At 42.4% G+C, this 72,089-nt stretch overlaps 1 protein-coding gene across 2 annotated transcripts; it reads left to right on the top strand.

The window, feature by feature from the left end:
- Nucleotides 1–16,775: 16,775 nt before the first annotated feature.
- cpsf6 (cleavage and polyadenylation specific factor 6) lies at nt 16,776–62,729 on the top strand. Of its 2 annotated transcripts, XM_038780093.1 has the most exons (11): nt 16,776–16,918; nt 30,458–30,676; nt 31,378–31,481; nt 31,893–32,038; nt 32,867–33,037; nt 33,778–33,924; nt 36,973–37,474; nt 39,505–39,620; nt 41,337–41,490; nt 49,249–49,448; nt 62,007–62,729. In XM_038780093.1, exons 1-10 carry the CDS (start codon nt 16,859–16,861, stop codon nt 49,442–49,444), a joined length of 1,815 nt encoding a protein of 604 aa, XP_038636021.1. In that variant the 5' UTR covers nt 16,776–16,858; the 3' UTR covers nt 49,445–49,448; nt 62,007–62,729. The 2 variants fall into 2 exon arrangements, with proteins under 2 accessions (XP_038636021.1, XP_038636022.1); XM_038780094.1 differs by lacking the exon at nt 33,778–33,924.
- Nucleotides 62,730–72,089: the final 9,360 nt, after the last annotated feature.

The raw sequence follows: 72,089 nt of genomic DNA, 5'->3' as shown, positions 1-72,089 counted from the left end.
GTATCAAGTTTCTGGGGGATCATATCTCCCACCAGGGGGTGTGTCCGGATGAGGACAAGATTGCAGCAATCACGTCCATGAAGACAGCCGAGGACAGGAAAGCGGTTCTCCGGTTCCTGGGTATGGTGAATTTCCTCGGGAAGTTCATCCCAAATCTCGCCTCACACACCACGGCCCTCAGAGACCTAATTCGCAAAACCACAGATTTCCGATGGCTCCCTGCTCACGAGCGTGAATGGCAGGAGCTGAAGGCCAAGCTTTCCACGGCCCCAGTGTTGGCTTTTATCGACCCGACCAAAGAGACCAAAATCTCTACTGATGCCAGTCAGTCAGGGATTGATGCCGTGCTCCTGCAACAAGACGATGCCTCGTCATAGGCCCCGGTTGCATATGCATCACGGGTTATGACTCCCACAGAGCAGCGCTATGCGTAAATCGAGAAGGAGTGTCTCGGCCTTCTCACTGGAGTCGTGAAGTTCCACGACTACGTCTATGGACTTCCGCAGTTCACGGTTGAAACCGACTTGTAAATATTACCAAAAGGACTTGAATGACATGACGCCTCGCCTCCAGCGTATCCTACTCAAGCTGCGCAGGTACGACTTTCAACTGATCTATACCCCTGGCAAGGACCTTGCCATTGCCGATGCCCTCTCAAGGTCGATCACAACTCCATGTGATCATGACGGCTTCATCTGCCAAATAGACGCTCACATTCAGTTTGCAGCCTCCCATTTGCCAGTTATGGATGCACGACTGATGCAAATTCGCCGCGAGACAGCGGCTGATCCACTTCTGCAACGGGTGATGCGCCTAATGTCAGACGGGTGGCTCAAGGGCCAATGCCCGCAATTTTACAACGTCCGCGATGACCTGGCGGTTGTCGACAGGGTGCTCCTGAAATTGCACTGCATCGTCGTCTCACAAAGCATGCGCCAGCTAGTGTTGGAGCAACTCCATGAAGGGCACTTAGGAATCGAGAAGTGTCATCGCAGGGCCAGAGAAGCCGTCTACTGGCCAGGCATCAATTATGACATCGCCAATATAGTGCTCAACTGCTCTACCTGCCAGCGTTTTCAGCCTGCCCAACCACGGGAGACCCTGATGCCCCATGAGCTCGTCACATCGCCTTGGACCAAAGTGGGCATCGACTTGTTCCATGCATTGGGCAGGGACTACGTCATCATCATCGACTACTTCTCCAGTTACCCGGAGGTCATCAGGCTGCACGATCTCACATCCTCGGCTGTGATCAGGGCTTGTAAGGAGACATTTTCCCGACATGGCATTCTGCTGACGGTCATGTCAGACAATGGCCCCTGATTCGCGAGCCAAGAATGGGCCGGCTTCACCCGACACTACAACTTCGAGCACGTTACGTCCAGTCCCCTATACCCCCAATCCAATGGGAAGGCGGAAAAGGGGGTCCACATCGTTAAGCAGCTCCTCAGCAAGGCCACCGACGCCAGCTCAGATTTCCATCTTGCTCTGCCCCGCTCTCCACCAGCCTGTCGCCTGCTCAGCTGCTAATGAACCGCACCCTCAGAACGACAGTGCCATCAATTCTCGCTCCCAACCTCGATTATGTCCCCGTGCTCCACCGCATGCACATGTCTCAACTGCAGCAGAAAACTTCCTACAACTCATGGGCTGCTGACCTTCCCGACATCCACCCATGCGACAAGGTTCGCATCCACCTCCCGGATGGTGGCTGGTCTGCGCCTGCTGTCGTTCTAAGGCAGGTGGCACCCCGCTCCTTCCTGGTCCGCTTACCGGATGGATCAATTTGGCGCCGCAACAGGTGTGCTCTTCGCCTGGTTCCAGGGTCGTCACGGGATCCTCCGACCAGCTCTTCTACTGATCCCGCCGTGGACTGTGTGGCGCTTCCGGTCACTCTGCCTGCCCCTGACAGTGCTGCAGCTCTCCCGCCTCCTGAGACGCCAGCCATTGCCCCACCCTTGAGGCGGTCAACCAGAGTTGGTCGCCCACCTCAGAGACTGAACTTATGAACTCTGTACACATGTGGACTCTCCTATATCCTTTATTGTTGCATTCAGTGATTTGTAAATAGATTTGTTGTTTGTTCCAGTTCACGGTAGTCATCTGCACCAGGCACCTTCCTCTGTAAATAGTCTTGTTCCCTGTATATAGTTTTGTACATATGTCTTCGCACCTCACACGTAGCTAGGTTCATTCTCCACACACCCACACTATTTATTATTACATGCCTAGATCAACATTTTTTTATAAAAGGGGGATGTCACAATATACACCAATATATCATGGTGCAGACATACACTGATGGACACACACAGGGACCAATCAACATGTACAAACACCGCAGCCAATCGCCAGTTAGAATACACACACTATAAAGGCAGAGTGCACCACGGTTCCCGTTCATTCTGGATGCTGCCTCTCAGTGTAACAGGAACTCATTCAGCCCAGCACAGAATAACAACACGTGCTGAGAGAATCAACTGGTTCGGACAAAGTTTAGGTCTCTAGTTTAAGTTAGCATTATTTAGACCCACAGTCATCGTGTGTTAGTTAGTTAGAAGTAGTTAATAAAATTGAGTTGAACCTTCATTAGTGTTGGAAGTGTCTGTTCATCTCTCAAGCCTACACTAGCCAACACTTCAGTGTCGACCTCTTTTGTCGTTAAACGCCGATACTAAGTTGTTGGCTAAGGTTTTGGCAACACGTTTGGAGCCGTGCCTTCCCAGGGTGATTTCAGAGGAGAAGACTGGTTTTGTTAAGGGTCAGCAGTTATCGGCCAACATTCGGAAATTGTTCAAAGTTGTGTTGTCGCCCTCCTTAGGGCCTGAGCCAGAGGAGATTATTTTGATGGATGCTGAGAAAGCATTTGATAGGGTTGAGTGGAGTTACCTCTTTGAAATCTATGGAAGGTTTGGCTTTAGGTCAAAATTTATATCATGGATTAGGCTTTTGTACAGGGCCCCCATTGCAAGTGTGCGTACTAGTGCCCTGAGATCAACTGAATGGGGAATAAGGCAGTGGTGTCCATTATCCCCACTTTTGTTTAACTTAGCAATTGAACAGTTGACCATTGCATTGAGGTGGTCCACCAGATGGAGAGGGATAGAGTGGGGGAAGGGAACGTTAGAGTGTGGGTAATTATGCTGATGATTTGTTGCTATATATCACTGACCCAATATGGATGAGATAATGAGGCTACTCAGGAGTTTGGGCTCCTTCTCGGGGTACAAGTTGATCAGTTTTTTCTGGTGAGCTCCTCCCCCTGGGAGGGGAGCAGATCTGAGGAGTTTGTTATTTAGCCCGGTCAGGACTACCTTCCATTATCTGGAAATCTGGGTGGTCCATGATTGGGCCTTGCTCAAAAATGTAACATTGCTATCCTAGCAGAAGCACGGTGGTGCAATGGTTAGCACTGCTGCCTCAAGGCGCTAATGTCCCAGCTTCAATCCCGGCTCTGGGTCCGTATGGAGTTTGCACATTTTCCCCATGTTTGTGTGGATTTCTCCCCCACAACCCAAACAATGTGCAGGGTAGTTGCATTGGCCACGCTAAATTGCCCTTAAATTGGACAAAAAGAATTGGGTACCCTAAATTTCTTTTTTTTAAAGTTTGCTATCCTGGTGGATGAGGTGAAGGCCAACTTGAAAAGGTGGGACGGCTTTTCCAGTGTCTTCCAGTCTTTCTTCTCAAGACTTTCTTTTGCACGGTCAATAAATTGACATCTACTTTTATTTGGGCTGGTAAGACCTCACGGGTTAATGGGAAGTTTCTGCCAAGGTATAGGCAGTTGGGGAGGGTGGGGTGTTGGGCTACCTAATCTGTTATATTATTATTGGGAGGCAAAGTATGAAAAAGTGCGGGACTGGCTCAGGAATCCGGATTCTCATTGGGAGCAGATGGAGGAGGGTTTGTGCATAGGGTCGTGTCTGAGGGCCCTGGTTACTGCCTCATTCCCAATGTCCCCTACATGATTCACTTTGGGTCCGGTGGAGATAGTCCACATGTTTTGGTCTTGCCCCAAGCTTGTAAGTTTCTGGGTTTCCTTTTCCAACACTATGTCAGGGATTTGGGGTATCCAGTTGGAGGCGTGCTTCTTGGAGGCTATGTTTGGGTATCTGACTCACCAGTGCTGCAGACGGGGACAAATTCAGATGTCCTAGCCTTCGCCTCGTTAATAGCTCGGAGGCGTGTGCTGCTTGGGAGGTCCCCGATGCCACGTAAGGCCTCAGCCTGCCTAGGGGGACCTGATGGAAGTTTTGTACATTGAGAAGATCAAGTCTACCATGAGGGTGCCGGTGGAAGGGTTCTACTGGAGGTGGCAGTCTTTTATCTCCTTTTTTAGGGAACTGATTACCATCAGCTGCTGGGGGGTGGTTGTCCTTTTGTTAAAGATTTGCTTTCTTTATCGACAGCTGAGGGGTGAGCCCTTGCTCTTGGACAGGGTTACCTCATTTCAGAAAGGATGTGTTTGCACGAGAGAGGGTACAGAGGAGATTTACAAGGATGTTGCCAGGTATGGAAAAATGCAACTTTTAGTTGTTCTCCTTAGGTGAATTGGACATTCTGAATTCTCCCTATGTGTACCTGAACAGATGCCGGAATGTGGCGACTTGTCATGTTAAGCACAGTAAGATAATACGGGCTGCAACTGGATGCAGCATTACCTGAGAGATACTCCACACCTTGAAGTTACATACAGTAGCAGATGGGAACATATGTACATTTGAAAACAGGTGTCTAAGGTGCGAAAACAGAACATACCAAACAAAACAAGTGTTCATAAGTCCAGTCTCTAGGGCTTGCGTCTGATCCTGGTCAACTGCCAGAGAGGTGGTGGTGGGGACGATGGTGCCTTGATAGGCGGGATTGAAGCCTGACTGGTGGCCTCGTAGTTTGAGGTATCAGGAGGTGGCACAATAACGGATGGAAACAATGAAGAGTGTGGTTGCAGGCGGGCAACTCTGTGCAGTGCCCGTCTGTTTCGCCGCACAACAGAGCCATCAGCCATACTCACAACATACGATCGGGGAGCAGCCTGTCGAACAACAACAGCTGGAGCTGACCAGCCTCCATCAGGTAGCTTGATCCGAACAGCATCCGCCGGGAGTAGCACAGGCAAATCAGTGGCATGAACATCATAACTCTGCTTTTGCCGGTCCCTGAGCTTCTGCACCTTCTGCAGAACCAGGAGGTGATTCAGGTCAGGCAAGCGTATGGCTAGAAGAGTCGTCTGCAGGTCCCAGTTCATCAGGAGTTGAGCCAGAGACATGCCGGTAGACAGAGGGGTTGCCCTGTACGCAAGCAGCGCAGGTTGACGTCAGAAGCAGAATCCACAGCCTTGCAGATGAGCTGCTTCACTATGCACACCCTTTTCTCAACCTTCCTATTGGACTTTGGATAATGCGGGCTGGAAGTGATGTGATGAAACTGATATACCTGGGCAAATCCTGACCACTCTTGGCTGCTGAAGCAAGGACTGTTGTCACTCATGACAGTGAGTGGAATACCATGGTGGGAGAACGTCTCCTTACAGGCCTTGATGACGGTCTTGGATGTGAGGTCTGAGAGCTTCACAACTTCTGGGTAGTTAGAAAAATAATCAATGATTAACACATAATCACGACCAATGGCATGAAAGAGGTCGATGCCCAACTTGGACCACGGGGAGGTCACGATTTCATGCTGCTGAATGCTGGCTGGAAGCATTGACAGGTCAGACAGTTGAGGACCATATTTCAGATATCCTGACTAATCCCAGGCCAGTAGACAGCCTGCCTGGCTCTGCGTCTGCACTTCCCGATGCCCAGGTGTCCCTCATGGATTTGCCGGAGCACCAAGCTCTGGAGACTGAGTGGAATGACAATGTGGTCCAGCTTGAGGAGGATGCCATCAATCACCATCAGGTTGTCCTTCACATTGAAGAATTGAAGGCACTGCCCTTTTTGCCAGCCATCGGTGAGGTGGCGCATGACACGCTGCAGAAGAGGGTCTTTGGCTGTTTCGTCGCGAATGCAAATCACCTTTTCATCCGACGTCGGGAGGTTGCTGGCCCACAGCTGCACCTGTGATTCAATATGTTGGACGAATGCCGGAGGGTCAGCAGGCAAAGTTACGGAGTGGGACAAGGCATCCGCAATATTGAGCTCCTTGCCAGGCGTGTACACGAGTTCATACACATACCTCCGGAGTCAGAGGAGGATGCGCTGCAGCCGGGGCGTCATGTCGTTCAGGCCCTTGTGGATAAAGTGGACCAGAGGCCTGTGGTCCGTCTCGACAGTGAACGTTGGCAGGCCGTAGACATAATCGTGGAACTTGAGAATTCCAGTAAGCAGGCCCAGGCATTCCTTTTCATTTTGGATTTGGATTTGGATTTGGATTTGTTTATTGTCACGTGTACCGAGGTACAGTGAAAAGTATTTTTCTGCAAGCAGCTCAACAGATCATTCAGTACATGGGAAGAAAAGGGAATTAAACAAAATTCAAGAAAATACAAGAGAATACATAATAGGGCAACACAAGATATACAATGTAACTACATAAGCATTGGCATCGGATGAAGCATACAGGGTGTAGTGTTAATGAGGTCAGTCAATAAGAGGGTCATTTAGGAGCCTGGTGACAGCGGGGAAGAAGCTGTTTCTGAGTCTGTTCGTGCGTGTTCTCAGACTTCTGTGTCTCCTGCCCGATGGAAGAAGTTGGAAAAGTGAGTAAGCCGGGTGGGAGGGATCCTTTATTATGCTGCCCACTTTCCCCCGGCAGCGGGAGGCGTAGATGGAGTCCATGGATGGGAGGCAGGTTTGTGTGATGGACTGGGCGGCATTCACGACTCTCTGAAGTTCCTTGCGGTCCTGGGACAAGCAGTTGCCATACCAGGCTGTGATGCAGCCCGATAGGATGCTTTCTATGGTGCATCTGTAAAAGTTGGTAAGGGTTAATGTGGACATGCCGAATTTCCTTAGTTTCCTGAGGAAGTATAGGCGCTGTTGTGCTTTCTTGGTGATAGCGTCGATGTGAGTAGATCAGGACAGATTTTTGGTGATGTGCACCCCTAGGAATTTGAAACTGCTAACCATCTCCACCTCGGCCCTGTTGATGCTGACAGGGGTGTGCACAGTACTTTGTTTCCTCAAGTCAATGACCAGCTCTTTAGTTTTGCTGGCATTGAGGGAGAGATTGTTGTCGTTACACCACTCCACCAGGTTCTCTATCTCCCTCCTGTATTCTGACTCGTCGTTATTCAAGATCCGGCCCACTATGGTCGTATCGTCAGCAAACCTGTAGATGGAGTTGGAACCAAGTTTTGCCACGCAGTCGTGTGTGTACAGGGAGTAGAGTAGGGGGCTAAGTACGCAGCCTTGCGGGGCACCGGTATTGAGGACTATTGTGGAGGAGGTGTTAGTATTCATTCTTACTGATTGTGGTCTGTTGGTCAGAAAATCGAGGATCCAGTTGCAGAGTGGAGAGCCAAGTCCTAGGTTTTGGAGCTTTGCTATGATTTTGGGCATACCGCTGCTCGGTGGGTGTCATTGCCCGTGATGCATAGGCAACCGGTGCCCAGGATGAGGTGTCATCGCACTGGAGCAACACCGTCCCGATGCCGTCCTGGCTCGCATCTGTCGAGATTTTTGTTTCCCTCTCAGGGTCAGAAAACGCCAATACAGGTGCAGTGGTGAGCTTGGCTTTCAGCTCCAACCCTCTGCTTGATGAGCTGCCTATCACTCAAAGGCAGTAGACTTTTTCACCAGGTATCTGAGGGCCGTGATGTGTGAGGCCAGGTTTGGGATAAACTTGCCCAAGAAAGATTACCATGCCTAAAAAATGCAGTACCACCTTCTTGTCTTCATGGCTTCGGTGGCCTTGACTTTGTCTGCGTCTGGGCGCACATCCTGTTGAGATACCTGGTCACCTAAGAACTTAAGTGTCGACATGCCAAAGCAACACTTGGCCCTGTTCAGCTTGAGGCCATTGGCATGGACAAGGCGGAATACCTGCTGGAGACGTGCTCTTCGGGGGCCGTGGACCATCTGATAACATCGTCCATACACACGAACCCCTTCAATGCCCTCCATCATCTGCTCCATGATTCTGTGGAAGATCTCCGAGGCCGAGAATGCCAAACGGCATACGATTGTAGCAGTGCCTGCCAAACGGTATGTTGAAGGTGCAGAGCCTTCTGCTGGACTCATCCAGCTGGATTTGCCAGAATCCCTGTGACGCATCTAACTTGGTGAAAAACCGGGCGTGTGCCATCTCACATGAGTTCCTCCTGCTTCGGGATGGGGTAGTGTTCCCGCATTATATTCTGGTTAAGATCCTTGGGATCAATACAGATGCGCGGCTCCCCCAAAGGCTTTTTCACACATACCATCGAGCTGACCCAGCCAGTCGGTTCTGGAACTTTAGAGATGATGCCCTGGTCCTGAAGAGCCTTGAGCTGTGCCTTCAGGCGCTCCTTTAGTGGAGCCGGGATTCGGCGTGGTGCGTGGACCACAGGCGTGGCATCAGGCCGTAACAGGATCATGTACCGATATGGCAGAGTGCCCATCCCGTCAAACACATCCGGATTCTGAGCTAGGATGTCGTCAATGCCGGCTTGAAGATCCCTATTGGGGGAGGTCATTGTGTAGACCCACTGCACGTGGTATAGCTGCTTGCATGCCTGTGCGCCGAGCAGGGAGGCCCTGTCTGGCTTGACGATCTCAAACCGTAGCCTTGCGTGATTGCTGCTGTTGGAGACGAGCAGATAACAGGATCCCAGTGCTGTGATGGCATTGCCGTTATTGTCCAGGAGCTGGCAGGCCTGTGAAAGGAGATTGGCAGACGCACCTGTGTCCAGCTTGAACTGGATTGAGCATTGACTTACTTGCAGCACCGCACGCCATTCGTCCGCAGAATCCACAGTGAGAATGGGCAGGCATCGTGATGATTTCGGTGAGGCACATTCACGTGTGGTAATGATGCCCACATGGTAGGGGAACTCCAGGCAGTCGTCCTCTGGGTCCATTGTACTGCCAGGATCAGAATCCTGCAAACCTTGCGGTCCACTCCGAACACGTCTGCGTTGGAATTGGGAGCGCTGGCCCTTGACTGCTGGTGCAGACCTGCACACGGCTGCATAGTGACCAGGCTTTCCACAATTTAAACATCGCCTGCCTCTTGCAGGGCAGTGTTTCTATAATTGGGCGGTGCCGCAGTTCGGGAACGTCATGACGTCATTACACTCCATGCGTCGTCGCACATGTGCAGTGCGGTCGGCAGACGTTCGCACCTGTGCAGAGTGGTGATTGGCCGCTTCATCGGCCCAGTTGCATCGCGCATGCGTGGGGCTCCGGGAAAAGTGCGTGAAATGGCCGCTTTCATCAAGGCTGAGGCGCTTCATCCGGGCAATGGCCTGCACACACTCTGCCTCATGGGAGGCAAGTTTCTCCTTTTCAGACGATTTATATTGGGAATACCGGTTTTTAGCGTGCTCATGCACAATACATGTTTCAATCGCGACTGGCAGGGTCATATTCTTGATTTTTAAAAGCTGCTCTCTCAGAGGGATCAGAGTAAACTCCGAAATCAATTTGGACCCTGATCATAGAGTCCGCAATATCACCAAAGTCGCAGGACAGCGCTGGTAGACGGAGATTAGTTAGGAAGGAGTTGAAAGATTCATCTTTACATTGTAGGCGTTGTTTGAACATATAGCGCTCGAAGATTTCATTGGTGTCCACTTCACAATGACTATCTAACTTGTCCAGGATGGTCTGAAACTTTGTCTTGTCCTGGCCTTCGGTGAAGTTCAGCGAGTTGAAAAATTGTATGGCTTGATCCCCCGCAGTTGAGAGAAGTGCAATCTTCCTTGTATCAGACGCACCCTCGAGGTCTGAGGCTTCGATGTACAGCAGAAACCTTTGCTTGAAAGTCCACCAGTTGGCACTGAGATTGCCGGAGGTCCACAACTGTTCAGGAGCCTGGATCTTCTTCATGGTGCCAGGATGCATTTGCTGGTCGTGACGGAACAGATTGAGGTAAATCACCTAGGGATTGCAGTCTCCTGGTATCATGTCGTGTTAAGCACAGTAAGATAACACGGGCTGCAACTGGATGCAGCTTTACCTGAGAGATACTCCACACCTTGAAGTTAGTTCAATTTGATTTATTGAACCAGTCACACAGTTAGCTCAATGCTCTGTGAGTTCGACTCTCTGCTAACTTAGTGTGACTAATCTGTCTGACTGAACCAGACTAGCTCTTAGCCACGTGCTGTAGGAGTTATATGATATGTACACCTTGACTCACACTGTAGATGTCACCAGTGGAAAGAGGTGGAGTGTGAGTGCCTCGTGTCTTTTATAGTGGGAAACCACACCCAAGTGTTCTGCCTGCTGATTGGTTATGTCCTGTTCTCTATATTCCTTAGCGGGCTGCTTGTATCTCATTATGTGCATGTCTGCATATCATGACAGCGACTAGGGGATTGTCACAGTAACTTCATTCTAGTGTAAGCCTTCTTGTGACAATAATAAAGATTATTATTATTATTAGAATAGAAGAGGCTGGGGAGATTAAATTGAGATGTATCAAACTGTGAAGTGTCTGGATAGAGTAGTGAGGACATGTTTACCTTAGGTCAGTGACAATGGGGCATTGTTGTAAACTGATTAGTAGAAAGATTATAAGGAAGATGAGGAGGAAATCAGGAATAGAAGGCAATGTTGATAGGGTTGGTGTTATCAGGCCCATCTAAATAGAAGAACAAAAATTAAGTGATGGACAAATTAAAAGGGGCCGCTCCCAAAGAACAATCGGACCACAGCCCAAAAGGAATAAAGAAGAAACGGAAACTTGAAACCCATCAAATCAAAATGTGAAAATCAGGGTCTATAATACAGTCCAACCCCTGCGGTGCCCACCGAGCACAGAAGGCCTCGAGTGTGCTTGTGGAAATGTTGATAGGATTAGGGATGGGCCATAAACCTGTCGGAACGAATGGGTGGGCGCTGTAGATGTAAACTAGGACGCTAGAGGAACGGGTAAAATTATGTTTCACAAAGCGTGGAAGGTATCTTAAAGGCGGCGGTATGTTGCTCTCCAAGTAGTTTTGGCTGCGGACTTGCCAACTCTTTGCTAATACATTAATTCAATTAATTATTGCAGTAATTTGATTATTACTTCAGTTCATCAATGTTCCCTGTATTGCACAGTTCAAATTTCCAGGTGACGTTCATTGTAGATCTGCAATTGCTTTCTGTTATTCAGTCTACATCATTGATGTATTGGGTAAGCTGGGTCTACATGGACTGCGTCTGATGCAGTAGTGAGAGAGACAGGCTTCCAACACTTGAAGAAATGCAACACAATTTTATTGAATAACTAACTATAGTGCATGCTTGACTGTGGGTTGACACTATGCTGACTTGAAGGAGACCTGAGGCTAACCTGGCCAGACTATCTTACTACCACATGGTGTTTGTTATAGTTGCTGCTCACGAGCTCTGACTGTCTCAGAGGCTGGATCCCGAGAGAGCGGGAAAACTAGTGCCCTCTGGCTTTATAGTGGTCGTGTCCTGTCTGGTGATTGGCTGCTGTGTTCCGTGTGCTCACTGGTCATCCTGTGTGTCAATCACTGCCTGTCTGAACACCATCATATACCTGGATGTATATTATGACATCTCTCCCCTTTTTAAAAAATATGTGTTCAGGTCAATAAATAGTGAGTATGTGTACAGGAACCTGACTATATACAGAATATGCTAACGTATTTACATGGGAAGGTGTCGAGTGCAGATAGAGGGCAGATAACACATGAGAAAAAAAACTATATGTACAGATGTGTAAACGATGAGATAACAAGGTAATGCAACAGTCAGTCTATAAATTCAGTCTCTGTGGCGGGCGACGAATTCTGGTTGACCGCATCAAGGGTGGGTCAGGGGCCCCCTGCACTTGAATGGACGGAACTGCCTCCAATGCGGTGGTCGTAGAGGTCGGTAGAATAACTGGCAGATCGGTGGCCTCGTGGAAGGGCACATCCTGAGGAAACAGTGTGCGAGGTGGGACATCACGGTCGGGTGGCGGGTGTGGCAGTCTACGCAGCGCCCGCCTGTTACGCCGGAGAAAGGAGCCTTCAGGCATGGGAACGAGGAACAATCTCGGGGCCACTTGCTTGACCACCACAGCTGTGGCGGACCAGCCACCCTGAGGTAGCTGAGCACGAACTCGGTCGGCAGCAACCAGGTTGGGGGGGATCTGTGGCATGGGCGTCATACGCCGACTTGCATTGGGCCCGAGACTGCTGCATCCTCTGTAGGACCGGGAAGTTGTCAAGGTCCGGAATGTGGATAGCCGGCATCGTCGTTCGCAGTAAGCGGTTCATGAGGAGCTGCGCTGGGGACAGCCCAGTGAACAGCGTCGGGTTGAAATCCGAACCCGAGTCAGCAGCTTTGCACAATAGTCTTTTAATGATGTGGACCCCTTTTTCGGCCTTCCCATTCAACTGGGGGTAGCGGGGGCTGGATGTGACGTGCTGAAAGTTGTACAGCCGGCCAAAATCTGTCCACTCCTGGCTGAAGAAGCAGGGGCCGTTGTCACTCATCACCGTGAGTGGGATCCCATGCCGGGCAAAAATTTCCTTGCATGCCTTGATTACCGTTGCTGACGTGAGGTCAGTCAGTTTGACCACCTCGGGGTAGTTGGAAAAGTCGTCCACTAGGAGGACATAGTCTCAGCCCTTGGCATGGAACAGGTCAACACCAACTTTGGATCATGGGGAGGTCACCATTTCATGCGGCTGTAGAGTCTCTTTAGGCTGAGCCGGCTGGAACCTTTGACACGTTGGGCAATTGAGGACCGTGTTGGTGATATCCTGACTGATGCCTGGCCAATATACTGCCTCTCGGGCTCGACGGCGACACTTTGACACCCAGGTGACCCTCGTGGATTTGGCCGAGGACCAACTCTCGCATGCTCTGTGGGATTACTATCCTGTCCAGCTTCATTAGGATGCCGTCTACCATCGTTAGATCATCCTTGATATTATAAAACTGGGGGCACTGCCCTTTTTGCCAACCATCCGTGAGGTGTTGCATGACCCGCTGGAGCAGAGGATCCCTGGCCGTCTCCTCATGAATTTGCACGACCTTCTCATCAGTGGCCGGAAAGTTGGAGGCACAGAATTGCACCTGCGCATCTATTTGACAGACAATGTCAGTCTGCCCACACGGTGTGGTGATAGATCTGGAGAATGCATCGGCAACAATGAGCTCTTTGCACGGGGTGTAGACCAGGTTGAAATCGTAGCGGCGGAGTTTGAGGAGGATACGTTGTAGCCGTGGCGTCATGTCACTGAGGTCTTTTTGGATGATGTGAACCAATGGCCTGTGGTCCGTCTCGACCGTGAATTTGGGGAGTCCATACACATAATCATGGAACTTGTCAATCCCTGTGAGGAGGACCAGGCATTCTTTTTCAATCTGAGGGTATCGTTGCTCAGTAGGTGTCATGGCTCTAGAGGCATATGCGACTGGGGCCCAGGAGGAGGAATCGTCCCGCTGGAGGAGTACTGCCCCAATGACAGCCTGGCTCACATCGGTGGATATTTTTGTTTCCTTGGCGGAGTCGAAAAACGCCAGCACCGGGACCTTGGTGAGTTTCGCCCTGAGCTCACGCCACTCTTGCTCATGAGGGGGTAGCCACAGGAAGTCCGTAGTTTTTTTAACGAGGTGGCGGAGGGCTGTGGTATGTGATATCAGGTTGGGGGATAAACTTCCCAAGGAAGTTGACCATCCCTAGAAAGCGGAGGACCGCCTTCTTGTCCTCCGGGGTCTTCATGGTGTTGATCGCTGAAACCTTGTCCGCATCTGGCTGCACACCGTGCTGCGAAATGTTGTCGCCGAGGAATGTGATTGCTGACTGACCAAATGAGCATTTGGCTCTGTTTTGTCGGAGGCCATGCTCGTGGATCCTGTGGAACACCCGCTTGAGGCGATTGATGTGTTCTTGAGGAGTTGTGGAACAGATAATGACATCGTTGACATACACTCGCACCCCCTCGATGCCCTCCATCATTTGTTCCATTATGCGGTGGAACACCTCTGAGGCGGAGATGATGCCAAAGGGCATTCGGTTGTAACAGTAGCAACCGAACGGGGTACAGCTTTCGACTGGAAGCGTCCAGCTGTATTTGCCAAAACCCCTTGGAGGCTTCCAGTTTCGTAAAGAATTTGGCATGAGCCATCTCGCTGTTTAGATCTTCTCGTTTAGGTATTAGGTAGTGTTCCCTCATGATGTTACGGTTCAAATCTTTGGGGGCGATACAGATTCGAAGTTCCCGTGACGGCTTCTTGACACAAACCATGGAGCTAACCCAGTCCATGAGTTCCGTGACCTTAGAAATTATGCCCTGGTCCTGGAGGTCTTGCAGCTGCTGCTTGAGGCGGTCCTTGAGGTGTGTCGGCACCCGACACGGTGCGTGAACCACGGGGGTGGCATTTGGCTTCAATAGGATTTTGTGTCGGTAAGGGAGTGTGCCCATACCGTCGAACACGCTATGGTATTGTGCTATGATGTCGTTGAGTTGAGCCTGGAAGTTAACATCTGGCGAGGCTGTTGCCTGTGCGGACGGCTTGGTGTGAACCCGCTGCACTAGGTTCAGGAGTTTGCAGGCCCGAGCACCGAGCAGGGAAGCTCTGTTGGTTCCTACAATTTCAGATCGCAGCGTTGCTTTTGAAGACCTATTTGACACCGCAAGCTGGCATGAGCCACTGGCAGCAATGGCATTGCCATTGTAGTCGAGTAGCTGGCAGGCTGGTGGAAGAATGCTTGGTTTGACGTGGATGCTGTCAAGGGCAGATTTTGAAATGAGGTTTGCTGAAGCGCCGGTGTCCAGCTTGAAGCGTATGCGATCCTTGTTAACTGTAAGGGTGGCACACCACTCGTCGTCTGGATCAATGCTCAGAATTGGGTGTTGTTTCACCATCGCTGAGAAAGGCAGCGCATGCTTAGTAATGATGCCCACCCGGAATGGGGATGTGAGGCCCTCAGTGTCGGGATCTTGAAGAATGTCGGGGTCGGAGTCTGCAACAGGTTGCTGTACTGACCGGACACTCCTGCACTGTGGCTGGGATCGCTGTGTGTTGGGCAGTTGAGCAGATCTGCAAAGGGCTGCGTAGTGGCTAAACGTGCCTCACTGGAGACAGCGTTGAGATTTTGCGGGACATTGCTGCTTTAAATGGGCGGAGCCACCGTTGGAACACGTCATGGCGCCGACGTCAGGACATTCCGTGCGCCACCGCGCATGCGCAGTGCGGTCGAATGACGTGCGCACTTGCGCGGTCTGGTCGTCGGTCTTGCCATCCTCTCAGTCGTGGCGCACATGCGCTGGAGCATGGGAAAAGCTCACGTAATGGCCACTCTCATCCAGACTCAGGCCCTGCATTTGTTTGATGGCCTGCACCCGTTCTGCATCGTGGGGGTTTTGCCTTGCCATTTCTGCCGCCCTGAGATGGGAGTACCGGTTGTTAGTGTGCTCGTGGAGGACGCAGGTTTCGATAGCGATGGTGAGGATGAGCTGCTTAACGTTTAGGAGCTGCTGACCAAGGGAATCAGAATGGACCCTGAAAACGATCCAATCCCGGATCATGGAATCAGTTGTCGAGTCATAGTTGCATGACTGCGCGAGGATACGGAGATGGGTTAAAAAGGACTGAAAAGGTTCATCCTTACCCTGAAGCCTCTGCTGGAAAACGTACCATTCAAAGCTCTCATTGACCTCGATGTCGCAGTGGCTGTCGAACTTCAGCAGGACTGTTTAAAACTTCATCTTGTCTTCGCCTTTAGCAAATGTGAGAGTTGAAGATTTGGATAGCGTGGTCCCCGGCTGTAGAAAGGAAGAGTGCGATCTTCCTGGCATCCGATGCGGCCTCGAGGTCGGTGGCTTCAAGATATAGCTGGAACTCCTAGTTTGCACCAAGGATGCCGGCGATGCGGAGCTGCGGAGGAGGTCAGACGCTGTCCATGTTACCGGATGGCTGATCGCTGGTCAGAGGCAGATTATCTCAAGGTAGGTCCGTCAAACTTCAGCATTACTCACTGGTACCATGACATGTTGGGTCAGCTGGGTCTACGTGGACTGCATCTGATGCAGTAGTGAGAGAGACAGGCTTCCAACACTTGAAGAAATGCAACACAATTTTATTGAATAACTAACTATAGTATGTGTTTGACTGTGGGTTGAGACTATGCTGACGTGACTGGAGACCTGAGGCTAACCTGACCAGACTATTTTACTGCCACATGGTATTTGTTCTAGTTGCTGATCACGGGCTCTGACTGTCTCAGAGGCTGGATCCCGAGAGAGCGGGAAAACTAGTGCCTTCTGGCTTTATAGTGGTGGTGTCCTGTCTGGTGATGCTCACTGGTCATCCTGTGTGTCAATCACTGCCTGTCTGCACACCATCATATATATATTATGACAATCATTAGTCATACTATGTTGAACTACAATGTTGAACTTCAACAATAACAGTGAAAGGATCGCTGAAAAATCATTGGTGCAACAGGAACAGGAGAGAGTCTTCATAATTTGTGTATCATTTTTGTATAATGATTTTACAAATAAATATGGCTTATAATTTTTGGCATGCAATGTATGTTGCATTTGACTGATTATATTTTTAAAGATTGCGTTGTACTGAATTTAAAGTATGAATGATCTATTTCAATGACAAAGTCGCCCATTTCAGATAGAGGATGTAATTCTGACGGCGGCCTGGTGGGGAGGGTGAGGGCGCTGTTTCCGGAAATGAAGCACTGACCCTTCAAACGGCCGCTCGAGGCGCAGCGAGGGAGAGAGAAGGAGGGAGGCGCTGAAATGGCCGATGGCGTGGATCACATCGACATTTATGCTGATGTCGGCGAGGAGTTTAACCAGGTAACGGTGGGGGTCGGCCGGCGAGCGAGCAAGCAAGCAATCAAACAAACAAGCATCGGTGCGCCTGGGAGTTTGGATAGATTGATCCATGGAGTTCACCAGCTCCCCCACACCATCCCCCCTTCTCCCCATACGCACATCGCGGTCGAGGGGAAGGAGGCTGAAGTCGGCCCGCCTCACACGGTTGAATCGAGGCCTGCCCCTCGCACCCGGAGCCGGTTCTAATAATAATGCTAATTCCCAAATGCGCGTTCGCCTCTTTCCCGCTTCTTCCCTCACGACCGGCGGAAGCTGGGCCCCTGGCTCTCCTCCCCTTCCCCACGGTTAACTCGCAGAGGGGGTTATCACCTCCTCCCCCCAACCGGCGTATCATTTCTTTGCTATTATTATTTCGAAACCGCGTGATGCATTTTTTTATTTTCTTGGCCGGCGTCCGCTGGGTCCCCGGCCGGCCGGTGGATCCCGCGCTGCTGAGCGAGGCGCCGCTTTTGGCGAGAACAAAACAAGACAACATGGCGCCCGAGAGGGTGGCGGGCGGGTAAACAGCAGCCAGTGGTTGCGTATTCTCTCCTCAACGCGCGTTCCCGGAGCTGCTCTCCAACTTGAAACCCCCTCTCAACACTTACGCTTTCCTTTTTAAAGGAGGGGGTGGGAGGCAAGTAGGCTCGAAATACTTAGAATTATTAGGGTAAGAGAAAAATTGGGGAATCAATAATTTAAAAGTGCAATATTTTTCTCCCTTGCCTCGCGATCGTTTTCTTTTTTCAGTCCAGTTATATGTGGCCAGACGAACTAATTGTTTTTGTATTTTTCACGATTGATACGCAGTTTCAAATTGCAATTGCTTCGAAAACTTAAAGCTCATAGTTCAAGAAATACTGAGCACCTCATCTTGGTATTGCGTTTGAAAATACCCCCCCCCCCCCCCCCCCCGTTCTTTTGCACAGTGAATGGGCCAATTCTGGGCCCCTGCTGCGTGGCTCTCCACATAATTTTGTGAAAACAATTCATCCCGTGCTTTGGGAAAGATAATTTTTTTAATCAGGAAATTGTTTTGAACATCATGACATTGTACCAAATGTTTTTTCAATAATTTGGTGCCCATGTACTATGACGACACTACTGTGATTTTTTTCTTGTTTTTTTTTTAATGCATTTTACGTGTTTGCCATTCCAGTAAGTTAGCATGAATTTAACTTCTCCATAATTACTTGCCTATTTTTTAACGTTAAACAGTTGTGAGGTCTAGCAATTCCCAGATATAGCATGTCACTTGAAGACAGATTTTTCCAACAAATAGTTTTTTTTTTAAATTCTGAAAAGTGAGAGGTAACATTTTGTTTTCTGGGTGGAGAGCCAAAATGGATGGGTTGAAGATTATTGCAATTTAGAATTCTAGTAGCTAAACAGAATATTGTGACGGTATGCATGAGTGACAGAAACGTAAATATATTGCGCTTTTACTTTTTGGTGGTTTACTATAGAGAAAAAGAGGGTAATTATTTTGGACCACACCAGGTGCTAACTGGAAAGTTTATTCTGAATGCCGTGTTATATGTTGCCAATTAATACTTTGTGATTAAGAACATAAATAGGGACAGGAAAAGACCATACAGTCTAGCAAGCCTGCTCCCCCATTCAATACGGTGACATCTGATTTTGGTCTTTGATTCCACTTTCCTGACTGCTCCCAAATTCCTGGGACATAAGTCTATCTGTCACAGCCGTAAATATATTCAATGTTGGTGCATCCGCAACCATCTGTGCTGGAAAATTCCAAAAATTCACAAGCCATTGAGTAAAGAAATTTCTCTTCATCTCAGACCTGGCCTTTACCTAGAACCTGTTCTATCTTGATTCCCTAGCCAGGGGGAATACCATTCTGTATCTACCTTGTCCCTTCTTAATCACTTCTTATTCTTCTAAAATCCAGAGAATGTCGACCCAATTTCCTCAGCTTCGCATTATTGGACAACCCTCCAGCGGACTGATCAAGTGAGCCTTTGCAGTACCACCTCCAATGTCCAATATGTTTCCTTAAATATGGAAGCCAATATTGTTACTCTTTCATGAGATGTGGGATTTGTTGTCCATCCCTAATTGTCCTTGAACTAAGTGGTTTGCTTTGCCATTTTTGTGGGCATATGAGTCGACCATTTTGCTGTGTTTGGAGCCATATATGTTTACTCCCTTTGTCCAACTCGTGAAACAGAGTTTAATCCCTTTAATTTCTCCAGCACTTTTCCTCTGATATTAATTACCTCCAGTTCCTTACTCTTTAGACCCTAGACCAGGGGTGGGCAAACTACGGCTCGCCAAAGGTCTTTATGCAGCCCACCAAGATCAAGTCATAAAAAAAAATTATATATTTTTTATAAGGTTAATGGGAGGGAGGGGGGGGGGGGGGGGCTGTTGGGTTACTGGTATAGGGTGGATACGTTGACTTGAGTAGGGTGATCATTGCTCGGCACAACATCGAGGGCCGAAGGGCCTGTTCTGTGCTGTACTGTTCTATGTTCTATATGAGGCGCCCAGAATCATAACCAGGTGAAGCGCCATTTTTGAAAAGTAGAGAAAAAGAGGGCTAAAGGCAGGATGCCGCCGGGGGAAGCACTGAGGTATATGCCGCACGCTAATTGGTTACAACCGGGACTATTAATTAATATACTATGCGGCCCTTTAAAATTGTGAATTTCTGAATGTGGCCCTTGCACGGAAAAGTTTGCCCACCCCTGCCCTAGACTATATTTCTGGTGTGTAACTTGTGTCTTCTATGAAAACAGACGCAGAATATTTATAGTGTCTCCCATTTCCACATTCTCCATGATTTTTCCTGCCTTTGCTTCAAAAGTATGAAAGTTTAGGGCAGCACGGTGACCCAGTGGTTAGCACTGCTTCCTACGGCGCTGAGGACCCGGATTCAATCACGGCCCCGGGTCACTGTCTGCGTGGAGTTTGCACATTCTCCCCGTGTCTGCGTGGGTTTCATCCCCACAACCCAAAGATGTGCAGAGTAGGTGGATTGGCCACACTAAATTGCCCCTTAATTGGGAAAAAAAATAATTGGGTACTCGAAATTTATTTTAAAAATACTATGAAAGTTTACTTTTGTTACTCTTTTTTTTTTTAATACACTTATAACAGCTCTTACAATCTCTTTACATTTGACTAGTTCACTCATTCTATCTTTTTCCCCTTTGGTGGCCTGTTGCTAGTTTTTAAGCACTCCCAATTTTCAGCCTTGCTATTATTTCTTTGTAATATTATACGGCCCTGATAATCTAATACTATCCTTAACTTCTTTAGTAAGCTACGGGTGGATATTTCCCGCTGTGCTGTTTTACAATGGAACGTAGTTTTGTTGAAAATTTTGAATGAAAAAAAATGTTTCCCATTGTTTACTCACCATCATACCTTTTGGCATATTTAACCAATCAACCTTGGTCAGCTCTTTTCCCCCCAAACCTAAATAATTGGCTTTATTTGAGATTGGCATATAATATTTCCAAATACAATATTATGGTCACTATTTCCTCAGTAGATTTTTTTTTCTATAAAATTTAGAGTGGCCAATTCATCTTTTCCAATTAAGAGGCAATTTAGCATGGCCAATTCACCTAGCTGGCACATCTTTTAGGTTGTGGGGGCGAAACCCACGCAAACACAGGGAGAATGTGGAAACTCCACACAGACAGTGACCCAGAGCCGGGATCGAAGCTAGGACCTCGGCGCAGTGAGGCAGTAGGGGTAACCCACTGCGCTATTGTGCTGCCCCTCAGTAGATTTCTTCTTATGATGTTACTAATTAATCCTGCCTCATTACACAATGCTATATTAAAATACCTTCATCCTTAGTTGGTTCCACAAGATATTGCTCCAGGGAATTTGTCTCAAGTATTCTACAAACTCATCTTGCAGATCACTTGCCAGTTTTAGTCCAGTCTATATGGAGATTAAAGTTACCCACAACTATTAAATTACCTTTGTTACAAGATCCAATAATTTCTTATTTAATGCTCTGTCCAATGGCATAACTGAAGGTAAGGTAAAGTTGCCATAGTCCCAGATGACCATGCTGCTTTTCCCTTTTTGAGGGGGAGAGCTGACCGGTGGTGATTTATCCTAAGGATCACCACATCTCAGGTGAGCGGAAAGGGTGAGAAGGCCCAGGGCCTTCATGAATAACCTCAGCTGGTACAGGAATTAAATCTGCGCTGCTGGCCTTGTTCTGCACCACAAACCAGCTGCCTAGCCCACTGGGCTAAACCAGCTCCCAATGGAATAACTGCTGTTTTGTCTATAAGCCCCTTCCACAGTCTTTTCTGACCCTTGGAAATCCTAATAACCACCCATACTGATTCTACCTCCTGATTTTTTTCTTTCTGAGCCAGTATCCTTTCTCCTTCCATTGATGTTGTCCTTTATTATCAGGGTTTTCCCTCTTTTTTTTTCCATTTTGCCACCTTTTTCAAAATGTTTTGTACTCGGGATTAATTATTTCCCAACTGTCTTCATCTTGTAATTGCCTCTGTAATGCCAATTATATCTGAGCAATTTATCTCCATATTGAAACCATTTTCTCCCACACCAATCTTCGAACCACGCTTCCAACTCTCATCATATTTTTCAAATGCCAATTTGCTTTTGCCTCTTGTAGTAAATCCAGAGATTATTACCTTTGTCATTCTGCTTTTCAATTTAACGCTTGAGCTGTTCGTCTCTTTTAGTCCTACCTATGTAATTGGTGCCCATGTGCACCACAACTAGATCCTTACCCCCTGACTCCCAAGATACTCTCCAGCCCAGAGAGGCACTGGACAGCGATACAATCTTCAGGAATCTGCAGAGAACAGCATCTATCCTCCTGAGTATACTCCTGAGAAGCCCCCACGATCTTATCGGCGTCAGGGCTGGGCTAAGATAATTCCTGTTAACCTTTTATGAGCGGTCGAACCTTGAACCTTCAATCACCTACAGAAATGGGCAGCCCTCCCACATGAACAAACAATGCTAACACCATCCTCAACTTTACATAAAGCAAGCTGTACCTCCTTTTTTTTACATTTTTCAAATTAAAGGGTACTTTAGCGTGGCCAATCCACCTACCCAGCAAATCTTTGGTTTGTGGGTGGTGAGACCCACGCAGATACTGGGAGAAGTGCAAACTCCACAGTGATCCGGGGCCGGAATCGAATCTGGGTTCTCGGTGTCGTGAGGCACTAGTGCTAGCCACTGTGCTGTCCCTTGGGCTGTATCTCTTAAACTATGGTTGCAACAGCCTTTTAAAATATTTTTCATAGGCTATGGACATTACTGGTGGACACAAGGGGGTGAAAGAGTTGGAGTGGCCTGCCCGATCCCATGGTACCCTCTTCCTGTGCCTGGATTGCCAGGAGCTGCTGGCGGAGCCGGTGACACCACCATGCGGAAACTCGCTTTGCCTGAGCTGCTTCAAGCAGACGGCGAAGATCAGCCCGACTGGCTTGCTGGGTGGCGAGAGCCGCTGGGAAGGTTGGGATCGATTCAACGGCAGTGGGGCTGTAGCCCTGTCGGTACATTACAGGGAGAGGTCGGCAGAATCTTTGCGGATAACAACAGTGCCGAGCCAAGGGGAGACCAACAACAAGGGCATCAGACCAGCTCTTCCTCTTCCTGGCTGAACATCAGTCACAAAACAAACAACAGGCTGCAGCTGAATTTTAATATTTAAAAAAAAAAGTCCCCAAGGTGGTGCAGGAGTGTTGCCTCTGTGTCAGCTCTCCCCTACAGATCCTCTTCCTACATCCTTTATAATCATTATTTCTATAATTATTAAATACCTAGAATCTGCTGGGACTGAGAGCAGAACACAACTTTTAACTGTACCTCGGTACATGTGACAATAAATCAAATCAATATTTTCTCCTTGCACCATGGTGTTGTGGTCAGTGCTAAAGTTCCTCAAGTAGCAGACACTTAACTGTTGTCTTGCAGCATACTGGTGCCACCAGCTCCCAGGTGCTACATCTGCAACATATGATTTGTCTTGCCATTTTTTAAAATTTAGAGTACCCAATTATCATTTTTCCAAGTAGGGGGCAATTTAGCGTGGCCAATCCACTTTCTCTGAACATCCCTGAGATCCACGCAGATGCGGGGAGATGTGCAAACTTCACACGGGCAGTGCCCCGGGGCCGGGATCAAAACCGGGTCCTCAGCACTTGAGGCTATCCACTGCCGTCCCTGTCCTGGCATTTTTTCCATTTTTAACTAATTGGGTTCCTACTTCAGAAATATCTTCAGATACTGAAGCAGTCTTTGTCCTGGACATCATTCATGCTTAGGTTGAAATCTGACCAGTAACATGCATGCCACACAAGTATCAGGTACTGACCATCTCCAGTCAAAGAGAATCAAACTATCTCCCCTTGAGATTCAATGGCATTACCATTGCACTATTAACATCTGCACAGTTACGATTGACTAGAAACTGAACAGGACTAGCCATACAGTGACTAAAAGAGCAAGTCAGAGGCTGGGATTTCTGCTGTGTGTAACTCTCCCCTGTCCACCATCTACAAGGCACAGTTAAGGAGTGTGCTAGAATACTCTCCACTTGCCTGGAATGCAACCCCAAAAACACCAGTTTGACACCATCCAGGTCAAAAAGTAGTCTGCTTGATTGACACTCCATTCACTCCTTCCAGCAATGTCTCAGGAAGGGACAGAGGCTCGGGATCTGGGTATACCATTTAGGACGGAGATGAGGAAACATCTCTTCATTCAAAGGGTATTGAACTCGTGGAATTCTCCACCATAGAATGCTGTGATGGTTAAGTCATTGGATGTATTCAAGAAAGATTTTTTAGACTAATGGCTTCAAGGAGTATTGGGAGAAAGCTGGAATATGGCACTGCGATAAATGATCGGCCATGATATTGAATGGCGGACCATGCTTTAAGGGCCTTTTAGCATTCACCTAGCTTCTATGTCACAGAGTGGCAGCAGTGTGGCCGGCACAATAACAGTAGTTAACAGGGTTCCGGGTTTGATTCCCGCTTGGGTCACTGTCTGTATCGAGTCTCCACGTTCTTCCCGTGGCGGCATGGGTTTCCCCCCACAAGTCCCGAAAGATGTGCTTGTTTGGTGAATTGGACATTCTGAATTCTCCCTCTGAATTCTGAATGTACCCGAACAGGTGCCGGAATGTGGCTGACTAGGGAATTTTCACAGTCACTTCATTGCTAATGTAAGCCTACTTGTGACACTAATAAAGATTATTATTATTACTACTTACAAGATGCACTGTAGCAATCCACCAAGGTTCGTTCAACAACGCCTTCCAAACCATTGACCTCACACCTAGAAGGGCAAGGGCAGCAGCCACTTGTAAGTTCCCTTCCGAGTCTCTTACAGGTCCCCTTCCAAGCCTCTCACCATCCTGACTTGGAACTCTATTGTTGTTTCTTCACAATCACGGAGTCAAAATTCTGAAACTCCCTTTCTAACAGCACAATGGACTAGATAGACTACAGCGGTTCAAGCAAGGCAGCTCATCACCTTAAGGACAATAAATTCTACCCATCAATACGCGCTTCCTGTGAACAAATAAAAATCACTCAGCTGTTATATGTAACTACATTAAGTTGTTTAATAAATTAAGCTATATGTTTAATACAAAACTTTTATATCCTCAGCGCCAATTTAAATCACTGCCCACATTTAGAGATATATAATCTTAATGCACCAATCAATTACCTACCCGCTCACCTAATTAATCATAGAATGTACAGTGCAAAAGGAGGCCATTCGGCCCATTGAGTCTGCACTGGTCCTTGGAGTTCACACCTCCACCCTATCCCAGTAACCCCACCTACCCTTTTTTTTTGGACACTAAGGGCAATTTAGCATGGCCAATCCACGTAACCTTCACATCTTTGGACTGTGGGAATAAACCGGAGCACCCGGAGGAAACCCACGCAGGTGCTGGGAGAACCTGCAGACTCTGCACAGTCAGTGACCCAAGCTGGGAATCAAACCTGGGACCCTGGTGCTGTAAGTGACAGTGCTAAGCACTGTGCTACCCTGCCACCTATTTGAACATAATGCATTTGAACAAGAGCTACTGGATGCTGAAAGAAAAGTTCAGAAAGCAGTGCCTTGCACAAGATTCCCACCTGCACCAAATTCGCAAGTTATCCCTTGTTCCTCATCGCTGCTACAGTAATTGCCCCCTATTCAGGCAACCACTTTCAATTGATTGACAGATGACTGCCACTGGCAGGCGGTGCTTGCGGCTTTTTAACTAGTTTGCAATTTTCAAGTTCTGAGTCCAGGACTGTTAATCTGAAATTATAATTTGAGAAAATGTTACTAGAGATATCCCACCCCACCTGCATCAAATCCCCAAGTTAGCATTTGTTCCTTGTCATCTCCACTTTGTGCTAATGTTAGTTTCTCTGTAATTGAAATTAATGTACTGATGGCCACGAATAAGCGTCAAGTTCTTTTGATCATTTTGGTTTGTGGACATGTTTTCATTGTTTTTTTTAAAAATCGGCGCTGTTTAATTGCAGCACCATTTTCCTCTCCCTGAACGAGGTAAATTTTTTCACTTAGTGTGAATGTGATTATACTCTGTTCAAAAGGGGAGTTATACTGAACCAGTGTAAAACATTAGTTTGGTCCCGGTTGGAGTATTGTATCTGGGCTCCACACTTTATCTGGGCTCCACGCTTTTTAGACCTGAAACCTTTGAAGAGGATACAGAAACAATTTACTTGAATGGTTCTGTGTTGGCATCTAAGTGGATAAATTAGAAAAAGGGTCTTCCTGCAGAGAAGGCTGAGGAGATTTAGTAGAGGCATTTGAAATACAAAGGGAGTTGGATAGAGTAAAATAAAAATGATCACAATGTCTGACGGCTCAATAGCTAGAAGGCGTAGATTTAAGATTAGCAAATAAATCCGATGATGTGGGTTAAAACATTTTACACCGACTGGTTAGGATTTGGAGTGCACTGTCTGATTGGGTGTTGGGTGCAGGCTCCTTAATTAAATAAATATGTGATGGAGCAAATATCGCAGGGATATTTGCAGAGTGGAAAATGGAATTAACTGGATTGCTCTTTGAAAGAACTAGTGCAGGCTTGATGGGCTGAGTGGCCTCCTTTAGTAACTTGGGCTATATGAAGTTGGTACTCTATTTTCTTTCTGTGGAGAAGGAGTAATGTTGAGTCAGTTGATCTTGGAGGACAGTGTAATTGGGTCGTATTGAGTGCTGTTGCCAGCTGACCACTTTCTCAGAAGAAACTAAGCTGAGCAGCAAGACCAGCCACAATCAGACTTGACAAACTTGTAACTGTGATATCTGGAAAAATTCCTGGTCCCTGCTATTAATGAGAATGTTATTTTTGTTCCAATTAAGGGGTCATATAGCATGGCCAATCCACCTAACCTGCACATCTTTGGGTTGTGGGAGTGAAACCCATGCAGACACGCGGAGAATGTGCAAAATCCACGCAAACAGCTACCCATGGCCAGTATTCGAACCTCAGCGCCATAGGCAGCAGTACTAACCACTGTGCCACATGCCACCCCTATTAAGGAGAACTTTAGTTTCTTTGGGAGAATGATTTCTAGCATTTGGAAAATATACAATTTCTCACGCGGGGCAGGTTTTTTTAACTCAAATTTTCCTGACAGTAATATTTAGTTACCTTGACATCCTTTCTGAATTGCAATGGGAATCCATTGTATTAGCTGTAAAATATGAACATACAAATTAGGAGCAGAAGTAGGTCATTCAGCCCTTCGAGTCTGTTCTGCCATTTGATTAGATCCTGGCTGATATGTTTGTGTTTAAGAATTCCCATCTACCTCAGATAAAGTTTGATTCCCTTGCCTAACCAGAATCTATCTACGTCTGCCGTAAAAAAAAAAAAAAAAAATTTAGTGACCCGTTTCCACCACCACTTGAGGTAGAAAGTTCCAAAGTCGCACAACCTTCGGAGGAAATAATTCTCCTCATCTCTGTCGTATAAAAGAGACCCCTAATATTAAAACAATGTCTCCTAGGTCTGGACTCATCCACAACAGGAACATCCTTTCTACATCCACCTGGTTGAGATTGTTCAGGATCTTGTATACTCCAATCATGTCCCTCTTCACTCTTCCAAACTCTGTGGAAACAAGCCAAACCTGGCCAACCTATCCACAAATGACAACCACTCATTCTAAGTATCAATTTAGTAAACTGCTTCCAATGCATTTAAATAAGGAGACCAAAACTGCGCCTAGTTTTTGAGATGTGGTCTCGGAGATGTGGTCTCACCAAGCCCCTTTCATATTCAATTCCTCTCGTAATAAAGGATAGCATTCTATTAGCCTTCTTGATTGTGCTTTACCTGCATACTAACTTTGTGTGATTCCTGCACCAGAACACGTAGATCCCCCTGCACCAGAACACTTAGATCCCTCTGCATCTCGGATTCTCCACTTAAGTTATACTCTACTTTTATATTCTTCCTGCAAAGGTGAACACCTTCATGTTTTCCAGCATTTTACTCCCAGCTGCTAGATTTGTTCCCACTCACTCAACCTAGCTACACCTGCCTGCAAACACCTTGTACTGTCTTCATAATAGACTTTTTCTACCTATATTTGTGGTGTTCAAAATTTCCTTCAATGTGGCACCTTACTAAATTCTTCCTGGAAATCTAAGTACAAAAATTCAAAGAACTCTAGTAAATTGGTTCAATATGATTTCCATTTCACAAAACCATGCTGACTTTTCCCGGCTACCGTGAGTTTTTCTAAATGCCCAACTATGACCTCCTTAATGATCAATTCTAACACCGTCCCCATATTAAACTCACTGACTTGTAATTTCTTCCTCCTTCCCTTTTTGAATAGTTGGGTTATATTTGTACTTTGCTTGTCCTTTTTGACAAAGCTTTTACCTGTGACTGCTGCAACATAAGTGGCCCCTGTACAGGTGCCGTGTACCCAAATGTTGCGACTCGGGGCTTTTCACAGTAACTTCATTACAGTGTTAATGTAAGCCTACTTGTGACAATAAAAGATTGTTATTATAAACTGGTCATTGAACTTCAGACAACTGAAGACACTGCATTTATTGTTTTTGCTGGTTTGCCTTGCTCGAGTTTGAAGAGAATGAGATTTTAGGAGTTGTTTTACACTGGTGTCTCATTGGTGAATAAATCCTAATTCAAAACAACCTAAGCAGGGTGGCACGCTGGCGCAGTGGTTAACATTGCTACCTCACGGCGCTGACGACCTGGGTTTCATCCTGGCCCCGAGTCACTGAAGTTTGCACATTCTCTAGTGTCTGCGTGGGTCTCACCCCCACAAACAAAGATGTGCAGGGTAGGTAGATTGGTCACGGTAAATTGCCCCTTAATTGAGAAAAAAAGAATTGGCTACATTAAAATTAAAATAAAACAATCTGTTAGAATCAGTGATTTGAGCGCAGTATGACAATTGAGAACGTGAATTTCAGCTTTATTTTGTTGAAAGGTTTGAAGTAAGTTGCTCCATTTTGTTCCATGGAAATCCAGGATCCTGCAGACCACCTACTAATTCTACCTCACCCACTTTTGTTTCCCGGCCCATGAATCAGAATGAATGGAATTGTAATATATGTGCATTAATGTGCAAACCACATGGACAGTGACCTAGAGCCGGGATCGAACTGGACCTCTGTGCCGTGAGCAGCAGTGCTAACCGCTGTGCTGCCCCTAAAGTTATGGAATTGTCACAATTTTGAAAACTAATACTTGCATATTATAATACATATTAATCAAACAAAATCAATACTCACATAATTCTTGCTTATGGATCTATATGGTTGCTTTGTTTTGTTAGTAGCACTCAGATTACTTGCTGGTTTATCTCAGTTGATTGGACAGTTAGGTTGTGATGCAGAACGAGGTTAACAGCACGGGTTCAGTCACTGCACCGGCTGAGATTATTCATGAAAGCCCTGTCGTCTTAACCTTGCCGCATACTTGAGGTGTCGTGTTCCTCAGGTTAAATCGCCACCAGTCAGCTCTCCCCCTCAAAAGGCGAAAGCAGCCTATGGTTATTTTTTACAAATTAATTTACAGGATGTGGGTGTCGCTGGTTAGGCCAGCATTTCTTGCCCATCCCTAGTTGCCCTCCAGAAGGTGGTGGTGAGTTGTCGTCTTGAATTGCTGCAGTCCTTGTGGTGTAGGTACACCCACTGTGCTGTTAGGAAAGGGGTTCCAGGATGTTGCGACAGTGAAGGAATGGCGATATATTTGAAAAAAATGAAAATCGCTTATTGTCACAAGTAAGCTTCAAATGAAGTTACTGTGAAAAGCCCCTAGTCGCCACATTCCGGCGCCTGTTTGGGGAGGCTGGTACTAGAATTGAACCACGCTGCTGGCCTGCCTGGGTCTGCTTTAAAAGCCAGCTATTTAGCTCTGTGCTAAACCAGCCCCTGGTGAGTGCCTTGGAGGGGAACCTCCAGGTGGTGGGGATCCCAGGTATCTGCTGCTCTTGTCCTTCTCGATGGTAGTGGTCGTGGATTTGGAAGGTGCTGTCTAAGGAACCGTGGTGAGTTACTGCAGTGATCTTGTAGATGGTACACAGTTGCCACTGTTTGTCAGTGGTGGAGGCTTTGAATGTTTGTGGAAGGGGGAGCAATCGAGAAGGCTGCTTTGTGCTGTCTGGTGTTGAACTTTTTGAATGTTGTTGGAGCTGCACTCATCCCGGCAAGTGGAGAGTAAGATAGAACATGGAACATACAGTGCAGAAGGAGGCCATTTGGCCCATCTAGTCCGCACCGACCCATTTAAGCCGTCACTTCCATCCCATCCCTGTAACCCAATAACCCCATCTAACCTTTTTGGTCACTAAGGCCAATTTTATCATGGCCAATCCACCTAGCCTGTACGCCTTTAGGCTGTGGGAGGAAACCGGAGCACCCAGAGGAAACCCACGCAGACACGGGGAGAACATGCAGACTCCGCACAGACAGTGATCCAGCAGGGAATCGAATCTGGGACCCTGGTGCTGTGAAGCCACAGTGCTCTCCACTTGTGCTACCGTGTTGCCCTAATGTATTCCACCACACTCCTGACTTGTGCCTTGCATATGGTGAACAGGCTTTGGGGGGTCAGCAAGTGAGTTACTTGCTGTAGGATTCCTAACCTTCCTGCACTGGTAGCCACAGTATTAATATGGGACTATGCAACTTTACTACACTTGTACAAAGTTTCTTGTTTAAAATACAACACCTTAAAGCATCATTCTTTCAGGGTACAGAGTTTCTTTCAGTAGTAGAGTGAATCTGTTTTTAATAGTTACTGATCTCCACCAAGATATTATTGTTGTAGAGGAGTTGAGTTTTTGCATTTAACTTTCTTTTGGTTGTGCCATCTTTTATTGACGACTCTACACTTGGGCTACTTCATTCAAGAGGATCAAGTTGTATTTATGTTGATGTAAAACACTGCTGATCATAATTCCAGTTCAGAATTTCTATTTTAAAAACCTCAATTACGTTTTTATTTAGGAGTCTGAATATAGTGGCCACGATCAGATAGATTTGTATGATGATGTCATATCACCATCGGCCAATAATGGAGATGCACCAGAGGATCGTGATTATATGGACAGCATGCCACAGTCCGTTTCAGATGATGGTGGCAAAAGTTCCAATTCGTTGGGTCCAAATATTGTTTATACCTATACTGGCAAGCGAATAGCTTTGTACATTGGGAATCTGACATGGGTAAGTGTTTCTACCTTCGCTAAGAATTTTATTTGTTTTGCAAAATCCTCTCTCCAGACAGCTGAAAATACAACCAGTTCAAATTTCAAAGATTTCTGGTTTACCTACATAATAGATGAACAATATATTTTCGGTGGAATTGTGAAGAGTTTTAAGCTGTTCAATATAAGTTGTATAGATGTACTGTGAGCTGGAAGTAATTCCAAAAGACTCAATCCCATCTGCTAGTGGAAGTCATTTTTCACCATCTGGCACTAGTGGGGATAGATTTCCTGGCTCCTTTGGACCAGAAGGGCCTCCATCTTTTCCTTGTGAGTATCTGATTATCAATAGCTAATGATTGACATGATTAATAATTGGGACCTACGTAGAAATATTATCAGGTTCATTGTCGCTAAGAGTTTCAAAGAATAATATTAGAAACCTGTGATGGATGCTACGCAGGATTCTTAATAATTTGAAAACAAAATTTAATGAACCTGTTCATAAACTGCATTTCAGTTCTGTGACATTGAAGGATTTTGAGCGTATTCTGAAAATCCTAATGTGGTGTTCACACTCTGATGCAGATATCTCCACTTCTCCATATTTAGTTATCAAGCATCCCTTCTAATTCAGAAACTACTAACAAAATCTTCTGAGTGCAAGTAAGATATGTATTTTAAAGCATGTTGCTTTTTTTTTCCTGCATTGCCTTACAGTGGACCACAGATGAGGATTTGACTGAAGCTCTTCATTCAATGGGCATTACTGATGTTTTAGAAATAAAGTTTTTTGAGAACCGGGCTAATGGACAGTCAAAAGGGTGAGAGCTTATGAAGGATTGACACTGTTTAGGCATTGTTTTGGTAGCTGATTTTACAAATGACCTTCTACCAGAGTGTTGAAATTGCAATTTATTTGGGTTCAAAGAATTGGATCTGCAATTAACTCTTAATTTCAATAAATTGAGTAAAACCTGAATTGTACAGTGCAGGGAGTATAAATCAGAAACTTGGAATGGCAAGTGATAAGTTGCAACGGTTTTAGCAGATTGTGCAGAGGTAAAACTGCTTTTAATGACAACCAATCATGTTGTAAGTTAACTAATGACGTAGATTTGTATGTAATATAAAACATGATTTACCACTTCTAAGTGGTATAACGCATTAGTAATGCTATTAAATGGCCATCAAAGTGTAATTTAGTTTGGTAATTTTATTCTTTTTAAAACTAGGTTTGCCCTCATTTGTGTGGGATCTGAAAGTTCGTCCAAAAAACTGTTGGATATGCTTCCGAAACGAGACATGCATGGACAGAATCCTATCGTCACACCATGCAATAAGCAGTCACTCAGTCAATTTGAAATGCAGTCTAGGAAATGTAAGTTTATGCAAATACATGTATTTCAGAGTGTGATGATTATTTAGCATAGAGATGCTCTGTCAAGGTTAAGTTGTAGAAACTAGTTACATTTTTTTTGGAATCATTTATGATAGTCTTCACTAACACTAATTGCAACATTTTTAATTTGGCTCAGTTGGTTGAAAACAACCTCTAGGCTTTGAATTGAAGGTTCACTCCAAGGTTTGAGCACTTGATCTTCTGTGCAATTACTAAGGCATTGCATTATTAGTGGTAGTGTTTCAGATGTGCTTTAATAGAGCCTCACTATCTGTTTCGGTGAACGTAAACTCACATGTTCTCATGTTGAGAACAAGTTGTTTGCTTTGTGCCCACCAATTTTTCTAATAACCAACTGAAGTTATTAGTGGTTTATCTTTTGCTGTTTCTGGCAACTTTGTGTAAACTGACTTCCATGTTTGCCTACAGTGACCATCTGAAGCTCTTGGAACATAACAGTTACATGAATGCAGGTTTCTTTCCTTCTGAAGCTACAAGTTCGACTCAGTCTTTCTGTGGTATATTGTAGGGCATGCACTTGAAAATTAATGTACTTAAAGATTAGTACACTTAATATATACTTGCGTCTGTTTGGTTCTGTATGTGAGTTTCATCACCTGTCTATGGAATGCTCTCTGATACTGCAACTTTGCAACGGTACAAATGTAGAATTACCCATAATTTGCAGGGTTGTATAAACCTGATCTCATTATATATTAGTTAAAGCAACTGCTTTTGATATTTACTACATATTGGTGATTAAACTGTGATTTAAAACAAAGCGATTGGCATTTATCATTCTTGCAGCTACTCAGTCTGGCCAAATGTCAGGGGAAGGCAAAGCTGGGCCTCCTGGAGCCAACAGTCGCTTAGCATTTTCCCAAAGTGGAAGAGGACGTGGTCGTTTTCCACCATCTGGCCCTGGTGGGGACAGATTTCCAGGACCTTCTGGACCAGGAGGGCCCCCACCTTTTCCTGGTGAGTGTCAGTGATTATCAGTATTTAATGAACAACACGGGAAGATGGTAACAAAGTGCCTCGCATGCTTTAATATCCAAAAATTTTGGGATTCTAAATTCCTAAGGATGTTACATAATTTCACAGTACAGAAGAGCAACTGATTTAGGTTGGGTGTTCCTTCTCCCTGTGAGCACTCTTGTGCTCCAAGTACCTCTTCCTACATTTCTTCCTTGGCCCTCTTCTCTCTTCCCTCATATATGCATCAAGCTGCACCTTAACTGTGTCAAAGCTATCTTGCAACTACTCCCGCACGGCAGCGAGTTACACGTTCTCATCATTTTTTAATTCTTTGCTCTCGAAATGATGTTAGTGTCGTTAAGTCATTGCACTTGAATATATTGTTCAGTCAATTGCTTAGATCAGTGGTGGGCAACCTAGGGTAGTGAGTTGGCCACATGAGTGCCCCACCCCCCCACACCCCTCTATCTCAGTGGGCTGCAAGATTGAAATCAGGCTTGTTCACTAACAACCCCACGAATAAGATTAAATACACTCCAAATATTTAATAACTAGTTATAGAAATGCTTAATTTATATATTAATAGAACTATCAGCAACTTCAAATGGTAAAAGCAAAATAAGTATTTACACTTTTGAAGCAGAGAGAGCGCAAGGCTCTCATAGTCAATGTTGTGTGCAATCAGCATGCACCTCACTTGTCCTTGCTTTACGTACGTATCACTTCCATCATACCGGTAGAAAAAAACTACGCGGACGGAAATCAGCGGAATGTGGCAACTCTGCGCGTGGGCAACGGTCAACAAAACGTCTCGTGGGCCGCACTCAGACCCCAGATGGGCCGCATGTGGCCCCTGGGCCGCAGGTTGCCCACCACTGGCTTAACTGGTAAGTTCACTGCCCACCACACCACATACATTTTTTTGGAGATGAACAGGTAAATAGTCAAGTTTAGATATCTTCCACTGAATTTTTAAAAAAAAATTATCATTTTTCTAGACTTCATTGTCAAAGCAAATTTAAAAAATAAATGTCGCAGTGTTGTGAATTGACATGCTTAGCTGCCATTTTGCATTGATTTCTTTTTAACAGTAAAGGATTTAAGTTTTAAGAAATTGTAATGGGAATATAAGTTACAATGAGAAAGGGCCAGTGAATGTAAAGGAGCCTTTAGGGAAGCTAGACCATAACATGTTGGAGGTTTACGTGAAATTTGAAAATTATGTAGTTAAATCTGAATCTAGGGTCTTTAAACAAAGGAAATTATGACAGAGAGAGTGGTAAGTAGACTGAGGCTTATTGGGGAACTACATTAAAAGGTATAATGGACAGGTGCTGGAATGTGGCAACTAGGGGCTTTTCACAGTAACTTCATTGACGCCTACTCGTGACAATAAGCGATTTTCATTTCATTTCAATGGTAGACGGGCAATGGCTGGCATTGAACAATTAAGACATGGTTTGCATCAAATTTACATTCCTTTAAGGTATAAAAAGCCAATCGGGAAAGTGACCCAACCACGAGTGACACTAAAAGTTAAGGATTTTAACAAATCAAAGGAAGAGACACAAAGTGGCGCCAAAAATGTAGTAAGCCTGAGGATTGGGAGCCCTTTAAATTTTCAACCAAGAAATTGATAAAGAAAGAGAAAACAAAAATACAAAATTAAACTAGCGAGGAGCATAAAAACAGGCTTCAAAGTTTCTAAAGGAAAAGGTTAGTGAATGAAGAGAAATGTAGCACTAAGGCAGAAAATTTGGAATTTGCATTGGGTAATAAGGAAATGACAGAAACTAAACAAATACTTTGTGTCTGTCTTTTATGAAAGAAGATACAAGAAACCTCCCTAAAATATTGGGGAGCCAAGGAACTACTGTTGAGAGGCTGAAAGAAATTAGTTTAAAACAAAAGTAGTGCTGGAGGTTAATGGGCCAAATGTTAATCAGTCCCCTGAACTTGATCTACGTCCTAGAGAAAGAGGCTGTACAGATATTGGATGCATTGGTGGTCATTCCGAATTCTATAGATTCTGGAATAATGCCTCCCAGATTGAAAGGTAACAAATGTGACCCCACTAAGGACAGAGAGAGAAAACCAGGAATGACAAACCTGTTGGCCTGACATCAGTCGTAGGAAAATGCTTGAATCTATTCTAAAGGATGTGATAGCCGGACATTTAGAAAATAATACTGAGATTGGGTGGCGTCCACATGGATTTATGGAAGGGAAATCGCGTTTGATAAACCTATTCGCAATTTTTTGAGGATGTTACTAGCAGCATAGATGTGGAAGAACCAGTGTAAGTGGTGTATTTGGCCTTTCAGAAGGCTTTTGATAAGGTCCCATCCAGAAGGTTAGCAAGCAAAATTAGAGCCTGTAGGATTGGGGGAAATATACTGGCATGGATTGAGGATTGGTAAATGGCCTGAAAACAGAAGAGATATAATAATCTTTATTATCACAAGTGGGCTTACATTAACACTGCAATGAAGTTTCTGTGAAAAATCCCTAGTCGCCAAATTCCGGCACCTGTTCAGGTCCACAGGGAGAATTCAGAATTCTCAGCTGGTATAGGAATTGAACCTGTGCTGTGGCCTTGTTCTGCATCACAAACCAGCTGTCTAATCCACTGAGCTAAACCAGCACTGGATAAGCAGGTCAGTCTCAGGTTGGCAGGCTGTGACTGGTGGGGTACTGCAAGGATCAGTTCTTGGGGCCCCAGCTATTCACAATTTATATCAATGATTTGGATGTGGGACGAAATATAGCATTTCCAAGTTTGCTGCTGACAAAAAATCAATGGAAATGAGAAGTGTGAGGGGGATACAAAGAGACTTCAAGGAGATTTGTACAGGCTTTAAGTGAGCGGGCAAGAACAGGCAGGTGGAATATAGTGAGGAAAAACATTAAATTATCCACATTGGTCGGGAAAACAAAAACTGTGTACTTAAATACGGAGATATTAGGAAACGTTGATGACCGAAGAGACCTGCGTGGTGGTGTTCATAAGTCACTGAAAGCTAATATACAGGTGCAGTAAGCAATTGGAAAGGCAAATAGTATGCTTACTTTTATTGCAAGGGGATTTGAGTAAAGGAATAAAGAAAGTCTTACTGCAATTGTACTGTGCCTTGGTGTGAGCACACATGAAATTGCTTTGGTTGCCTTAACTAAGGAAAGATATACTGGCCATTGTACAGCAGAGGTTCACCAGTCTAATCTCTGGGATCATGGTATTGTCCTATGAGGAACGATTGAAGAGACTTAGAACATCTGGAGTTTCGAAGAATGAGATGTGATTTTGTTGAATTGTACAAAATTCTTACAGGGCTCGACAGGATAGATGCAGGAAGGATGTAGCACTGCTGCCTCATGGCCCCGATGTCACTGTCCATGTGGAGTTTTCGCATTCTCCCCGTGTCTTAAGATGTGCAGGGTAGATGGATTGGAAAAGTTAAATAGCCCCTTAATTGGAAAAAAAAATAATTGGATACTCTTTTTAATAAAGAAAAACTTTTTTTTTTTGAAAAGGAGGGACGTTTCCCTGGTTCGGTGTTCCAGAGCTTGGGTACACAGTCTCTGATAAAGTGGTAGACACTTTAGGACTGAGATGAGGAGGAATTTCTTCACTCAAGATGGTGGTAAATCTTTGGAATCCTCTACCCCAGAGGGCTGTGCATTGTAGATGTCCATAGCGGAGATTGATAGATTTCTAGGAATGATGAGGAATATGGGCATAGTGCAGGAAGATGGCACTGAGATAGACAATCAGCCATGGTAGAGTTAAATGGCAGAGCGGGCTCACAATGGCCTGCTCCTATGTTCCTAAAAGAATAAAGTTGAATTTTGGTGTTCTAAATAATGCACGTAGTCTTTAGTACAGATGATTCTTGTAAATGTCATTCCTTTGTTGACAACAACTTTTTTTTTGTCAGGACAAGGTCCACCACGACCACCTCCAGGTCCTCCTGGCCCACCAGGCCCCCCGGGTCCGCCTCCACCTGGGCAAGGTCTTCCTCCTCCTCTAGGTGGGCCACCAAATCGTGGTGATCGTCCTCCACCTCCAGTTTTGTTTCCAGGGCAACCGTTTGGGCAACCTCCCATGGGACCGCTTCCTCCTGGTCCCCCCCCTCCTGTTCCAGGTTATGGCCCTCCTCCTGGGCCCCCTCCTCCTCAACAAGGACCACCACCACCACCTGGTCCTTTCCCACCACGTCCTCCAGGTCCGCTTGGCCCTCCTATTAATCTTGCTCCACCTCCCCATCTTCCTGGACCACCTCCTGGTGCACCACCTCCAGCCCCCCATGTAAATCCTGCTTTCTTCCCACCACCGGCCAATAACGTAATTCCCTCATCTGACAGTCGTGGACCACCTCCGTCAGATCCATATGGGCGGCCTCCACCATATGATCGAGGAGACTACGGACCTCCTGGCAGGTAAGTCTTGTGTATACTCAATTATTTTTTTTACCAATGCCCCTGTATTTATCTTGAGTGAAAAATCCTTTATGACTTATGCAAACATTAAATAATTTTAAATTTACATTGTCTGGGAATGGTGTGGGGAGGGGGCAGTTGGATTTTATGTAGTATACTTATATTTCACTCTTGACTTCAGCAGTGATGAGTGACCCTTTAAGATTATGGTTTCAACTTGATTAGCTGGAATATATGATATAAAACCAACTATATTTCATAATTACACCGGAATTCATCAAGGTTTCATGTATAATTTGGGTTTTGGCTGTGCAGAACCGTGTTAAATTGATTGGCTTCTGCCTGACTGGAATTTCACAGTGAGAACTGCAAGAATGGGCAAAATTATCTTCCAATAATTATGATGTGGAGATGCCGGCGTTGGACTGGGGTGAGCACAGTAAGAAGTCTTACAACACCAGGTTAAAGTCCAACAGGTTTGTTTCAAACACGAGCTTTCGGAGCACTGCTCCTTCCTCAGGTGAATGGAGAGGTATGTTCCAGAAACATTTATATAGACAAAGTCAGAGATGCCAGACAATGCTTGGAATGCGAGCATTTGCGGGTAATCAAATCATTACAGATCCAGAGATAGGGGGTAATCCCAGGTTAAAGAGGTGGGAATTGTCTCAAGCCAGGACAAATGGTAGGATTTTGCAAGTCCTTGTGGTACATTGGTGAGACCATGCAGACACTACGACAACGAATGAACGGGCATCGTGCGACAATCACCAGGCAGGAATGTTCCCTTCCAGTCGGGGAACACTTCAGCAGTCAAGGGCATACAGCCTCTGATCTCCGGGTAAGTGTTCTCCAAGGCGGTCTTCAGGACACGCGTCAACGCAGAATTGCTGAGCAAAAATTTATAGCTAAGTTCCGGACGCATGAGTGCGGCCTCAACAGGGATCTTGGATTCATGTCGCATTACATTGACCCCCCCCCCCACCATCTGACCTGGACTCCTTAACCGTACTTTTTTTTTAGGACACTACGGGCAATTTAGCATGGCCTATCCACCTAACCCGCACGTCTTTGGACTGTGGGAGGAAACCGGAGCACCCAGAGGAAACCCACGCACACACGGGGAGGACGTGCAGACTCCGCACAGACAGTGACCCAGCCGGGAACCGAACCTGGGACCCTGGAGCTGTGAAGCATTTATGCTAGCTACCATGCTACCGTGCTGCCCACAAACTTTAACCTGGGATTACCCCCTATCTCTGGATCTGTAATGATTTGATTACCTGCAAATGCTCGCATTCCAAGCATTGTCTGGCATCTCTGACTTTGTCTATATAAATGTTTCTGGAACATACCTCTCCATTCATCTGAGGATGGAGCAGTGCTCTGAAAGCTCGTGTTTGAAACAAACCTGTTGGACTTTAACCTGGTGTTGTAAGACTTCTTACTGTGTTCCAATAATTAAAAATACAAATGTTTTAGAAAGCAGAGTGGTGAATTCCTGCTTTCTTTACATGTGAACTAGATGTTTCCATTAGTATCTAGCTAGTAGAATTAATAGTCCAATTTTGAGACTACTGGATTTATAATCTACTAAAAAATTTCAGGAAAGTGTGTGTAATTACTTCTTTCAGGAAGTGTCACTGTGTTTTGCCCTGAAATCACTAAACTTTGGCTCATTTCCAAGCCAGACTAAAATTAGACTGCAGTAGTCTGTCTATACTGCAGAAAGCAGTAATGATAACTCACGTACAAAATAATGTTGTCACACAAGTGGGATTAGTGATTTTCAGAAGTTGGGTCCAGACACAGTGTGAATAGAAATTTAACCACCTTCTGACTTTGCACTGTCATCATTCCCAAGTGGGGAACAAAAAGTCCCATTATCAGCATTCACAAAGTTCACCTGAAGTTACCTCTTTTATATTTTTCCCCTATGAATCAGTTTATAATATCAAGAGAAGACCAGAAGTTTATTGATGTGGTTATTGGGAAATTTATGCTAAGTTTGCTATTGTTTTTCATAATAGAGACATGGATTCTTCACGGACTCCACTGAGTGAAGCAGAATTTGAGGAAATCATGAATCGAAACAGAGCCATTTCTAGCAGTGCAATATCGAGGGCTGTGTCGGATGCTAGTGCTGGTAAACTTCTCGTTTCTCTCTCACTACCACCACAAAATATTTCTCCTTTCTGAAAACACTAACTTGCGCAGGATATGATTACTGATTCCAGTAACCACCCAGTACCTCACCTTTTATTGTTCTTGAACTTAAACAGTATTGGAAACCTGCTTAATTGAGGCACATTGCAGGTGATCTTCGGCTCTATGCAACTTGCTTTTGTAATCTATTCCTCAATTGATGAAGGCTCGTGTTCCGTAGGCCTTTTTCACCACCCTATTAACCTGCCCTTCCACCTTCAGTGATCTTTGGAAGGTGGAGCGCTTAATATATGAAAAATTACCCTTCATTTGACTTCATTATTATTGTCAACATCACAGAATCATGTTGTGCAGAAGAGGCCCTTCGGCCATCGAGTCTGCACCATTACATAAAAAAACACTTGACCTACCTATCTAATTCCATTTGTCAGCACTTGGCCCATAGCCTTGAATGTTATGACAACATGCTAAGTGCTCGTCCAGGTACATTTTTTAAAGCATGTGAAGCAACCCACCTCTACCATCCTCCCAGGCAGTGCCTTCCAGACTGTCGGCACCTCTGGGTCAAAAATGTTTTTTTCTCAAATGGCCCCTAAACCTCATTTGTGAAATTGTGTCCCCTCATGACTGACCCTTCAACTAAAAGGAACAGCTGCTCCCTATCTACCCTGTCTGTGTCCTTCATAATCTTCTACACCTCAATCAGGTCACCCCCTCAAATCTTCTCTGCTCCAACAAAAGCAACCAAAGCCAATCCAACCTCTTGTCATAACTTAAAAGTTCAATCCCAGGCAACATCCTGGTGAATCTCCTCTACACCCTCCAGTGCAATCCTTCCTATAATGTGGCGACCAGAACTTCACACACTACTCCAGCTGTGGCCTCACCACGGTTCAATACAGCTCAAACATGACCTTGCTTTTGTAATCTATCCCTCAATTGATAACGGCTTGTGTTCCACAGGCCTTTTTCACCACCCTATAAATCTGCCCTTCCACCTTCAGTGATCTATAGACAAACACGCCAAGGTCCCATTGTTCCTCAGACCTTCCCAGTGTCATGCCGTTCATTGAATACTTCCCTGTCACATTGCTCCTTCCAAAGTGTATCATCTCTCACTTTTCAGGGTTAAATTCCATGCGTCACTTATCCGCCCATTTGACCATCCTGTCTATATCTTCCCATAACCCAAGACCCAACCTCCCTGTTAACCAGCCATCCAATCTTTGTGTCACCCACAAACATACTGATCCCCCCACATAGTCATCTGTGTCGTTTTATATAAATGACGAATAATAGATTCCCCCCCGGGGTCAATGATACAGATGCTATTTGTAGCTTCATAACCCCAACTACTTAGATGGCTGCAATCTGCTGATAGAATTAATCTAAATCTGGAGATCAAATTAGGACAGCCATAGACCATTCATTTATTCATCGGGCCATTAATTGACCAAAACGTAATCCAAGTGAACGTCTCGGGGCAGGATTGTTCGGAAATAGTTAAAAACCAAGTTTTTTAAATATTGTAACTAATGAGAGATACTACAAGGATTAAAAATTGTAGGAATAAAATCAATGGCTGCAGCAAAGAAGAAATGTTGGGTGTGAATTCAGGAATTGGTTTATTCTCTACATTTATTATGCAGATCATTGGAATAGACTAATGGCCAATTTTTTTTCATTTGGATTGCAGGTGATTATGGGAGTGCCATTGAGACCCTGGTTACTGCTATTTCTTTGATTAAGCAGTCTAAAGTATCTGCTGATGACCGTTGTAAAGTTCTCATAAGTTCTCTACAGGATTGTCTTCATGGAATAGAATCAAAATCATATGGTTCTGGGTCACGGTAAGGTGGAAATATTCATCCTCAAATCAAAATTCCATAATGTCGTTGGTGTTAATAAATAACAGTTGAGGGCAGCATGGTGGAGCAGTGGTTAACACTGCTGCCTCACGGCACTGAGGTCACAGGTTCCGTCCCGGCTCTGGGTCACTGTCCGTGTGGAGTTTGCACATTCACCCCGTGCTGGCGTGGGTTTAGCCCCCACGACCTAATGGATGTGCAGGTTAGGTGGATTGAACACACTGTCTCTTGATTGGAAAAAATGAATTGGGTACTCTAAATTGATTTTTTTTAAAATGGCAATTGTGTTCGATTTGATTTTTCTGGCTTAACAAGTTACTGAAATTCCATAAATGGTACAAGTTAATGAGCAGCAGCACAGTGGCTAGCACTGCCTTTGCGTCAGGGACCCGGGTTCAATTCCGGCCTTGATTGATTGTGGAGTTTGTACGTTCTTCCCGTGTCCGCGTGGATTTTCTCAGGGTGCTCTGGTTTCCTCCCACAATTGAGTAGGGTATGTGAGGTTACGGGAATAAAGTTGGGGAGTGGGCCTAAATAGGGTGGTCTTTTGGAGTGGCGGTGCAGACCTGATGGGTTGCATGGCCTCTTCACTGTTGGGATTTTATAGTCAAAATAACTGTGCTTTGAACTGTAAAACTTGCTTTGTATTAATTGGAAGTGCTTGCCAGAGCTGAATTTTGCGTCAAGGAGAATGTTCACACCAGAATGTTGTAGGCAGAGAGCAATCACAATTTATTTTAATCAGCTGATTGACTGTCCAACCTTGTGGCTGGGAATGGGTTGCTGAGTTTTTGCAGCAATATTGATTAAATGTGGAATCTGATCCTGTCCTGTGTTCCGAGATTGTACATCAGAACTTTCAAGAGTATTATTCTATACTAACATAGTTGGCTTCCATAGGAGCACTTGCGTCCACTCCTAGATTTGACTCTCCCACAGGCTAAACAGCAATGTTCCCAAAAGAGAAGAGTCTGATCAACAGCTGAGAGCTTTTTTCCATTTAGAGATCGTCTTTAACCATTTGAAAGCTTGTCACAGCATTGGGTCAGCCTGCTTGGAATTAGCTGCTTAGTCTCATTGCAGGTATTTTGTTTCACGTGGCTTTGTTCATTATTTCAGTTTGTTTCATTTGAATGAGGGGACCTGGTAATTTTTGAAACCAGAACACTTTTTTTTTGTTGTTTCTTCCTGCACGATATTTACTTGCAGTAACTTTGCCTGGAATTTCTGTTTTTAAAAAAAATTTAGAGTACCCAATTATTTTTTTCCAATTAAGCGGCAATTTAGCGTGGCCAATTCACCTAACCTGCACATCTTTTGGGTTGTGGGAGCGAAACCCACGCAGACACTGGGAGAGTGTGCAAACTCCACACGGACAGTGACCCAGGGCCGGGATTTGAACCCGGGTCCTCAGTGCCATAGGCAGCAATGCTAACCACTGTGCCACCGTGCTGCTCTTGCCTGGAATTTCTGTTTAGTGTTAAGGATGCCCTGTGTTCAACCCTACCCACTGAGAATAGGATGAAAGATTCTCGTCAAAATGAACATTTGTTCACAAAGAGGCTCTTTGGTATCTTAATTTGTGAAGGTGAAACTGAGGAGAGGATAAAAGGAAACAGATAGTTAAATTTCCCTATTGAAATTCTGGCTAAGATTGGAGCAAATTTTAACTTTAATATGGTGTCAGGATAACACAAATGATGCTTTAGTTTGAAGCATGACCATGCAACAAAATGTACTGTCTTGGACCACATATGCCATTAAGGTTTCTCACAATTTAATTCCGAATAGTTGTAACAAAAATGAAGAGGTTTCTGGTAATGTCTATTTGATTGTTTTCCTGTGCACCTACATGTGTGGTGGCACTGAAACAATTTTTCCAGCTAAATCTCTCAATTCTCTCGCTTCCCACAAGCTAAGAATACTTGTACTATTAAGAAAATAATTTTGGACTTTCCAAAGATGTTTGATAAGAGACCATGTAGTGACACAAAGCTGGAACATGTAGCACAATGGGTAACAGACTGGCTACAAAAAAAGTGAGTGAAAGTAGTTACTCAGACTGTCTTGAGGGGGTAAGTAATGTTCCATCCATTGGGATTGATGCTTGGGACTACTGGTGTTGTTTTGCAATTTACATCAATGATTTGGACTCTGGCACTGCTTGCAACAACATTTTTGAAATTGTACTTCTGAGTTCAAAGTATGAGTGGAGTTCATGCAGAAGTGGGCTCCAACAAAATAAAAATATAGTCACCATAGTCCCAGATGACCATGGGTTGCTCTCTTTGAGAGAGGAGAGCTGCCTGGTTGTGATTTAACTGGAAGGACCCCACACCTCTGGCAAGGGGCAAGGTTTTTTTTTATAAATTTAGTGTACCCAATCATTTTTCCAATTAAGGGGCAATTTAACGTGGCCAGTCCACCTAGCTTGCACGTTTTTGGGTTGTGGGGGCGAAACCCACGCAGACACGGGGAGAATGTGCAAACTCCACACGGACAGTGACCCAGAGCCGGGATCGAACCTGGGACCTCAGCGCCGTGAGGCGGTTGTGCTAACCACTAGGCCACCGTGCTGCCCTGCAAGGGGCAAGGTTGAGCAGGCAGGTCCTTCATGAATAACCTCAACTGGTGCAAGAATTGAACCTGCATTGTTGGTCTTGCTCTCCATCACGAACCAGCCGTCCAGCCAATTGAGCTAAGTCAGCCCCCATATGGGCTGCGCAAATGAACAGGATGATAATATATTACACAATGGTTGTGTAATTGGGAAATGAACTTCAATGTAGGTGATGCATTTTGTAACATTGAGGCCAGATACTCTTTTGAACATCAGAAACGAGCCAATGATTTGGGGGTACACAAATCACTAGTAAATGGATTACTAAGACGATTAAAAAAAAACACAGATCCTTTTGCTAGGGGTTAGAATTAAAACCAGAAAAGCTACTCCAGACTTGTGTAGAATCTTGGTTAGGTTATACTTGAAGCGCTTTGAACTGTTTTAGTGTAAAATTATAAAATGATCTGGAGGTACTGAAGGTGCAAAAATATTTTACTACAGTGATGCCAGAATTGAGAGGTTGTAACCTATCAGGAATGCACAATGGTTATGTAATTAGAAAATTTACTTCAATAATGTGGTACATTTTTGTAAGATGAACAAAATGACGCTCTATTTTCTAGAAATGAGAAGACTGACTGATGACTGGGAGAGGTTTTCAGCATTATGAAAGGGTTTTATAGGGTAGAAACAGAAAAGATGCTTCCACCTTGTCTAGGGTATCTGAACCAGGGACCTATATAGTATAAGGTAGTCGCTAATAGTCCAATTGGGAATTCAGGAGCAACTGCTTTCCCAGAGAGTGTTAGATTCTGGAATACCCTACCTTGAGGTGTAGTTGAGGCGATTTGGCATAGATGCATTTAAGTTGAAGATTGGTAAACAAATGAGGGAGGCATTAGATGGGTGTGTTGATAGAACTAGATGAAGACAGGTAGAAGGACATTTGTGTAGAGCATAAACACTGAGTGGACAAGTTGGGCTGAATTTCCTGCCTCTGCTGTAAATACTATTCGAGTGCAAAAAAAAAAATGCTGTGTATCTGAATTTCAGAATAGCTTAATTTGAACAGGCACATGTTTAGTTTATTGTTTTTTTTAAAAAAGCTTTAAATGGGTACATTTGAGTGACAGATTAGATTCAATCAGCCAGGACTTCATAAAGCAAGGGACAAGCAAGAAAGCAAGTGTGGGAGAGGGAGTAAAGGGTGGTACGGAATGTGTGGCAAGGGAGAAGCAAGTGTGGGAGAGGGAGTAAATGGTAGTACGGAATGTGTGGCAAGGGACAAGCAAGAAAGCAAGTGTGGGAGAGGGAGTAAAGGGTGGTACGGAATGTGTGATTAGTTTCGCACCATTTGATAAAATTATATAAAATGTAATATCTTTCAATTTAAAGTCTGCTTCTGTGGATTTGGATTAGTTTAATTGCAGGCTTTTTTAGAGTTTAATACATTGTATTTAAAAAATGAAAATGATCACACTGTTCCACAAAGTTCCAGTGATTGCACAGTGACCAGTACTGCTTGGCCTGATCCAGATAAAATTGGACCTTTTAAATTTTGCCAATCCGCATGCTAGCTCCGCAACCATCCCCAGTTGGTAACCAACATGTAATTGCGTTCCCATGTTTAGAACAGGAAGCGGAGATAGCTCAAGTCTTTGCAAAAGAGATTTAAAGTAACTGGAAACTCATGCAAAAGTTGGAATTAATAAGGGTGTGGCACTTCATAAAGTAAAATATATGGTCGTGTCATTGACTTGGCAGGTACCCCTCAAAAGGTCTATGGGTGTGTGTAAGAATAGAGAGAAAAATCGCTTCTCGGCCCTTTGGCACGATAAGTGTAAGGTCGGGTGTAATGCATGGATGTAGTATATCACTCTTGTGGGGACCGTGAATTGGATTCAATTTGAATTGGTTTTTGGATCAGGCAAGGAGCTGAATTAGGGGTTTGCCCCTGTCCACACTCTGAGCTCTGGCTTTGTAACTCTGATAAAGTAATAAAAAAAGAATTGAGACAAAAGATTCCTTTAAAGTTGAGATTTAAAACCATGTCTGAGACTTTACAAAGGGTTCCCTCTGGAGTAAACCTGAAACATCCTGTCAGGTTTTAGTACTTTAATGGAGCTATCTGGTTGATGCAAATTGAACATTATAAATTTTTCCCAGCTGAGCATGTTTTGAAAAAGTGGGTGTGGCAGATAATACACTGAGCAAAGTAAAAGATTTATCACAAGATGTATCCATTTATTTACTACTATCCAGGGTGGCACAGTGGTTAGCACTGCTATCTCACGCCACTGAGGACCTGGGTTTGATCCCGGACCCGGGTCACTGTCAGTGTTGAGTTTGCACATTCTCCCAGTGTTTGCGTGAATCTCACCCCCACAACCCAAGGTTGTGCAGGCTAGGTGGATTGGCCATGCTAAATTGCCCCTTAATTGGGGGGTGGGTGGGGGGATTGGATACTCTAAATTTATTTTTAAAAATACAACTATCCAGAAATTAATCCTTCACTTTTCCGGACACAAAAACCAGTGGTTTTCTTTGCATCCCAAAGGGACTACTTGTGTTTCCGGACAGTTTCTTTGTAGGTGCAGGTTCCTATATGCAAGGACCCTTCATGGATGATTCACCTCCATAACGGCGGAGGTTAATCACCTGTAGAACCATAGAAAAGTTACAGCACAGAAGAAGGCCATTCGACCCTTCCTGCACAAACCAGCCTGAGGATACCTAGGTGCCCCTTCCAGTCAACTTTCAAAGATTCCAACCCATTGAGTACGTCCCCGCTCTATGATTATTCCGTCCAATATCTGTGTTCCTCTGGACTATATCTGCAACATCCATTTCCTTTTGTAATTACGGAGACAAAATATTCATTGTAAAACCCTTCCCACGCACTCTGCACCTTGCATGCAACACACAAGTTCCCTTCTCCATCTCTGGTAGATCCCACTTTTTCCTCAACTAACATTTTAATATACTGATAAAACATCTTTGGGGTTTCTTTAATTTGCTCATCTTTTTTTCTTGCTCTTTTGATTTCCTTGTTTCCTATTTACTCCATCCCTGCACTTCCTATACACATCTAGGCTATCTGCAGTGCTTAGTTCTTTGTGCCTAATACTTGCTTTCTTTTACTGTTTGATTTTCCCCTGTATTCCTCTAGACAACCAGGGGGATTATATTTGTCAATACCACTTTTATTTTTGGAGGGGACATGTCTACTTTGTATATTTAAGATCTAGTTTTTTTTAGTGTTTCCCATTGATTATCCACGATTTATCCTGTAGCAGTGCTGGCCAGTCCACCTCGACTAAGTACCTTCTCATTTATGTAAAATCTTCCTCCTCTTCCCAAGGTAATACTAAATCTAACTGAATTGTGAAACATTTTTCCTGGCGACACTGCATGAATTTCTCTCCCTCGGTTCCCCTTATATTGATCAAATCCCAGTTGATATTGGGATAGTTAAAAGTCTCCCCCTTTTATTGCCATCTATTCTTGCAGGCAGTCATTTGCCTCCATATCTGTTCTTCTAACCCCTGTACGGGGTCTATAGTCGACTCCCAGTAGTGTGACTGCCCCTTTTTTTATTTCTAAGCTCAACCCATAAACCTCGTTTCTTGACCCGTTTAGTACAACATCCCTTCTCACAACGTAAATGGATTCTTTAACCATTGGTGCTTCTTAATCACTCTTCATAGGGTAGTCCCGCCATATCCAGAACAAGTGTGGTGAACTTTTGTTGCACTCCCTCTATGGCAATACTATTCTTTCTGAAGGGGATCAAAACAGCACACATACTCCAGGCGGGATCTAACCAAACTCCTATACAATCATGAGATTTCACTATTCCTTTTGCGATAAAAGCTCGTCTTCCTAATAGCTGGCTGCATGGTGTCTGCTAGCATCGTGATGCTGCCTATGCCATGCCCATGAATGATATCCCCACTGGTTTTCTCTGGATTCCAGCCATAAGTCCAATTATTTATTTATTTATTTATTTATTAAATTTAGAGTACCCAGTTCATTTTTTCCAATTAAGGGGCAATTTAACGTGGCCAGTTCACCTGCCCTGCACATCTTTGGGTTGTGGGGGTGAAACCCACGCAAACAGAGAATGTGCAAACTCCACACGGACAGTGACCCAGAGCTGGGATCAAACCTGGGACTTCGGCACCGTGAGGCAACAATGCTAACCACTGCGCCACCGTGCTTCCCTTATAAGCCCAATTATAAGGGCCCTCTCTGGTTGGCTATCACTGATGGCCATCTGCAACATTTCTTGAGCTGCATACACTTGATCTCTAGCGAGGCCCATTCCAGCATGGAGTCGGTGGCTTGACTGATGTCGCCCCCGTTTTCCCCACACACTTCCATGCTGTGACAGCTATATACAAACAAGGAGCAGGAGTACATCATTCCAGCCTGCTCTGCCATTTTAGAATCTTGATGTCAACTTCCATAGTGCCTTCTGCTGTTGACCCCCAATGGGAAAGGGGAGAAAAGACAGGCTCCTCCGGGCATGCGGGAACAGAGGTTTGGGTGGAGGGAGGGACTTTAAGTGTCCCATCACCTTCTGGTTCTCTTTCAAATGTGATCATCTTGATCACGCTACGCAAAGTACAATGCAAGACCACAGCAATCCCAGCTGTTGTGTATGGCAGTAACTGGCTTCAGTTCTATCCTTTCATCGAGCCCTGTACTACTAACTGGAGTTTGTGAGGTTCTGGGGTGGTGGGGAATGGAGTTGTGTGTGTTTGGCTAGGGGGAGGGGGGTGCGGAGGAGGAGCTGAGACTGCATCCTTCTGCTCATGCTGCTCACCCATGCCTAATGAGCCTGTAACATGGTGGACATTGGAGTCTGATTGGTACTGCGTGTGGAGCCTCAGCATTAAAGCACTGCACTCGCCAAAATATTCCCACCGCTTTCCTTGGCACACTTGCACAATGAGCCATGGCATACCGGTTGAAAACCTCTGCCTTAAGGTACATACCGGTTTGTTACGTTATGGAATACAATGATTATTTTTGTTCATGATCAGAAAACTGCTGGGTAATCCTCCTAATATGCTGCCAGTGATATAAATTAGTTAATCGATTATATATGACTATACAAGACAAATGTAACTTTTAAAATAAAGTTGGATTGATAATTTTTTAAAACTTCTTAGAAAACGTGAACGTTCACGGGAGAGAGATCACAGTAGATCGAGAGAGAAAAGCAGGCGCCACAAAGAACGCTCACGAAGCCGTGATCGGCATGATGACTATTACCGTGAACGAAGTAGAGAGCGGGAAAGGCATCGTGATCGTGAACGAGATAGAGACAGAGAGCGAGACAGAGAACGAGAGTATCGTCATCGTTAAATAGGTGGGTTGCTCTGTTCATTTTATAACTAAAGCGATTTTATTTTTCTGCCTGTTTTACAAACAGATTTGATAATTCTTCAATTTTATGCAGTAACATTCGACTGGGACCTTATGTTAAGTTACACAGAAGCTGTTTAGCACATTTGTCAAATAATGTTCTAATCTTGGTAAGTATTGCACCATTGAAATTAGTTGGTGTCTAATTCATAAATTGCAATTGAGTTCCTTTATTTTACTCTTTAATTCACATCAAACCCTTGCTTTTCATGTAAGAAATTTTTAAAAAAGTATTTGGGCACATACCTTTTTTCTGAATTTCTACTAAAGTTTAGAATTTTGTTTGGTGCTACATTTGTGTTGAAATAATTATTTGTAGAAATAATAATAGATAACACCGATTTGTGATTTTGGGTGCCTCTGTTTGCATAGTTCCACTTCAAATGTTAATGTTTATCCTTCCTGTATTCCCACCATCCTCACCTGCCATTTCAAGCACAAGATCCTGCAGACTACAATTTTTTTCTGTTGAGAATAAGTTCAAAGCTATGACCGTTCATGCAGAAACGCTGACTTCCAAACCTCCCTCTTTTCCATCTTTTGGGGAAAGTTTTCACCCAGAAAATCAGTTTAATTAGAACTAGCATAAAAGTAACTTGCTTCTCACCAACTGCTTAAGCAGGGGAGATTCCTCGGCAATTAACATGTTGTGGGAATGCTTCAAGTGATCTGTGATATCACCAATTTATCGGAAGTATTGTTTTGGGCTGTAAAGTATTGAGTTCTAAGTCTTGGGTAAATTTTGTCAGTGATTTAATACGTTTATTTTCTATGCCTTGTTTGATGGGAGTTGGGGCTTTGACTTGTTATCTTGAGATTCTGAGAAACAGATCTAATATTCAGAAGCGTAAAAACTTTTTAAATGGCTAGATTTCTAGACACCACAATGATTAATAATCTTAGGCCGTTGTGAGGATGCGAAGCTGCAGAGTTGAAATTCCCCACAGGAAAGAAGGAATGCAAGAGGCTGTTACTCTGAGCAAAAGTCACAAATTTCATAACCAGTCAATACAGCATTTACTAAGGGTAATTTAACAAATTACCTGTTGATCCTTGCGGCAGCTGATGGTGCCTGAAAGAGCAAACCATCTGGATTTGTTGGTTTTGTGACACATTTCTGAAAAGAGCAACTTGATGTGTCCTGTATTAAGGTTGACAGAAATATATTTTGCCTCAAATAAACTTTCAGGTAAAGCACTTATTTGTTATCCCCAAGTTATTTTATAATCTGTGATTGTTCTGGTTTTCTCCTGTTGGGTAGATAAACATTCCATTTAAAGCATTTTGTTCTTTTACACCTAGTTGGTGTTAAAAAGGCTTTCCAAACAAGGACAGTCCTACACAATTACCGTGGAATAATTTTCAAAATGGAGCATGTGCTATTTCCTAATCAGTTTTGCATATTTTTGGGTTTTTTTCCTATGATTTATCTATTCAGTAAGATAAACAATTTTCATGGAGTAAATAAATTATGCCAGAACTACTTCATAGAATCTATGGCACAGAGCTAGGCCCTTCGGCCCAAATTGGTCAATGCCAACCAAAAAGCCCATCTAAGCTAAACTCCACTTAAAATTTATAGTATTTGAGTTAGCCCAGAATCAAAGGGAGCATAATAATGATCAAAACGTAATGATACAAATAAAGATTTTCAAGTAATGTTTTGTGATGCAGTCTTCCAAGTATCACATGCAGAAAAATTGTAAAATAGCAAATTGGTTGACAGTTTAATTTTTATTTCCCACAGGTAAATAGGTTCTATAAAGGAATGGTTTAATTTTTTTTATTGTCGAAACTTATTGTAAAGTTAGCTTAAAAATTAAACGCACTCTTGTCTCTTGCACTTTTTAAAGCAGTGTCTGAGTTCTGATAGTCCATTTGATAAAAATTGCACACTTTTGAGAAGTTTACAAATCCAGCCACCAGTCTTATTAGAATTAGTATTGTAATTCTTATGCTATTATATCTTGAATAGGTACTTGTTGGTTTTAAAAAAAGACTTGTTTATGGAAATCTTTACTCTGAAGTTTTAAATTTGATACGTATAGTTTACAGAAAATGCCATTGATGGTTTAAGGCCCACTTTGATGCTTTCTTTAGTGTGACCTTTAAAAATATCCAGGCTGATGGAAGTTCATTTTATGCACTCTTTGTATGTGAAGTACTGCTTTTTCCCCCTCACTTTAAATCTTATCAATTTGAGTGTATTCACCCTAATCAATGTTTTCTCCATAATATAGGGAAATGTTTGTATTATAGTTTCAAGGAATTGAGAATGTCTTTCTGGTATGCCAAGTGCAATTTATTTTGTGGACTCTATACACTACATAATTTGGTCATTTCCCAAGTATTACTGCATTAATAATTCACTTAGTTGGTTTCTTACCAACATAAAAATCGTTTGAATGTATTGCAAATAACAAAGTTCATGCAACTAATATCAATTAGTCATAAAGACATTGCTGAACATCAACACAAATCTTCAATCACTACTGTTGCACCAGAAATGAATGGCACTAATTTTGAATGTTTCTGATTTAAGGATTCTAATGTTGGGCATTTCAGGAATTTAGTTTATGAATTTTTTCACTTATGCCTACTTGCCTTGGTTGGGTGAGACCGTGCTACAAATATTTCATGTTACATTTATTTGTTCCCAGTTATTGACACATGGAACTAATTGTAGCCATGGGGACGCCTGTACTAAATCCTATAGGCAGAGAAGAATAGATAGAGGCCAGTTATTTATATTAAAAAATGAGAAAATTTAAATCAAAAATCTTATTGCACATTTTCATTTTGCCGTATTTGGCCATTGACTATTGTTGCTCACTATTCCTTAAACCTATTGGGCAGTTGTCCTCCCCTTGCTCTTCTGTGCTATCTTCAATTGAAGACCTGTCTCCTTTGATGGGTGCATCACTGTCAGTTTGTAAATGGGTTTCACAGTTTCAGATTTACTGTAGCTTGTCAAAGAGTAACTGATATAGTCTGATATTTGTGTGCATTGAAGCCTGGTTTATTTTTAAAGGGTTTAAAAAAACACCTGACAATGCAATTCCTTAAGTTGCCACACTAAGAATGTCTGTAATGATGTAAGCAATGTTAAACATATGAAATATGCATCAGTGATGTAATGCTGCTGTAAAGCCAGGATACCAGAAGACACAATCTATTCACACAAGTAGGGATTAGATCCAGTTCTTGTTCAATTTTGTAGTTATTTAAGGTCTTAATCCATAGTCTATAAGTATATGAAACTTGGATACCGCAAGATGTAGGCTAAGCTGCATTTTATTTTCTGCATGCTTTAACTATATATTCTGTAAACTGCAGTATGAATCCATGTGGCTTAATTGCACAGTATATCCTAGAGTTCAGAATTAGGAAACTATGAAAGTCACATGAAATGTCAAATTAAATGATAAATTAACTAAAACTTATTTATAATAATTTTGCCCAATATCATCTGGCAGTTTAAATTTGCAGATGTGATGAATTGAGTTCATTGATGAAAAACAAATTAGGTTACTTGTTGGGGTGGAGAGTTGATCTTTAATGCATTGTATGGAAAAATGAATAAAATGTTCATTGAACATATGCATTTGAAGCTATGCAGTATTCTCCAAGAACTTCCCTTTTGCTGGTAACTTTAAGTTCTGTGTTTTATTATAACTAACATTTTAAATTTTGATCTTGGGTTTAAAATTTCACTAAATTTCTTGAATAGTTTGCATGTGAAAATCATTTCAAAAGTTTCCAAAACAGTGCAGTTACTTGTGTTGACGATATATTTTTGATGTGGTTGGCACCTGTAACTGAGACTGGTCATAAAACTTTGTTTGCCTTGTATGAAAGGTTGAATTGGATGGTCTGCATATCTTTCCCTGCAATCTATATGTAAATTCATATAAAATGTGCTCTCCATTATAAACTATTAAATTGGACTAGGTTACGAGTTCCACTCTACCTTTTGCCTTTCTTAAATTTTCCCTTGGGTTTCCGATGGCAATGTGAAAGAAATTGCCGTTACCCTGCATGTTGGCTGTACCTTGTAGCTAGCAAACGTCTAATTAATTATTTAATAAAAGCATTCAATCTTCACTAATTCCAAATTTCAAAATAGTCGGTTTCTTACCTTGCTTCAGAAATTTGACCGAAAGATATAAATGTTTAGAAACATACTTCCCAATTTAAAGGCAATCTTGTGTTGTACCTTTCACTATTTACTTGTGTCAACATTTTCTGCAGATTTAGGAAACCTGTCTAGTCTGGTGTTTTTATTTTGTAAACTGATAGCTATGTAGTGCTTATTGTATCATTTCACAGTTGCAGAAAATTTCTATTTCATCTTTATAAGCCAATTGGGGATATAATGCCTTAAAAGTGGTGAATAAAATATTGTTAATAGTTGTCTTGCATACAAAATTTAGGCCACAATTTGCACGAGGAATTATCCACAGTAATTGGAACTAGAGATTTGTACAAAATACTCTTATTGTAAAATAATTTTTGTATCTTATGTAAATGCTGTAAAATGCTGGCTTTCTTTCCTGTATAAAAATTTAAAAATGACCTATTACAGGGGTGTGAAAAATTGCGTTGTAATATAATTTGAGTGTGATCTCTACAAGTTAAAAATTCATTAATTATCCCTCTTATTTCAAAACCCTAAATATCAAATCACTTGTGTTCTGTGCCATTTCTCATTGTGTGTTTTTTTTTTGTTGGTTGATTTCCTAATTATATCTGTGGATTGAATGTTGGATCCATAAAACTACATATGGTTGGATTGATTTCAATTTTTGGTGGAATAGAAATTATGTGCGTTTTGTGATCCATATTTGGATTCCGCTTCAAATCTGTTTCTTTTAAATAGCTTATTTCTGTAATTCCCAATCCCCTTTCCTTGGATAAATTGCCCAGAAAGAGGACAACACTTTGCCTTTTGGCTGTGTTTTGCTAAACAAACAGTGCATTCTACTTGTTTCTTTACAAGACTCCTCAAATCTTCAAACGTTTAATATTTCTACAAAATATTAATAGTGTAGAAAGCATTCATAGGCGTTACTGCTTGAATAAATGTACTTTACCTTTTGCGACTATTTTACAATTCCAGTGTGCCGTAAAGGTTTGTATGTTGCAGAATTTTTGTTGTAAAAGATGGACAGCTGATTATTTCCATTTTCTGGTTTCAAGATTTTTTAAAGTTTTCAAAAAATACATATTGATAACACCCATATAATCACCATGAGACATTATTTCCCGTCTGGAGATTCTGGGACGTGGATTTGCCATATTAATAAAGTTCATGGAAGTGATTTTACATGTTGGTTTATTCATTGATACAAAGTTTTCTTTCAACATGTTGCACCACAAAACCATCTCCAATGACTTATTGCTCCAGCATGCATTAAAATTATCAAAAGATATGATTTTTTTGTGGTAGTAGAATGAAATCTTTAGCCATTCCTCTGGCACAAGGATTGGGAGAATGTGGCCAATGCCTTTCCAATTCCCATCTTTACTTCCCTCAATAATATTGCCAATATTGCAATATTTAAGCCCAATCTCTTTTATGCCCATCTTCTCTCATTGAATGGAATTGTTAAAACTGTTGGATATAATTTGACACCTGCCAAGTCATGCAGCACTAGCATTTTTTCAAATCAGGAAAAGTTGACTAATAATTTAGGTCCATAAATTTTATGGCAGTAAACGGGAGGCTATTCTGAATGACCATATTTTTGCGGATTGTGCAAAAGATAAATAAACCCAAATTTGTCTTTATCCACCCATGCTTTCAAAATTGCTGGTCAGAGGCATCGTAAGAAGAGTTTTTTTAATAGAGTTAGTTCTCCACTAAGTTGACCCGCTGCTCATTAAGTCAATGGAAATGAGTTACACAATTAACTGCATTTTATCAGTTTTTCTAAAACACTGGAACAGGAGGAAGATTTTTTTTTAAAATGGAGTCACAGTCACGGTTTTGTGTTGTAACCCTGAATCCCATTGTGTCCATTCTGACTTGTAAGAGCTGTTCAGCTGGCTTCACTTGCTGCATTTTCCCTGTAGGCCTCCAGATGTTTTCTCCTCATATAATTATCGAGTTTTTAAAAAAAACCGTCTCCCTCCACTATACTCAGATTGTGCCATTCACCTTATATCAGTGTCTTATCATTCACAATGCTTCTGCTAATGGGAACACTGTCTCCGTGGCTACTTTGTGTAGGCCTTTCATGATTTTGAATGCAATCAAATAGTATCTAAACCCTCTCTAAAGAGGTATTGGAAAGGCTCAGTCTCCAGATGCAGCCTGGGATATTGAGGGAAGTAAAGATGGGAATTGGAAAGGCATTGGCCACATTCTCCCAATCCTTGTGCCAGAGGACTGGGTAATTATTGAAAAATGGATGCAAGGATAAACCCAACAATTACATGTCAGCGAGTTTAATCTCAGTACTTTGGTGGTGGGAAAACTTTAGAAACTATAACTCGGGATGAAAAAATTGGATTAATTAAATAAAACCATAGATTTGCTCAAGACAAATTGTATTTAACTTGCATGATTTGTTTTAGATAACAGATGGTTCACAAGGGTAAGTAAGGTTGGTGTTGTGTACATGGGCATTTACTGAAGGACCACAAGCTTGTCAGCAAAGTCGAAGCCAATGAAATAAAAGGGACAGTGGCATTATGGGTACAGAATTGGCTTAGTGACAGAATATGTAGAGTAGTGGTTAATTTTTGGATGGGATAAAAGTATATTATGGGGATTTCTAGAAGTAAGTATGAGGGCCACTGCTTTTCTTGGTCTATATTAATGACCTGGATTTCGATGTGCAATGCACACGTTCAAAATTTGCTGATGACAAAAATAGCAGATAATGATGTTTAGAGAAATTAAGCTTTGAGTATCACTACAAGATCTGTTAAGAAAGTGGGACAAAAGAACATCGGTCTTTTGCCTCCCCTAAATAGGGGAGGAGGTGAGATGGATGGGCTGCAATTCTCCAAGTGACTTTTCTTGATGTTTTTCTTGGTGTCAGGATGTATTCTGATATTTACCATTTTTAAAATAACATTCATGATTAATATATGCAAAATACTCTTCCCAAGTTGAGAAACCTTTTCCAAACCTGCTGGTGGTGTATAGATTAGCGGGGAAGAATGAGGCTGTAATTATAATTGGAATAGTTTTCTCTACACCACTTGTTTTCAATTTAATATCTTAAAACTGTATGTTATGGCATTGCTGCAAGAAAGTATGAATCCAATTATTTCTGTAACATGCATCTGAGCATCATTCTCAATTTTGTACAAAATTATTCATTTCAAAGTTCTTTGGAAATTAGATCAAAAATATTTGATTTATAAAGGTAGGAGTTGGGAAAATAGTTTGCACCACTATTTTGCAGCAAAAGTGTGTTGTGAAATTTCACTGCAATTGACTTTGGATGTATTTCCGCAATTACTTTTGAGCAGAAGATAACATGACTGTGGCTTGGGCTGAGGAAAATATCAAATATTTACAAAGACAATTATCTGGGATTGACAAATATAGGACTGGTGTACTGAAAATTGATTTTCATTTAATTATAAATTCGGTAGTCCAGGATCTAAAGGTATAAATATACCCAAAAAGTGGAAATCTTAGTGACTCCATTGTGTGCTCCAGTTCAAAATATACTCTTGGCTGTGTATCTATTATATCAGTTTGAGACCTTTTTTCCAGTGGGTAATATAACTGCCCATTTATGACTGCATCATGAGTTTGTGGTACTTTAGCTTTAATTTCTTGGAGCACAACTGCCTTAATGGTGTAATTTTAGTAATTATTATTTCTACACTCAAAAGTAAGCTGTTTTTGAGACATTGTTGAAGGTGTAGCCAGAGTAAACTTAATTCCTTTGTGTGAATTAGTTGCTAATTGCTGTCAAATGATAAAAGTTTGTCCTCCTGGTACAAGTAGATAAGACAACCTAGTAGCCAGATAAAGTCCAATCAGCATATTTTCAAATGTGCGCGATTAACCCATTTCTATATTAATGTTCAGTGGCATTCTTCTGCACATGTCCTAAATACAATCACTATGGTAACTGAACTACGCAGTTAGTTCAGCTGAATGTCAATGGTGCATGTTAATTTTAGCCATTCCTATAGAACAGAATTGATTTATTTCTGTATTGTTTCATTGAACTGTGACATGAATATTTGCTAAATTGTAAATATACTAAAAAAAAACAATGTCCATCTTTTTAATAATGTGACCTAACATGAGTTATCTAAAATTGTAATAATTTGAACAAGATCTGCATCAACATCTTCTATTACTCCAAGGGCAGGATGGTGGCGCAGTGGTTAGCACTACTGCTTTAAGGCACCGATGTCCTGGGTTCGATTCCCAGGTCACTGTCTGTGTGGAGTTTGCACATTCTCCCCATGTCTGCATGGGTCTCACTACCACAACCCAAAAGATGTGCAAGGTAGGTGGATTGGCCATGCTAAATTGCCACTTAATTGGGGGAAAAAATAGTTGGGTACTCAAATTTATAATAAAATACATTTTCTATTATTACTCTGATTTTTTTGTTACACTTATAATTGGTATGCATTGTAACACCAGTTTGGTGGACATAATCTGCGTAGCATCCCAGCGCCAAGGACCCAGGTTCAATCCCGGCTCTGTGTCGCTGTCCGTATAGATTTTGTACGTTCTCCCCATATCTGCGTGGGTCTTGCCCCACAATTCAAAGATGTGCACGGTAGATGCATTGGCCATGCTAAATTGCCCCTTAATTGGAAAAATAAAGAATTCGGTACTCTAAATTTATTTTTTTAAAATCTGTGTTGCATTCACGAACCATCCACAAGGTTCCAATTTTAATGTAAACAATTCTTCGTGTTTTATTTTGGCTAATAACCTTTACCTGATCAAATCAATTACTCCTCCCAGTCTTTTAACAATTCGAGAGTTAAGTCACTTTGAGCAGCATTGTCTTTTGAACTAGACGTAGGTTTCCTAATGTTTATGTAGACAAAAAAAATATTTGAAAGTAAATGGCAAGATGTAGATTGTGTTCTCTAAAGATGAAGAAATAAGTTTTTAATAAATTTAGAGTACCCAATTCTTCTTAAGGGGCAATTTAACGTGGCCAATTCACCTACCCTACGCATCTTTTTGGGTTGTGGAGGTGAGATGGTTAGTGAGTGGGCAGATGAGAGTTGAGTGTTGTTAAATGTGAGGTCATTTTTGTAGGAATAACAGTAAAATGGACGACTATATAAATTGTAAAAAAATTGCAGCCTGCTGTTGTGCAGAGGGACTTGGGTGTCCTTGTGCATGAATCGCAAAAGGTTGGCTTGCGGGTGCAGCAAGTAACTAAGGGGGAAGATGAAATTTTGTCCTTCATTGCTAGAGGGATGGAGTTTAAAAGCTGGGAGGTTATGTTGCAGCTGTATAGGATGCTGGTGAGGCCACACCTGGAGTACTGTGTACAGTTTTGGTCACCTTACTTGAGAAAGGATGTACTGACACTGGAGGGTGTGCAGAGGAGATTCACTAGTTTGAGAGGATTAGCTTGGGAGAAGAGACTAAGTAGACTGGGACTATATTCTTTGGAGTTTCGAAGAATGAGAAACATATAAAATTATGAAGGGAATAGATATAATCGAACCTTGGAGATTGTTTCCACTGGTGGGTGAAACTAGAACTAGGGGGCATAGCCTCAAAAGTAGATTTAGGACTGAATTGAGGAGAAACGTCACTCAAAAGGGTTGTGAATCTGTGGAACTCCCTGCCCAGTGAAGCATTGAGGCTACCTCATTAAATGTTTTTAAGGCAAATGTAGATAGATTCTTGAACAGTAAAGAAAATTTAAGTTATGGTAAGCGAGGTGGGTGGGTACGTGGAGCTGAGTCCACAAAAAAGATCAGCCATGATTTTGTTCAATGGTGGAGCAGGCTCGTGTGGCCAGATGGCCTACTCCTGATCCCAGTTCTTGTGTCCCATGCAGACACTGGGAGAATGTGCAAACTCCCAGCGGACAGTGACAGAGGCTGGGATCAAACCGCGGTTCTCTGTGCCATGAGGCAGCAGTGCTAACCACTGCACCACCATGCTGCCCCTAAAGATGAAGAAATAGGTTGACTCGATGGAAAGTCAAAAGCATGTTTCATTTATTGAAAGTGATTAATAAATTTGAGTTATCAGGAACTCGGACTCTTTGACCTCTGACCTGTTTTCTAAGTGTTTTTATTCTAGATTTATTGTCAACATTGGACCGGTAACTTAGGCGCTGCACTGGATGAACAACTGATCTATTGGATTAGTGGTTATCCATTTTAGATGTATGCTTCACTTGCTGTATTGGCAGGTGGGGAGGGTTTTTAATTGTCCTTTTAGAACTGCAAACAGCAGAGGAAACTTTGACTACTTTGGCTTGGGGTCAGTCATTGTAATCTGCAGGCTATTGGTTTGCTGCGAGGGCACCTTATGTATTGTTCAATACAGATGTTGTCCTCAAAAGTATTAACATACAACTTAAATAAATCTGTTAAAAATGTTGAGAGTTAACATATTGCAGTATTTATTTTTCGATTGGTCATTAAATTAAACTACTTAATACCTTTATAGACTGGTGATGCTTGTTTAAGTGGGAAATGAATGCATTTCAAGTGTCCAACGTTTCACATTTCTTGACCTCCATAAAGATATTACCTCTATACACATCGCTAGGTTTTGATGCCATTGTGTGACATGCTCTTCAGGAGACTTTTAATTAGTTTCAACTCTATCGTTAATTATTTATCCATAAATCCAATAATGTTTTAATTTATGTTTAAGAGTCTTAAATTCTGAAGGAACACAATGGTGTGCTTTTTCAAAGTTAATTCGTGTTTGTGCAATTTGAGCTTTCTTTTTGGGTCGGTGGTGGAGGTTGGTGATAGTGTGGCTGAGGGAAATGCTGTCTCATGGAGATTACGTGACACAGGCTCAGTTTTATTGAGTGTAAAAGTTTATTCTTCCAACATTCTGGTTCAGATGATTACTGAAAATTTAGTGTGCTGACGGTATTGCAACGTTTCTAGATTACTGCAAAACCCGAACAGTTCCCTTCAAAAAATTATACTTTGGCGTTGCTATTTAATGGACTGTGCTATTTGTAGTTCAACTAAGCATTGAAATATGCATAAACAGCCTTGAATACTGTTTAAATATGGTATAAAAGTTGTAGCTTCTTAAGGCCTCGCAGAATTTTATTACAAGACCTAGTCTGGTGCAATTAATAGTTTCTGGATAACAAGGGGGAAAAGTGTGCAGTAACCTCCTATTAAGCAATGGCTTCATCAATAACTAGGTTCCAAGAGCAAAAAGCTTAGCTTATTTCTGCTGTTCAGTGATGTAATTCATAATCCAAAGACTTTAGTTCAGTTTATTAGTTGCTGAAATTACAGGATACAGGGAAACCGTTGGTTGTTGCAAAATTTTGTAAAATTGTTTTAATATTTTTATTCAGATTGGAAATAATTAGACGCAGTTTAAATAGAAGATAATGTTAAGAGTTTAGCTTGAAGCATTGTATATCTGCATGTCTGGTTGTTATGCAAGAAAGCAATCTCTGTTTTTGTAAGGTGTAATATATTGATAATTTTCCAGCAAATACCATTCACCAATTCATGTCTTTATTGAAGATGTTTAAAGGGGAGTATTTACATACAAATTGGCCCAGTTGTGACCTTTAACCTGTAATTAAAGTATCTCCTAAGTTTTTAAGTTTATATTCTTTTTGTTTTTAAAAAATCTGCAGCTGTATTTCCTCTTAAGTGCCTCTCTTGTTTTCAAGGATGTAAGTTTTGGGTGCACACTTTTACAGAACTCTAATGAACATAATGGCTTAATGTGAACAAGCACTTTAGTTGTCAAGGAATGTATTATGATTTGGCTCTCAATAAAATGTGACTGTTAACTCAATAACTGTTTTGAAATAAAATAAAGCATTTAAAATTCAACAAAACACATCTTGATACGAGTTACAACTATTTTGCTGGGTCAGCTGGTGAAAGGTCACAATTGAGCTCAATTTTCAAGCTTGAAATGTTTTCTAATGAGTCTGTGATAGTTCAAGTCTTTTTTAAATGGTTACTTCTGAATGTGATTGAAAAATAATTATGCTGTGTTAATCAATTAATTTACTGATGTGTAGCATAATATTGATTGGTCTTGAAAATGTATATTTGGTATATTCTGAGAGACTTAGAATGTGCGGGAAAAATATTTGGAAAAGTTTGCAACTGCTGAAAGTGGAAGTTTTTAAATTGTTTCTGATTTCTTCAATCTGTAGTATTTGAGCACTAATGGGGGAAAAATGTTCAAGACACATTAATACACATGCATGTTTTATAATATGTTCTTCAGTAAATTCAGTGTGATGGTGTAAAGTATGTACAAACGTAGTCAGGGAAGAACAAAATCTACATCATGAATTTTGACACATTACAGCTGTCTGAAGAGAAACGTCTCCCAGATAAAAGAAACAACAAAGGCTCTTCACAGAAAAGACTGCCCTTTATCCATCTGTTGGAATTTCATGGTTGAACAGGAATTCTCAGGCTACGTGGTTAAACGGAGCAACAGTAACGAATAAAGCAAATCCACTGTAATGGTAACTGATTGCTCTACATTTTTTTTATGTTGCTTGATTAACCATTTTATTTGGACACAACCTGTGTGACTTAAAAGTTACTAAAAGCTTTGGCAACTCTTCGTATTCTAAGCGTTAGAAGTACATGACATGTAAATTTAAAAGTCGTTAGCTTCACTGTTTTTATAGTTCTTTCATCTTGTTACCAAAATTGTTACAAAAATGTTAATGTTCAAATAATGACTGCAAACAGCTAAGTTTCAGTTTATCAAACTAGATGTACTATTAGTGTTGTAATAAACTGTTAAATGGAGCCTACAGTAGATTATGCAAGTTCTCAGATTCAGTTTCTTGATGTTGAATTCCTTTTGAAGGCTGTATGTTGTGGTATTTTAATTTGATAAATTCCAACATGTGTAATTTGCCTCAGTTGGTTTGAAGCTTGTGTTAGTCAACCTCCCATTGTAGTTTTAATACAGAAGCATAATGACAAAGAAATCCAGATGTGGTTAATTTGACATTTTTAACACGCTTCGCGTTTTGGATATTAAAAAGATCAGTACTATAATCTGTGACAAACACTACTTGTGTAGAAGAAAACATTTTTCCTGTTTTGTATGTCAAAGCATAGTGTGTTGGGCATGAAATTCTGATTTTAGTGAAAGGACTTTTTCATGTCCTGTGTTAATTGTTTTTATCTGCCTCTGCTACCTCAATTGGGGAGAGGAATGGTTTACTTCAAAAATGTACAGCAGTTGCATTTGTATTTTAATGTAGACTATTTTGAAATACCAAATGCTTAAAAGAATTTTTTTAAATAATAGAACAGTACAGACAGACGAGCTGAATATAGAAGTAGAAGCCCATGTTCTAAATGTTTATTGTGGTAATTGAAGCTGAAAACTCTGTATCTGTTTTCATTTTGTCTTGAGTTTGAATTTGAAAACCACCAAAACCTCTACACATTGCTTTTTACTTTTTATGAATAGATTTTTAGCCTTCAGGAGAAGATGCAGTCCATGTCAAGTATTTTTCTGTAGCCTTAGTTTCTGAAAATTAGCAAAAACGGTGTCTATAAGCATGTATGGTCAAAAGGGCAGTCCGTGTAGATTACCGTTTTGATGGTTTCAATGTTCTTGTACAAATCCAGAACAAAACAAGGGTAGCACAGTTTTAACTCTGTATATTAGCACTATTTTTGCACTGAAAAGTCTTAAATGTCAAATGTGTGAAACTCGATCACTAGTAAATACAAAAATGTTTAAGCTTTTTGAAGAAAAAATGCTTATGGGCTGGGACGTGATTAGTCTAATGCACAGCTGTCAGTTGCAAAATGTCCTAAGTTTCAAAAATGTAATAAAAAAAATGTCAGTTCAATGGGTGACTGGTTGCACTAGTGGTAGCAGTTTACTCCCATTTTAGAGGCCCTGGTTTTCAGTTCTCCCACTGAGCTTGGGATGCTGCTCCCTTTGGGCCCTCATACCTAGGTGGTGGGATGTTTGGAGTCAGAGTTGCTGTGGCAACATGCACTTGTATGTGAATGTTGCAGTCTGGCGTAAAGGTAGTCTCCAACTTTCTTTAAAACATGTGGCTGTCCAGGAATTTCTCCCATTCTTACCTGCCTGCCATTGGCATATATTGGAAGGATAAGCAACCTGTTGCAAGCACCATATTCTTTGATCAAGTTCAGGGTGGGACTTTAACCCGGAGCTTCTGACTCCGTGGTAGAGACACTACCCACTGTGCCACAAGACCTCCCTCATAGCTAGATTTTATGATCCATGATTTGACTGAAAAATCAGCTGTGACGTTTAAAGTTTGCTTCCTGTGGCTAATCTGATGCATTACTGACAGTAGAGAAGTAAAATTTTCAGTATAGAAGTGGGGCATTTAAATTTAGCTTCTGCTTGACGGTGAAAGTAAATGTGTTTTTCTAAAATAAAAGACTGGGCATACTTTTTATGCTCTAGTTTAGCTGACAATTTTCCAGCATTTTTGGTTCACACTATGTTGAATGTATCAGCACTGGTGAAAGTTGTTTTCTTCCTTAAACAACCAATGTTACAAGTATTTTTTTGGTGGGTGGGTTGGTTGGTAGTGGGGTGCGATTGATGTAATTCTTTAGCCCGTGTAACAGATGATTCACTGTTTTGCCTCCTGCAAAATTTTGGTGTTTTACACAAGTCAGTATTTAAAAAAAGACGGTGCCTACCATAACTTTTTTTATTGTAAAAATCATAACTTTGGTTTTACATTATATTTTGTTTCGCTGGAAAGCCTTTGATCTGAACCAGTATTTACAAAGTATATTGCTAGAATTGAAAATGGATCATATTTGCATGAAATTACTCATTAATTGTAAAATAAACAGTAAATTGAGTTATGGGTTGGACATTGTGTTTTTTTAAATTATGAATTTTGCTTTCATAATTGTGAACGTTAACCTTTCTAACACATGCAAGCTATGTTCACCAAGAAACCAGACAGCACAAATAAAGTATTCCAGTACAGGTATGAGATTTATAATTAAATAATGTTAGACATTTACCAAAACACATTCTTAAAACATGGGTGTTCAAAAACAAGACTCAGGTAAGTAAAATCATTTTAAAAAATTAAATTTTAGGATATTTTGCTTATCTGCTTTTAAATTATTGACTAAGCACTTTTGTTACACATTTTTAAACATTTTTTAAAATAAAAGGTTTTATATAAAATTCAAGTGTTTTTATTTGTGGTATGCAGTTGAATAATGTATAAATGTATTGAAGGTTAGCCCGTAGTTTAGAAAGAATGCTGAATATTTCAGTGTTGCAATGGGTTAGACTATGTAAATGAATTAACTTCTATTGGGCGGAAACAGTTTTGAATTGAAGAAAATAATATATATTCCACTTGAGACCAAAAATTAAAAAATTGTATTAATGGCCCAGATTTTATGGTGGTTCTAGTGGCAAAACACTTTATAACCCTAAAATTGACAGCTGCTTGTCCACACGTGTAATTAAACATGGAAATCCAGACATTGCTGTCAGTGATTTGCTTACTCCTCCACAGGATTAGAAGTCCCTGCAATTGAGAATCTGTTGAAATGGCTTGAATTCCGACACTAGCAATCATGATCTTGCTGTGAACCTGTTGAAAAAAAGATACGCAATGGTGAACGAGATGTGACTGGGTGCAAAAATTTAGAGCGCCTAATTCTTTTTTCCCAATTGAAGGGTAATTTAGTTTGGCCAATCCACCTATCCTGCACATCTGGGTTGTGGGGGTGAGACCCATGCAGACAATGGAAGAATGTGCAAACTCCACACGAGCAGAGATCTGGGGCCGGGATCGAACCCAGGTCCTCTGTGCCGTGAGGCAGCAGTGCAAACCACCGTGCCACCCCAGATGTGACTGGGTTTTAACAGCCATCTAAGCTCAACGGTACTGCTGAACAAACCCTGTAATACATTTTTGTGGAATGACCTATAGATTAAAAAAATTAATATTTCAGCTACCTTAATCCAAAGTACATGTCCCAAGCTTTTTTCTGTTGATAAAATTTACAAATTATAGTTATACTTTTTTTTGGACTGAGAATGTGATTGGCTGCTTGTTTTGTTTGAAGACATCACTACTGTATGATGACAATGCTTTATTGATGCCAGAATTAAAAGTATCATTAGGGCAGATGATCTCCATGCCAGAGTCTTTGTTAACTGTTTCCTTAGAGGTCACTAGCAAGTGCCATCGCCTGGCAAAATCTGGGCTGATAGGATACCTCTGCTCGTTTAAAGTCCTTAAATTGTATTTCATGGTTCAATACTCTTAAACCAGTCCAAGGTTGCAATGATTGAAGAGTTTTTCAAGCAACAGATTTGCACTGTTAAACCATCTCAAATTCCAGTAGTGCAGTTGGAGGGAACAGAAATGTGTGGCCTACACATCACAGATCTCATTTTTTTGAAAGTTTAACCTGGATTCCAGAGCATGTCAAAAAACAGTCTCCCATGCTCTGCTTCTATTACCATCATCATGTACGGGATCTTTCTGTCTCTGGAAAAAAAGTGTACACAGCAAACTATCCACTTTGGATGAGGTGGCTTCATATGACACACGTTTCCCAATATCTGATTCCTTGAGAGGAACGTTCTGTCACAAGTGCCACACGTGGAAGATTCCAAGTGGTGTGGGTTGATTTGCCATTGCCAAGCTACATTAACTACTGGCTATTGTGGCGGTGCACGCCGCTTAGTGTCACCATTTTCTTTTCATGACTCCCAGGGGGGATAATCTATATTTAGGTCTGTGCTTCCCCCACACTCCTGGTGTGATCCCATTTTAAATGCCTCACTATCTCATCCCAGAGTGAAAATTGGGTGGGGGGAGGTTTTGAGTGTTGTGCATGGTAACAATAGAGAATGTTGAAGAGTTGTTGAGCTCGGGGCGGGCAGGGTAGGAGAATGTTTGTTTCACCATTGGGAGGTTGTTTTAAAATTGCTGGGTTTGCCTTGTAAAAGTGAAGACCGTACCATTTCACGGGCTGATTGTAGCAGCAGTCGAACTTGAGAATAAATGCATTTGTCATGCCCACTGAGGAAAACAAAATGAAACATTTTAAAGGGGTCACACAGCTGTCAAATCTAGTTAGAGTTCCATTGCCCCAAGAGTTCACAATCCCAAAATCCCATCATTGTGACCCGCATTTGGGTACCCCTGATTTGGAGTCTTGCCATGTCTAATCATCCTTGAAGAGGGGTTTTGGGCATCCCACTGCTGTTCCTCCTTGGGTGCGGATACGTGAGTGTCTTGCATCGAGTGGATGTTGCTGAACCAACTTTTTTTTTGAGCTGAAAAATGTAGGAGTTCTGCTGTATGAGAGGTCTTTGGCATTTGTGATTTTTGACCTGCCAAGATCTACCCATAATGTGCAGCAGACAATGAAGATAGAAATGATTGATCATCTTTCTCTTGATCAGCTGTAAGTCATCCATGTTTTATGCCCAAAGAATAAGGTTCTGAGAGTGCACGCCTTGTAAATCATCTGCTTGATCTGAAGAACATTCCATGCATGTTTCATGTGTGTCAAAGGTGGTAGCTACATTCCCTGTGCGTGTATGTATGCAGTGAGGGATGTTACTATGATCCTGAGGTAGAAGAATTTACTAGCCACTTAGTGGGTGATGTTTAGCATGATGAGGGGCAGAGATGGAACCAATTGTCCCATAGTCATGATTCTTTGCTTGTAGCCATCTCTGCAGTTATCTGATGGGCTCTGTCAACAACATATAATCTTGTGCATCACTTCTGTAAGCCAGCATCTTGGGAAAATCATTTCTGTGATTCCCTAGGTGACATTCTGAGGCTCTGCATCCTTGGTAACTTTAATACAAGTATTGGGGCAGCCTGATTGTTGCCAACGTAGCCATGAGGTGGGCAAAATCAATAATAACAGGCAACATTTGAGCTTTGTCTGAATAAACACTACATCAGCAACAACATCTTTCAGGGCAGACACTGCCACGAGTTATGTCACCTACAGTCTGGACATCATAAGACTCAACCAGCCTGGTGTTATCTATCCACCACGGCACACTAGTTACCAGCAGATAGGGCGCATCCCCTGAAAGTTTAACTGTTCCAAACACAGCCTGCCATGTATCAACATCCCATTAACATTGGTGACTATATAAAACTGCCAACTGTGGAAATCCCCTCTACAAAATAAGCAAAGCCAAAATATGGGCAATTTTGTAACAAACTCAATTTAAAAGTATGCATCAGTAATGGGCTAAAAATATTACTGGGGATTTAATTGCGAAGCAGTAGTGTCCTTTCAAGTGAGGTATATCTCGACTAGTATATGTGTTCCAAGATGCCCTCGAGCATAGCCACACATGGACCCATCATTTTCAGTCAATTTTATCCACATTTCTTGCAGTGAATAAAAGATGAGCCATCTTTTATATCTAGAAGAATAAGGTACTGAAATCCTATTCCAAGTTTCAAGATACCATGGGCAGGTAATTAGATTGGATGATGTGGAGAATTTTTTTTTGATTTTGCAAAGGAGCACCAATAACAGTATTCAACCAGGAGATGAGCTTTGTAATAAATGTATCCTACATATTACTAGGGAATATTTAATTCTCTTTTCTGGCACTTCAAATTCCAGTGCGAAACAAATGGCCATATTGAATTTTGTCATCACTGGTATGGAAGAAGTAAACAGCTGAAACTGCACAAATCATCAAACTTTAAAAAAATTAAATTTAGAGTACCCAATTCATTTTTTCCAATTAAGGGGCAATTTTAGCGTGGCCAATCCACCTACCCTGTACATCTTTTGGATTGTGGGTCGAAACCCATGCAAACACGGGGAGAATGTGCAAACTCCACATGGACAGTGACCCAGAGCCGGGATCGAAACTAGGACCCCGGCACCATGAGGCAGCTGTGCTAACAGTGCCACCATGGTGCCCCTCGCAAATCAAACTTAGCTGAAGTAAGCAATTTTCATGATTGTCTTGGTATATACTTAGTTGCCTACTTCCAAAACCCCAAAAAAGACTTGAACGCTAAAATGCTACATCAAATATAAGTAAATTCTGACTTCGTCAAAAGTTATGAAATGTTTTGCCTTAAAATATTTGATGGTCTCTATCTTCAACATGCTGCAAGATCTGGATAAATCACGACTTGGCATTATCAGCGACTCATAACATTTGCAGCATAGAAGGGCCAGGCGATGAATGGCCAGTTCCAGCATGAGTGAATCTAACCATCTTTTCATGACATTCAAAGGCATCATCATTGCCATATTCTGCCACCATAAGCAATCTCTTCAGAGCAGATCAGGCAGTGGGTAGTCAGGTGAGCAGCTTACCTCCAAATCACCCAATACTCAGAAGGCACTTGGAGAGTGATGGAATATACATAACTTGTCCAAATGGCGAAGCACCAAAATTCAAGAAGCTTGCATGATCCAGGATGAAGCAGTCCACTTGATCACCTAATCTCTTGCTTAAACATCCCACCAGCATGCCACGGTTATGTTGTGTACTGCCAACAAGATATATCACAGATTACCAAAACAACTTGAGGTGGCTCCCAAATACATGAATGCTATCTTTAAGGGCAGCAAGTGCTTGGGCACATTCTCCTTCAAATTAGACAGATGCCATGTTTTTTTCATAGCCAATGGGCCAAAAACTTGACCACATTGCACTTCCTTTTGAAAAGAACCAGTGTATAATAGATGTGTAAGTAATTTACATTTTTGATAATTGATATAAATACTTCAATAAAGCTTTCATTTATTCTGCAAAGTGGGTATTATTTGGTGCACATTTGCACCCATTTTTAAACATATTTTGTGAAAATGCTGATAGTTTGCAGGATTGGGATGCTTAATCTGCTTTATAACTTCAGTTCACAGGTTTCAAGTATGAGTTTATTTGCCTAACCAATGAACAGAAAATGTGATGAGTTGTGACGTTTAATTTTTGTTATATAAATTTAATTGCAGTTAACTGCTGCAGCACACAGCTATACACAAAGGGGTAATTCAAAAATTCCAAAGATGATGCTTCTGTAAGTATTGAAGATTTGCTTTCTGCTTAAATTCTAATGCATTGTAAATTATAATAATTGAGGCGATTGGATAAATGTTGGAGGAAAAGCACAATCAGTAATGCATACTGACTGGAATGAATGATTCAGTATTTTGGGTCTCATTCCAAGAACTGTATGCAGAGTCTGCACGTTCTCCCTGTGTCTGCGTGGGTTTCCTCCGGGTGCTCCGGTTTCCTCCCACAGTCCAAAGACGTGCAGGTTATGTGGATTGACCATGATAAATTGCCCCTTAGTGGCCAAAAAGGTTAGGAGGGGTTATTGGGTTGCAGGGATAGGATGAAAATGAGGTCTCAAGTGGGTCGGTGCAGACTTGATGGGCCGAATGGACTCCTGCACTATGTTCTTTCTGTTAACATGGGTAACAATGAGAGCACATCTCTTATGTGCATCCAAAAAACAAAATATAAAGCTTCAGTAATGCATATGTTACAAAATTAATAACGAAAAACTTGTTTCAAAAAAACAGTCTTAAATATGCACTGAAAACTGCACGAGGTTCCCCCCCCCCCCCCCACTCCAATGGCAAGAAGATGTGTAATATTGGTAAAGGAGCACAATCTCAAGCCACTTTGCAGGCATCTCGCGCAACTAAGGATGCTGTCACTTAATAAGCAAAGAACATTAGTTAATGCATCCAATTATTTAATTGCCAAATTATCGTGTTCATTGTTTCTGTGCCAAATATGTTAATTTTCCTACATTTTTACCATTCCTGACCAAGTCTACAGTTGAGACCTGAGTGCGAAGAATTATATCTGACATTTTCTTGGTTCTTGTGTAGTGTAACTTGCATAAAATTAAATTGGATAACTTTCCTGAAATTGGTGTATATGCATTGTTCTAGTTATCCCATTGCTGAAAAGCAAATCTTTTTGTAGCAATGTAAAGTTTCCAGTAAAACAACGTTGAATTTTACACATCAATCATTTGGCACAGTCTGCCTTTTTTTGCCCTTTTCCTCTTTATTTTTCTTAACGAATAAATTGAATTTTTAGGTGTGGTCTGTGAATGTAGCCTTGAAGCTAAATTTGTGTGCAGCACTTGTAATTTTGTTGAAATGGAATATTTTAATGTACTGTTAATTTTTACAAATTATTTTCTATAGATTAATTCTGTTTGCAGTCGATACAACGATACTCCACTCATAATTTCATAGTGGTAAATGCAAAAGAGTAGAGGCTGTTTTTTTCGCTGAATATTTCAGGGAAACCAATGGGTTTAAAATCTGTTGCAGTGTTTCACAATTGGTACATGATACATCATATTTATTTTGTTGGGAAGAAAATGACAGATTGCTACACTCCCTTAGCATTTTTTTCATTAAAACTAGAGTTGGTAGTTTAGAAACCAATCTACTTTAAACATATTGCAGTTCTTAGTTCATTGTGGTCTTCAACATAAGATTATCAGAGTACTAACTGGATTGCATGTGTTGAAAGTTATACTGAGTAGCTTGCAAGATCCAATTTCTGTGATGTATATAGTGAACTTCCAGCATGTGACTTGTATTTAATGTTAAATACAATGCAATCAGTGTAGTGACTCTAAATGAAACACAAAATTAACTCATCAGGAACTGTGTATCCATTGGACCCTGGAATCCATAGCATGAAATATATCTCCATTCCCAATTAAATCTTAAACGTATAGCATTGATGAGTATCCCAATTAGCTCCTTGCAACAGCCCCTTGCAAGAGAAGTGTGGGACAATCAGGGCAGTGAACACTGAGTTAAATGAGGCATGCGTCGGGTAACAAACTTCATAAACATGGTAGTTTGCATCAATTAAGGGATTTGGGGGCATCTACTTGTGCTTTAATCAAATATCTACGAATGTCAGTTACTGGTTTGCCAGAGTAATGATATCTGCAAATTGGAGTACAGTTATTGCACATCAATGTGTTGGTGTTTTTGTATTTGCGGTTCATTATGTTGTAAATTAACATGTTATTTGCTGCAGGAGTTGGGAGTCATTTGTCCTGAACATTGTTTTGAGATATTCTATGTAAGAAACATAAATGAGCAAATAGATGTACTTTATAAATAATTTCTTTCAACCTCTTCGAGTACTAAAAATGATCAACACCAAATTGGGGGGGGGGGGGGGGCATTTGTTTTCTTCTAACAATTCATTTCATGAAAAGGCTTTGATTATTTATATCGATCCACACATCAGTTTCCCACTGGGATTATATTGCTGTATATTTGATTTGTGTAGGGAACAAAAATGCGGAGTTTCAAATAATGGCCGTGGATGAAGTCAATCACGGGAACATCAATGTCAAGTTGTACTTTTAATAAACCAAAACCCAAATCACAA

The sequence above is a fragment of the Scyliorhinus canicula genome, chromosome 20 (assembly GCF_902713615.1).
Source record: "Scyliorhinus canicula chromosome 20, sScyCan1.1, whole genome shotgun sequence".
NCBI lineage: Eukaryota > Metazoa > Chordata > Chondrichthyes > Carcharhiniformes > Scyliorhinidae > Scyliorhinus > Scyliorhinus canicula.
This window is presented reverse-complemented; position numbering and strand designations above follow the sequence as displayed.

What these genes read in the sequence shown, in the direction of transcription:
- cpsf6 (XM_038780093.1), top strand. Translation starts at nt 16,859, where the DNA reads ATGGCCGATGGCGTGGATCACATCGACATTTATGCTGATGTCGGCGAG. An exon ending in TGAAATGCAGTCTAGGAAAT is followed by an intron (nt 32,039 to 32,866) that starts GTAAGTTTATGC and finishes TCATTCTTGCAG; the next exon opens with CTACTCAGTCTGGCCAAATG. An exon ending in TGTGTCGGATGCTAGTGCTG is followed by an intron (nt 39,621 to 41,336) that starts GTAAACTTCTCG and finishes TTTGGATTGCAG; the next exon opens with GTGATTATGGGAGTGCCATT.